The 60,948-nt window shown below is 33.8% G+C and overlaps 3 protein-coding genes and 2 non-coding genes across 5 annotated transcripts; 3 read left to right on the top strand and 2 right to left on the bottom strand.

Annotated features, from left to right (window-relative positions):
- Nucleotides 1–4,620: 4,620 nt before the first annotated feature.
- LOC149499240 (uncharacterized) lies at nucleotides 4,621–9,756 on the bottom strand. Its single transcript, XM_089722411.1, has 3 exons — nucleotides 7,440–9,756; nucleotides 6,146–6,281; nucleotides 4,621–5,560 (listed from the first exon to the last, which is right to left on the bottom strand). The coding sequence occupies exons 1-3, from the start codon at nucleotides 9,754–9,756 to the stop codon at nucleotides 4,621–4,623; spliced, it is 3,393 nt and encodes a 1,130-aa protein (XP_089578537.1).
- Nucleotides 9,293–9,399, top strand: LOC149499241 (small nucleolar RNA R71). The gene has a single exon (XR_016319016.1). It is a non-coding gene; the product is annotated as a small nucleolar RNA R71 (small nucleolar RNA).
- Nucleotides 9,757–14,371: 4,615 nt separating the features above from the next.
- Nucleotides 14,372–24,240, top strand: LOC105638519 (Splicing factor, CC1-like protein). Its single transcript, XM_012222340.4, has 14 exons — nucleotides 14,372–14,533; nucleotides 15,657–16,325; nucleotides 19,545–19,626; nucleotides 19,737–19,793; nucleotides 20,145–20,200; nucleotides 21,244–21,466; nucleotides 21,666–21,749; nucleotides 22,459–22,533; nucleotides 22,649–22,732; nucleotides 23,012–23,076; nucleotides 23,157–23,403; nucleotides 23,494–23,582; nucleotides 23,676–23,790; nucleotides 23,868–24,240. The coding sequence occupies exons 2-14, from the start codon at nucleotides 15,709–15,711 to the stop codon at nucleotides 23,907–23,909; spliced, it is 1,836 nt and encodes a 611-aa protein (XP_012077730.1). The 5' UTR covers nucleotides 14,372–14,533; nucleotides 15,657–15,708; the 3' UTR covers nucleotides 23,910–24,240.
- A 6,647-nt stretch (nucleotides 24,241–30,887) lies between these two features.
- On the top strand, nucleotides 30,888–34,227 carry LOC105638518 (26S proteasome regulatory subunit 6B homolog). The gene is made up of 6 exons (XM_012222339.4): nucleotides 30,888–31,407; nucleotides 31,907–32,137; nucleotides 32,612–32,770; nucleotides 32,908–33,060; nucleotides 33,262–33,345; nucleotides 33,918–34,227. The coding sequence occupies exons 1-6, from the start codon at nucleotides 30,925–30,927 to the stop codon at nucleotides 34,050–34,052; spliced, it is 1,245 nt and encodes a 414-aa protein (XP_012077729.1). The 5' UTR covers nucleotides 30,888–30,924; the 3' UTR covers nucleotides 34,053–34,227.
- A 5,772-nt stretch (nucleotides 34,228–39,999) lies between these two features.
- On the bottom strand, nucleotides 40,000–40,073 carry TRNAT-AGU (transfer RNA threonine (anticodon AGU)). The gene has a single exon. It is a non-coding gene; the product is annotated as a tRNA-Thr (tRNA).
- Nucleotides 40,074–60,948: the final 20,875 nt, after the last annotated feature.

Genomic DNA, 60,948 nt, shown 5'->3' with positions numbered 1-60,948 from the left:
GAATTTCCTTCTCCAACCAAGCATACTAACATAACTCTTATGCACCAAGGTATCCATTTCTATCCTCATCATGCATTATCTAAACTAATTCCACACTTTATCCCAAAATTTCCAACAATTTTTCCCATTTATGTCCATTTAAACATATCCACAATAACACTTTTCAAACTTATATCTTATTTTTGTCAAATAAATCCTCAAACATACAAATAATCAAGAGAACCTCATCACACATGATTCATACATACATTGAGCCAAATAAACCCATGATTCAAGGCATAGGAAATTTCCAGCATTAATATAACCTTGACCTTTGCAGGGTTTTTAAGACATAACTTGAGTTATAGGTCTCCAAATGGAACGAAATCAGATTCATTAGAAAGATAAGACAAAATTCTACAAATGTTATGAAGGGATCACAGCCCAGATCAATCTGCAAGGTAGCAAACAAAAGCTAGGAACACAGACCAACAGTCCAGACCTGATTCAGCAGAACCAAGTCCAATGTTTATTGAATTACTCCTTAACCAAACACTCAAATTAATTCAATCCAAAACCAGAGAAGTCTCAAGACACAGGGAAACAACTCTCATGAAGAACTCAAAACATAATCTTGCCATTATAGTGGTCAAAATGGGCAATCAATTCAGTGATGCATGTGGCCTGTCATAACACAGTCAGTTTGGGTGTTTCAGCCATAAGTTGAGCTATATATCTCCAAATTGGACACAAGAGAATGGGTTAAAAAGCTAAGAGAGAGACCTACAACTTTTATGAAGGACTAAGACACAAATGGAAACTAGAAAGGATCGAAAAATGGTCCTTAAACTCACTCAATAACCCGTTTTTCCCAAATTCAGCTTACTTTAACCATGAAAGGAACATGAACAACAAAGATACAAGGTAGAAATGTCTACCACAACATAAATACTCATCACATATCACCCAAGAGCATGTAATGGCAACCAAAATTCAACAAATCAATCATTTCATACAAAATCCCAAAATATCCACATAAGAGCATAAAGGCACAAAATCAAAAATTTGAGTAAGGTAAGTGTGTTTATGAACACTAACCTTAAAAATAAGCTTTAGCAAGCTTAAACTAAAACTTTCTAAGCTCTGACTTTGCCTTTACTCCATGGTAGAGGTTTCTCCAACCTTTGGCTCAAGTAGAGAATCTCCAAATTTCTTGAAATAATTCACCAAAAATCACTTCCCAAGCTTTAATCTCTAGGATTAATAACTTAAATCAAGTTGGTTGGGGTGAATTTGATGTGTTTAGTAAGGAAGAATTGAAGAAAATGAAGAAGAAGAAGAAGGAGGAGGAGGAGACGTGTAAGGGAAAAGAAGAAGAAAGAAAAAAGGGTTGCACAATAATTGATGGTTGACTTATATAAAGCAACAAGGGTATTTTAGTCTTTTTCCCCTAATTGGATGGCTAGGATTAAGTCAGTAATCTCATCTAATGGCTACAAATAATCTCCAAGTAAATTCCTTCAAAATATTATTTATCTCCATAAAATTCTCAAATTTAATCCTTAAAAATAATTCCTCAAATTTCCTCACTTAATATAACACCATAATTCACTATTCACTAATTATCTAAATTCTCCAAAAATATTCATTACTTATTTTCTACCCATAAAAATCATGTATGCATACTCCAAAAATATTAAATAAAATATGAAACATAGATAGTAATTTTTCTGGACCAAAATAATACCGACTCCCGGACCGGTGGTACTATTCACAGACCGGTAAAACTATTATTTTAGACACAAAAAAATTAGGGCGTTACAGTAATTTAGATAGTATACATGTATTATTTCTCATCTCAAGGCATTTTTAGGTAGTCTTATTTCTATCTCACTAAGTGGTTGCATTTTATGCTCCATACCACTTCATTTCTTTTCTTTTCTTTTTGTGGTTGCATTTTATGCTCCATACCACAATTGTTTTTCTTTTGCTCTTATTTTTGTTCAAGGTATGTGGGAATGTAAATGATAAGTGGTTGCATTTTATGCTCCATACCACTTTGGAACGGTTTTTCCGTTATTCCCTTAAGGTTCCCTTTTTTTTTTTTTTTTTTTTTGAACATACCTTCATCCCTTATTGACTTGAACCATACAAGTTTTTAATTTCTTCCTATTCTTCATTCTAGGTAGGATTCAAGCTTTTCTAAAACAAAAGATAATGTCTAGATAATTAACCAAAAATTAAAATGTGCTATTTGAAAAGTTTAAAATGTCATATGTAATATATTAAAACTTAAGTTGATATAAGCATTCAATCTCTCTAATCATGGTATATTATTTAAGACTTCTATTTCAACAAGCAAAATACAAACAAATCAACATGTAGAGACTAAAAACATTGAACTAAGGCAAAGAAGTTGACTTTTTTAATTGTCACTTTTTTTTTTTTTTTTTGAAATGAAATGAAATGAAGATGTAGGTATCCCCCACACTTAAAAGACACAATGTCCTCATTGTGGGGGAAGAAATGCAAAGAGAACACATCACATGCATAAACACACAACAATACTGAAAAATAAAATAAAAACTAAAAAGGGATAGAAAAACCTTAGGCCTCCGGAGAACCCGGAGGTGATGGAGTGAATTCGATGTTTTGATGGTGGAAATATTTCATCCACTTCCGTTCCATCCGTTCGTGGTTTTTCTGGATTGTATGCAATTTTTGTCCCATGTCAAGAATAGTAACCTGTAAGGTTTCCTGCGATTGCTGTAGAGCTTCCACTTTACCCAACACTTGCTTCCATCCGGCAACTTCATCTTCTTCTTCTTTCGCATGAGAAGATGATGTGACTGGCGCTTTGCCTTTCCGCTGTCTTGGTGTTTGTGCATCAGAGGTTCCTTCATTACGATCGCTATGCCCGACTCTAGTTTCCCATGGCTTCCAACGATAAAGAACTGTGCTGCCAGTTTTTACTTCTTCAACCAAACCTGTCTTTTTCAAGAATGTGCCATCCATATACCTAAAAGTGTCTGTAGGTTGGGGCTGATAAGGTGGAATAGGCATTCGAGCAACATATGCCAAGATAGGTGCCAAACTACTCACTCCTAAAGTAACTTTGCCTTGATGACGAGAGGCGTTGTATATTGTATTGAGCACGATTCCTGCAACGTCTACTCGTTTTCCCTGCAAAATACAGTCCAACACAAACAAGTCTCTTGTTTGGACTTTGGATGCTTCCACCCATCCAAACAAGGCATAACACAAATACTTCTGCAAGTATAAAATACTCTCATCTTTGATCCATTTATTTCCAGCATTTCGTGGAGTAAAAGTTGATTGCCCCGTTAGTATTTCCCAAACGGAAGATGCATTCCATCCTTTCGGTTTAGAAGCACATCCACTTTTGGGGAATCCTAACCATTCGTTCATTTTAGCATAATCCACAGTTAATTCCTCTCCATCCACTCTAAATTTGATGGCCATTTCATTATCATCCGCCCAATCAATAGTAGTCAATAACTCTAAACTTAATTTAGCATTTTCAGGAATTTATAATTGACTAAATATTTCAAAATTTAAAATTTTCAAACATTCCTGTACTTTCTCTAAAATGCTAGTAGTCTGTAAAAAGGATTGGTCAAGAAGATACATACCTGTGAAAGTGCACTTGGCAAGGCGTGTGTAGCGTTCCCCTTCCTCCATAGTATATATGGGAAAAGGAGCCTTATATCTGGCGGCCAAATCCTTTCGTGTTGGTGCAGAGGATGAAGATCCTTCCTTGTTCTTCCTGGCTTTTTGCTTGAATGGCATGGTGTGAGTGTGGACGGGGATATTGTTGTTCAAGATATGCAGAAAAGAGGGTTGCTGGGAATTGGTTTTATAGTGACAGAGTTTGGGGGTTTGTAAAGAAAGGAATTGATTTTCTTATATAGATGAATTTAGGGAAGGATAGGGTTGAGTAGTTAATGGGGAAGTTGAAAAGGAAGAGTTTTGATTGGATTTGAAAGGTTACTTACAGTTTTTGCAGGTTTGAATGCCTTGGGAAGGAGAAGAATTGATTGGAATGTGAGAGGGCAGTTGAAAATTTCTGATCGTTAGGAAGTTGCGCCAAAGATTTGTGGAATCGCGCCAGGAATTTTTCTGGAGTCGCGATCGCGTCTGAAAATTCGCGCTCGCGAATGGTTCTCGCCTTGCCTCTGTCCTCTGTTGTGCCCTAATCGCGCTCGTGCTTGGTATTATCACGGTCGCGAGAGTGAATCTCTTTGCTTCTGACTTGTTTTGCAGTGAACTCGCGCTCGCGCAGATAGATGTCGCGCTCGCGAATTGGGATCTTAAAGCTTCTGACTCCCTTTGTGGAAAATTCGCGCTCGCGCAGATAGATGTTGCGATCGCGAGTTTTGTAAAAAAGAGTTTCTGTCTCTTTTTTGCAATGTTCGCGCTCGCGCTTTCTTTCTTCACGCTCGCAAGTTTGGTTTCCTGCAAAAATAGAATTCCCTGCACACTTGATTTTTGATGGGTTTCCCCCTTTTTTTTTTTCGAAACTGATAAAAACAAATAATCAAATAATACATTATAATAAACAAAGTACATTAAGTAATTTTTGAAATTATACATACTTATGAAATCGATTCAAAATGTTACCTACGATGGATCATCAATCCTATTACCCAAATAAAGCTTACACCGTTGTCCATTTACCATGAATGTAGAACCATTAGATAGATTCTTCAATTCTAATGCTCCATGTTCTGCAACTTTGATTACCTCAAATGGTCCACTCCATCTGGACTTCAGTTTTCCAGGAAATAGGCGTAGTCTTGAATTGAACAATAACACTTGGTCTCCTTCCTTAAATGATTTGATTCGAATTTGATTATCATGCCATTTCTTAGTTCTTTCTTTGTATAACTTGGCATTTTCATATGATAATAATCTAATCTCATCTAGTTCATTTAACTGAAGTTTCCTTTTGTAGCCAGCCTTGCTTAAATCAAAATTTAAAGACTTTATTGCCCAATATGCTTTATATTCCAATTCTAGGGGTAGGTGACATGCCTTACCATAAATTAAACGGTATGGAGACATCCCAATTGGTGTCTTAAATGCCGTTCTATAGGCCCAGAGTGCATCATCGAGTTTAAGCGACCAATCCTTTCGTGATGAATTGACAGTTTTTTCCAAAATCCACTTAAGCTCACGGTTTGAAATTTCCACTTGACCACTAGTTTGTGGATGATATGGGGTAGATACCTTGTGATGTACTCCATATTTCCTCAAAAGGCTTTCAAATGATCTATTTAAAAAGTGCGTACCTCCGTCACTTATGATTGCTCTTGGGACCCCAAATCTGGTAAATAATGCTTTTAGGAATTTGACCACTGTATTGGCGTTGTTTGTGACACAAGCTTGTGCTTCCACCCACTTGGAAACATAGTCAACAGCTACTAAGATATAACTTTTACCTTGTGAAATAGGGAATGGTCCCATGAAGTCGATTCCCCATACATCGAATATCTCTACCTCGAGTATGTTGGATAAAGGCATTTCATCTTTTCGACTTATGTTGCCAACCCGTTGACACCTGTCACAATGAGAGACAAATATACAAGCATCGTGGAATAGAGTAGGCCAATAAAAGCCACTTTCCAAAACCTTTGAAGCAGTTCTATTTGCTCCATGATGCCCTCCATATGGACTAGAGTGACAATGCATAAGTATATCTTGTATTTCTGTTTCCCCTACACATCTTCTAATCATACCGTCCATACATATCTTAAATAAGAATGGTTCATCCCATAAGAAATTTTTAGCATCTGCATAAAACTTCTTCTTTCGTGCATAAGTCATATCTGGAGGTATGATGTTAGAAGCTAGAAAATTTGCAATGTCAGCATACCAAGGTGTGTGAACATGTTGTACTAACATTAAATTCTCATCTGGAAAACTTTCATTTATAATTGTAGTTTCTCCTATTGGTCCTTCTTCATTTTCCAAACGTGATAAATGATCTGCAACTAAATTTTCAGAACCCTTTTTGTCTCTAATTTCAATGTCAAATTCTTGCAATAATAATACCCATCGAATAAGACGTGGTTTTGCATCTTTTTTAGCAAATAGGTATTTCAATGCAGAATGATCAGTATAAATTATGACTTTTGCTCCTAACAAGTATGATCTGAACTTATCACATGCATATACCACAGCCAACATTTCCTTCTCAGTAGTTGTATAGTTCATTTGAGTACTAGTTAGAACATGGCTAGCATAGTATATCACATGCAACTTTTTCTCATGTCTTTGGCCTAATACACAACCAATAGCAACATCACTAGCATCACACATTATTTCAAATGGTAATCCCTAATTGGGTTTTGTTATAATAGGCGCACTTACTAATGCCTTCTTTAAAGTTTTAAAAGCCTCTAAACATTCTGGAGAAAAATCAAAAGATGCATCTTTAACAAGTAAGTTAGTTAGAGGTTTAGCAATGATAGAAATTTTTTTTATAAATCTTCTATAAAATCCTGCATGGCCTAGAAAAGATCTTATACATTTAACCATAGTAGGAGGAGGTAATTTTTCTATAGCTTCTATCTTTGCCCTATCTGTCTAGATTCCTTCCTTACTTATTTTGTGCCCTAAAACAATGCCCTCATCAACCATAAAGTGGCATTTCTCCCAATTCAAAACCAAGTTAGCACTTTCACATCTTGATAATACAAGATCTAGATTTTTCAAACAACCTTCAAATGAATCACCATACACAGAAAAGTCATCCATAATTTCTTCTATGTAGTCATTAAAAATCGCGGTCATGCAACGTTGAAATGTTGCAGGTGCATTGCATAATTCAAAAGGCATGCGTCTATACGCAAATGTACCAAATGGACAAGTAAATGTGGTTTTCTCTTGGTCATTCGGAAAGATATAAATCTGAAAATATCCCGAATATCCATCGAGAAAACAATAGAAAGCATGACCAGCAATTCTTTCTAACATTTGATCTATGAATGGTAATGGAAAATGATCTTTTCTTGTGGCTGAATTAAGTTTTCTATAATCAATACATACCCTCCAACCTGTAGTGGTCCTAGTAGGAATTAGTTCACCATCTTCATTTTTTACTACAGTCATTCCTCCTTTTTTAGGCACACATTGAATTAGACTAACCCATTGGCTATCCGAAATTGGGTATATTATTCCTGCATCTAGTAACTTGATAATTTCTTTCTTCACTACTTCTTTCATATTAGGATTAAGTCTCCTTTGTCTTTCTGCCTTAGGTATATGTCCATCCTCAAGATTGATGTAATGCATGACTCGATTTGGACTTATCCCCTTAAGGTCAGAAATTTGCCATCCTATACTCTTAATCCTATTTCTAACAATTTTTAATAAATCATTTTCTTGATCTACCGTTAATTTGTTAGAAATAATTATAGGAAGTGTGTGATCTTTACCTAAGAAAGCATATCGCAAGTGACTTGGTAACTCTTTAAGGTCTACTATTAGTGGAACTTCAATTGATGGTGGCAAATGTTCATGCTCCCTAAGTAACATTTCAGGTCTTAAATTTATAAACTCCTCTTCTTCAATATTGACATTTTCTTCCTCAAATTTTTCATTATCTTCCAAGGCAAACATTTCTTGTATGCATGCATCAACTATATCAATTCTCATGCAATTTCCCTCATCCATAGGATATTTCATAGCTTTATCTATATGAAACTCAATGACATCATCAACTATCCTAAGGACTAATTTTCCTTCTGAAACATCAATTAATGCTCTCCCTGTGTTCATAAATGGTCTTCCTAAAATAAGAGGGCAATTTTTATCATAAACAAAGTCAAGTATGACGAAATCAGTTGGAAAAATAAATTTGTCAACCTTAACAAGTACATCTTCAATGATACCATAGGGTCTTTTAATAGTTTGGTCAGCAAGTTGTAGAACCATATTAGTTCTTTTAACTTCATCCTCTAATCCCAATTTCTTAAAGAGAGATAATGGCATCAAATTAATACTTGCTCCTAAATCACATAGACATCTAGGAAAATCTACTTTACCTAATTTGCATGGTACAGTGAAACTCCCTGGATCTTTGAGTTTAGTAGGTAACTTACTTGAGATTATGGAGCTACAATCCTCAGTTAGAGTGACTGTCGACACATCTTCCCAACTACGTTTCTTTGAGATCAAATCTTTAAGGAACTTACCGTAGTTTGGAATTTGTGTGATAGCTTCCATGAGCGACATGTTGATATGTAAATTTTTCAGTTTATCAATAAAATTTAAGAACTGCTTATCTTGCTCCTGCTTCTTGAGCCTTTGCGGAAAAGGGGGCCTAGATTGATATATTTTATCATTGTCCTTCCCCTTATTCTTTCCTATTTCTTGTCCTCTTGATCCTGCACTATTTACTTCAATGCTCGGTTCACAAACTGGCTCCACAGTTGCATTATTCAAAACATTAACATCAGTACCCGAAGGAACTATTTTATCTACTATTTTCCCACTTCGTAAGGCAATGGCACTTACATTCTCCCTAGGATTCTTTTCTGTATTGCTAGGAAGATTTCCCACTTCACGTGAGGAAATGGCACTTGCAAGCTGCCCTACTTGTACCTCCAAATTATGTATGGATGATGAATGATTTTTTAATAACTTGTCAAACTTTGATTCTAACCATTTAAAACTATCATCTTGACTACTCATCTTTTGGTTGAATCCCTCTAGAAATTTATCAAGCTTATTAGTCAATTGTCCCAGCCTATCTTGAGATTGACTAACCTGATTGCCCCTTTCCTGATTATCATGATTTCTCCAAAAGGAATTATGATAATTACGATTTTCAGTATTATAAGTATGTGAGTACGGACCACGAACTTGTCCTTGGACATAATTCACTTGCTCCTCCATACCCGGATGCTTATAATTACATTCATTTGACACATGCCCATTTTGACCGCAATTGTCACAAATAAGAGGTGTTGATTTACTTATGTTTAAGTTATCAATTTTATAAGACAAAGTAGAAATCTGTGCTTGCATCATGGTTAAAGGATCTAATTCATGGACTTTCTTTACTGAATCCTTTGAAGAAGATGAAGACTCATTATTAGTAGTAGAATGACTTACCTGAGCCCTTTCAGTTGGCCATATGCTATTATTGTTGGCCATCTCTTCTAGTAACTCAATTGCATCATTAGTACTCTTCTTCATTAATGATCCTCCTGCCATGGCATCTATAGTTCCTCTTGTAGAAGGTGTCACCCCATTGTAGAAGGTTTGAATCAATATATTTTGGGGAAGGCCATGGTGTGGGCAAACTCGTTGGAGCTCTTTATAGCGATCCCATGCCTCATATAGGGATTCATTTTCATGTTGAGTAAATGAGGTTATTTCTTTGATAAGCCTAGCGGTTTTTGCTAGTGGGAAATACTTAGATAGGAAGGCTTGGGCTAGTTCTTCCCAAGTAGTGATAGAGTTTGGTGGTAATGAATTCAACCAAGCTTTTGCCTTGTCTTTTAATGTGAAAGGAAATAGACGTAACTTGATAGCATCTGCTGGTACTGAATTCATCTTGAATGTATCACAGATCTCAAGAAAACTGGCTATATGCGAGTTAGGATCCTCATTTGGTAATCCGTAGAACTGAACACTATTTTGGAGCATTTGTAATAAAGCAGGTTTAATCTCAAACTGGTTAGCATTTACCGGTGGACGTACTACTCCCTTTTGTGAACCATTTAAACTTGGAGTCACAAAGTCCATCAACCTCTGTGGCGGATTTCCATCACCCATGATTCTTGAATTTCTTCTTTTCTTCTTCTTTTTTCGTTGTGAAAGAAATTGTTCAATCTCAGGTTGATAATCCTCCAATTCACTGTTTGAAGATCTGGTACTTGGCATATGAGTTATGTAAACTATGTGTTCCTGCAAAATTTTGAATCAACTATAAGTATGTATCTTAATTAAAATAAACTGCCAATCACATATAAGAATATTTCGTTAAATGACAGAACACCGCTCCCCGGCAACGGCGCCAAAAACTTGTTGCGTCTCGTTTGAGTTTCCGCAAGTATACGGATCGCAACGTAGTAATAAAAGATCGATCCCACGAGGAACGGGTTGAGTCCACTTGCTACTTTATTCTTAATAATGTGTTTACAGAAATACACATACAAAAGTGATTGATTTCTTTTTATGCTAAGGCTAGTATTTAATTAAATTAAAAGACAAGTGTATAGTCAAATACTTAGAAGAATTAATCATAAAGACAAGTGTGTAGTAAAATACGTAGAATAATTAATTGTGCACAGGATTTTCCCTTTTCTATTCAAAAGCTTGTAACATGCAATAAAGAATTCTTTAACCACATATGGTAAGTTGTAATTCAACTTCTCAGTATAGAATTATATTATCTATTATATGTATTTCTACATATAATAAAAACCTTATCTTGTTAAATATTAAACCTAATTCTTATTCTTTGATTATTTTAATAAGACAGATTTAACTTCAGCAGAATTAAGTGAAATGTGCATATGTAAACTCAATTCAATGAATTAAATCTCTTTGATCTTTACTAAACTATTTCCTTCTGAAAATACAATTTAGTAACTTTGATTAAACAAAGACCAAAAGATAACTTAAAGAATTTTTTATTGAATACTACCAATTAAAAATTGCTGCTTTGCATAGAAGAGTTATGAAGAACAACATACAACAAGTCTATAAAACAAGAGAAAGAAGTAATCTAACTCAAGCCTCCGGAGGGCGTCACACCTCGAGGAACTTCTTGGTGTTCTTGGCACAATCAATAACAAGTGACTTTTGTCAATCTTACTCTAAGTACTACTAACACACTTCTCCTAATACAATCTAAGTGTTTTGTGAATCTAACTTTGAATAAGAATTAATTCTATATCTGTCTCCTTTCTTGCTTCATTTTGATTGCTATTTATAGAGGAGGAGAGTGATGGTGGTTTTGGTAGTGATTGGTTGGCCAAGAGGTGCTTGAGGTGACTTCTCTTGGGAAGAGTCCCGACCCTTGCATGAAAAGATATGTTTTTCTGATGAAAAGGCAGCAATTACGTCTCCTGGAACTCTCGACTCGCGCTCGCGCTTGTAAAGGTCGCGCTCGCGACTTCTTCTCCAGATGCTTCTGCCTTTTAGAAGTGATTCTCGCGCTCGCGCATCTTGAAGTCGAGCTCGCGACTTTCGCTGGCAAACCTTCTGCCTCTCAAAAGTGATTCTCGCGCACGTGCAGATGGAAGGCGCGCTCGCGACTTTTGCTCTAATTGTTTCTGACTCTCAAATCTGCTTGTCGCGCCCGCGTAGGTGGATGTCGCGCTCGCGACTTTTTTCTGGGTGTGGGCTGCGCGCGCGTCCTCTGGTAGCGCTCGCGACTTGGGCATTTTCCTTTGTTGCGACTTGCTTCGCGGCGCGAGAGCTGGATTAAGGATTCTTTCCATTTTTTAACTTGTTTTGGCCCTATTTTTGTATAGAATAAATCTTTGCTCCAATTGTTTTCCTGAAATTTACTTTGAAACAAAAACAACACGAATAAACGTAAAATGTACAAAAACAATCATGCATTCATGCAATTTATATAAAAATAACATAATAAGATTTGCCCGTTTTGCGAGGCTATCACATCCAACGCTCAGCAGGTGGAGACCAACCAATATGAACCTAGTGAGTAACATTAACCGGAGAAGAAGAGATTGAAAGCATAATGTCCATAGATACCTTAAATCACAATGAGTCATCTAAGAAGAAGACAAAAAACTCATACTGAAAAATATGCAAATTACGTGCTTTTCACACCCACCAAATGCTAGCTAAAAACCAATGCTTCCAAGAAAAACCCAAGAGACCCAATGAATGATTATTAAGATTATGAAAAATACAAACAACTATATCATCCATTACAAAAAACATCTACAGGTACTTGCCATTGCTACCACCAAAGTTTAGTAACCGGATAATCTCTAAACAAATGCAAAAAAGATCACCATCCTTATTACAAAAACCACAAATTAGAATGAGAAATCCCACGAGAGAAACGAAACTCATTTGTAAGAGTTCGTCTATGAGCAATCAACCAAATAAAATGCTTTAACCACAAAGAAAAAAAGGAACCAAATAGATCCTCCAACTAAAAGTCCTCAAATAAAAGAGTAGAGTAAGCAGCACATATCGTATAATCAACCATTAGAAGAGAAGCCTCAAACCACAAAATCAAAAAGAGAAACCACAAAAGCAAGAGGAACAACCTGAACGTAAACCTTAATAGTCTCGAATCAATAAGTTCTCAAATCTGAAAAATCCAAAGAAACATCTCGAATAATAGAAGGCACACGGTAATGCTCGTCCCCAACAATATTAACATCAACCAAATCAACCAAAAGTCCCACAAATTACCAATTATCAAACTACAAATTGATTTGGTGCCCATCACCAATTCGCCAGGCAATATGAAAGGAAAGAATGTTAAAACTGCGAACAATACCCCACCATAAGCTAGATCTATTCGACTTAAGCAGAGGAGGAAAAGAAACATCCCGACAGTACTTATGAAGCAGAACTTAAACCCAGAGAGCCAAATCATTAAGAAAAAGCTTTCAACCCAACTTGCCTAACATAAAAATATTACGCAAACGAGTACCTTTAAAACCACGGCCTCCAAATTTGTTAGCCCTAATGAGCATATGCCAACCAACCCAACGAATATGCTTACGAGTCGAAGGAGAGCCCCAATAAAAATTCCTCGAATATTTATCCACCATACCACAAATAGCATCAGGTAACCAAACTGTCTGCATAGAATAAATAGGTAAAGAAGAAACAAAAGATTTAATAAGGACTTCTTTGTTTGCTGAGCTAAGCAATTTAGATCGCCAAGTAGCAAGATGAGTTTTAGCATTATGAATAATACTGCTATAATGCGCAACAGTAAAATGCCCATGAAGAAGTGGGACCCCTAAATACTTACCCAAAATCTGAAGTAAAAGACCACCCCAATAACAGTTGAAATCTTTAGAAAAAAAATTTTGGATTTGGCAAGATTAGCTTTGCTAGCTACAAGTACAAAAACCCCACGATACATCACAAGCAAACTTTCCTTGCTTTAAAGTAGCTTTCCCAAAAATAATAAGATCCAATTCAAGGATAGAGTTTCTACTGATAGGCTACATTATAGGAAAGACTCTTGCGCCTTTCAACAAATAACAAATGACTAATAGGAAGGTCACCACTTGAAGCTCTGATAAAAATCCATTTTGTAGAAAGAATCTGCAACTGAATCAACAAAGAAAGACCTTCCATGCAAAGCATAAAAAGATACGAAGAAAGAGGTCACTCTGTCGCAAACCTCAAGAGGGTAAGAAGGGATCAGAAAGACTCTCATTCTAAAGAATAGACAAAGAAGAATGAGAAAGAACACTAATAATCAAATTCACCCATAAAGCAGAAAACCAAAAGTAGCAAAGTAAATCTTAGATAATCCCAATTTACGCTAGGCTTTTCCAAATCAACCTTAAAAGAAAAATGACCAACCTTGCTTTTACACCGGCGAAAAAGTATGCAACAACTCTTGAGTAATAACCACATTATCAATCGTAGTATGATCCTAGATAGAACTACTTTGGAAAGGACTAATCAGACTGCTAATATAAGACTTCAACTGATTAGTAAGAACCTTCATAACTACCTTATACAACACACTACAAAGAGCAATATGATGAAACTAAGAAATCAACTCAGGTGCTTGAATTTTCGGAATAAGTACTATAAAGCCATGAGCAACCTCTGCAAGCATAGAGCCAGAAGAAAAAGTATAAGAAACAAAGGCTACCACCTCATCCCCAACAATATCCCAATATTTTTTTAAAAAAAATAAAGGTTGAATACCATCATGTCCGAAAGCCTTCTAAGAACCCATTTCCAAGACTGCCTTCCAAGCCTCATCACGAGTGAAAGGCAGTATTGCGATACCTTACTTACTTTATCTTATCTTACTTCAATAAATAAACTTTCAATCATTTCCATTCCATCTCATCCAAATAAAGTCTAAGATTCAATGTGTAATTGCACTAAAATTGTGAAAAGTAGTAAAATAAAAAGGAAAATTCAACCATACTTACAATATAAACCCTAAAATAAAAAAAGTCACAATGTATGATATGTGTCTCATTCAAATCTGGCTTTGGTTGGACTGCTTCTAAAGGTTTTGGGTTGAAACCCGATCCAATCCGACATGGGCTAGGCCCAATCACTGAAGATTTGGATTAATTTAAAAAAAAAAGGGGGTTTTGGGGTGAAACCCGATCCAATCCTACATGGGCTCATTACGGTAACCGCTCAATAAAACGGTATCCCAACTCAATAATCTTACTTGCCCTAGCGAGCGAAACTTGGCGAGAGCGAGATACTTCGAAAGCCAAAATCTGCCTTTGAGAAAAAGATTTTGCTCCGAATCTTCGCATTTTGTTCGTTACTTAGCAGCTATTCTTTATCTATCTTCATCTAATAATTCGTTTTATAGGTACTGTTTTCAATCTCATCGCTGTATGAATTCTCACTTTCCGTTTTGTTACCAAGAAATTGGAGGAAATTGGAATTAATTGCTTCTTATCTTTTTAGCTAACATTTCAATCACGTATGGTTTAATTCATTCCAGTCGGAGATAGATTTACCTTTTATGTTACCTGTATGTTATATATGTTAGGCTCTGTAGTTCAGTGAGTTAGGGTTAGCTCGTTTGTAGTGGTTTTCTTAATGGTTTTGTCAAGAGGAGGAGGTGGTGGAGAAGAACCTATACTATAGTTGAGTCTTTAAGTTGTTTTGGTGTTTGACTGTATCAAACTTCGATAGGAATTAGATGATAGACTTTTTTAATTTGTTTTACTCCTAACTGCTTTTATTTTTTTCTAGTTTCTTTCGCATCTCTGCCTTTGGAGAATTTGTGTTGCAGTAGAAGTTGGTGTGTTAAAATGATTAGGACTAACTACCATTTAGAGGATAATCTCATAATTAGATATTATTTTTCTTTTTTTGGATATTTTATTCTGTTTCTTGAGCCTTTTTATTTTCTTAGTTAGAGTGAATGTAAGGTTGATTTCAATAATATTAATGAACATTGTAAGTTTTGTAAAGCTAGAATGAAAATTTGGAGGAGATATTAGTAAGGTAATATGTATCTGTGTGTGCGCTCCTCAAAGCTTACTACTATACATTTAAACCTGAATTTGAAATGTGTTGCATGACTAAGACTAAAATAACATGTAATTACTGTCCCTCTAGGATCTTACCTTATTGTTTAAATTATGTTCCGTTCATGAAATTGTATCTTATTATATGTCTGAAGTTGTTGAGGACTTGAGAAAAGTGGAGGAATAAATAACATATGCATGCACATACTCATGAATTTCTGTTAATTTCGATATTGAAAAGTAAAATATTGATCCTAATTAAGCTTATTTAGTTATTTGTTTGCATTTTCTATCTATCTGGTTTTTCTATGGTGATGAGCAAAACCTAAAAGTCAACTAAAGGGTATAAAATTGTTAGTTTGTAGCTGGTGAAAATAATATAAAGCTTCCAGAATGCCATGTACTGATATCCTTAATTTGGGTAGCTAATTTTTTATGTGTTTGTTTTGGATGCAGCTGTAATAAGTTTTATTTGCAAGGCTGTTTGTCCTCATAGACAATAGTTAAAATGGAATTTGATGAATATGACTACCTGGAGAAAACAGTTGAAAACCCTGAAGCTCACAAGGCAAAGGAAACTGCCAATGGTGGTGATGATTCCATGAAGACAGGGGAGAAAGAAAGCAGCCGGAGTTCGAAACATAAGATCAGTGAGAAGGATGATGGTGATGATGACCATCATCGCTCAAAGCGCTCAAAATCTGGAGATGAATCTCGTGATCATGACAGGCATAAAGAAAAGGGTTCATCTCGTCATCGTTCGCGATCCAGAGATGGAGAGAGGGATCGACATCGGAGTAGCCGGGAACGTAGAGATAGAGATAGAGGTAGGGATAAGGAGAGAGACAAAGATAGGGAGGAGAGAAATGAGAAAGAGAGGGACAGAGACAGAGATAGAGATCGAGATCGGGTGCGAGAACGCGAACGTGACAGGAAGGATCGGGATCGTGATAGTGAAAAGGAAAGGGACAAGGAGAGGGAAAGGGAGAGAGCACGTCGGAGCAGGAGCAGATCAGAAAGGCATCGAGATGAATTGGATGAAAAGGAGAGAGAGAAGAGCCGGGACAGGGAGTACAGAGAAAGAGAAAGGGAGAGGGAGCCTAGGGAATGGGACCGAGAAACCAGGTATTCCTTATTTTTTATTTTGTATCTATTCCTGCTATAATACACTCCAAATGCATTGTTACTAGCATAACTCCAAAAAGTTAGTTTTTCTCTTTTCATTTGTCTGGTTTGGTAGTACTCTGCTTTTCTCTAGATTGCTGTATGTATAATGCACCATAATCTTTAGTTGCAACCTGCGGATGTTAGCGTGTAATGTCATGTAGTGTAGAAAACTTATGGACATTGAAACTCGCTGCAGTGCATTTGCACCATATTGTGATGATGTACGAGACCAATCAGGACATCTGTGTTCTCTAAATTTTTGGACTTGTGGAGTGCCTGAACTGTGGTCTTTCAAATTCAGCTGGTCCCTTATTTGCTTCTTTCTTATTCTATGTTTGTGTTCTACTCTGGGTCTCATATCAATATCTTTCCCTTCCTCTGAAATTGGCATGCATGCTCTGCGTGCAACCTCATTTTTAAGCTTATTTGAGATTTCCTTCCTTTCATTTGGGGTTGTTTGGGGATATGTGCAACTAGTTTTCTTAGACATATATAACAAACAAAACTGAGATTGACGTATCAAATGGATAAGTGAGAAGCATGAAAGGAGTATAAGTGTTTTCGTTCAACTCTACCTAGTTGGCACTCTAATAACTTGGTTAATGACTTTTCCACTTTTATTGATCTCTATCCAAATTAGAATACTGAACTAGATTCTTGGTTTCTGTTTTTTATTTATTCTTTTGAAAATTGTTACTTTTTTTTTTTGTTTGGTTCTTTTGCACGATAGAGTTCTTTACCAAGGTTCTCAATTAGGGTCTCTGGTTCTGAGTTCTTTGTGAACTGCTGTGCATTTCTATTTTTCCTGCAGTATATCTATCATTGTTCTGCATTATTGGAGGGGGATACATGTTTATTGGGATTCTTGCCTTCTGCAAATATTTTAGATGAGGGTGGTGGATATTCTTGTACGGGGTATTTTTCTGCCAAAAAAGAAAAAAAATCCGCTGAAAGTTCACCATTTTAGATTTTAGATTCTTCGGATTTTCACATCTTTGTTAGTGTCTCAGGGTAACCTTTGTGAGCTATCTAGGCATTAAATATGGTCCTATGGTCGTTACAAGAAAGTTGGGGACTCTTTCTTTTTGATATAGATGATTGTATATGGCATGAGTCTTAATGAGTTCTGACTTGGTGGTAATAATTTACGCTTTAGGATTATGGACTAATATTCATTCCTGTGGCGATGTAGAAGTTTATCATCAGTCTGAGATTACGTGCAGAAGTTTATGTATTGGTCACTCATGTCTTTGAAACTAACATCGTATGGAGATGCTTGCTTCTTATTGTTAGGGTCCTGTTACATTAGTTCTACTCGATTTTTTGCCCATTGCTTTTGGATCATGAACCTTATGTTGTATGGGAAAATACATTTTGAAGATAATCCATCTTCTCTTTGTCATGGCTTTTGTTTTGTCTGTTTCTTTTATCGAGTATAATTCTCCAACTCTAAAAGGTTTATACTATACTTGACTGAAATTTAACACTAGTAGCTCTTGAGTTTCGTATAGTTACTTGTGCTATTGAATGTATTGAAAATTCTGAATATTGAACATTAGATTCTGGGAATCGCAGATGTGCTAGAGCAATCTTCAGATGGTCCTTCTGGCAATTGGGCCAGGCACAGGAACTCAGGTCATGGGTTATGAATGTTTCTTCATAGACTTTGTGGAATCATCTAAAACCTCGCACTGCAAGATTGGATTCAGTGTTGAGGTTTTTCCAGGATGGTGATGCCATGCTGTGGTTTCCATTATCCACCACCTTTGAACTTAGTTGCTTAATCAATATTTATTCTGTTGCAGAAATGCTGGTGAGAGTGGGGGCTTTGCTTAAGAGAAGTTCTTCATCTTCTGATGCTTGTGGGGAAATCAGTGTTCAGTGGGCTAAGATTGGCCTCTATTTTTCCCCTGCTTTTATGAATAGATTATGTTATTCATAATTGATTGGCTATCTTAAAGATTTAGGCTTTAGGCGAAAAGTGGTGCGCTCCGATTTTTGTTGGGTGTTAGATTACCTAACTTTTCGTTCCTTGTTACACTGGACTCAAAATTTGTGTGCAATTGTTCTCAAGTTGGCCTCAGGCTGTCTTCTCTGAAAGAATATCTGTAGAAATTTTTATTGGCCACGTCATTACTCCAATGAAACTCCTTTCTTTTGTCCAGTCTATGTGATTGTCTTCTTTTTCACAATTTCTTTAGGCGGTTCTTTTACTCTCTACTCTGTATTTAAATAAGAAACTAATTTCAGTTGAAAGTTTTTGGAGCTACCTCATTTTTAAGCTGTTCCCTTCCCCTCTCCAATTTCTTTCTCATAACAGCCTCTTAGCCAACTCCCTATCTTGCAATCTTGAGTAGCTTGACAGTGTCTCTTATTGTTCTTCTGTTGCACTACTGTGATATGTTTGTCTTATCATCTATCAAAGATACGTTCTTCTTAACTTTTTTATTACCATAATCATAATTTTAATAAGTTTGCAATTCTCTTACTGGTGATGAACTGTGGTCAATAATATTAGCTGAATGCTTTTATATAGTGATGGCCTTTCTTTTTGTTTTTTGCTTTTTTTTTGGGGATACACTACTTGAAATGGAATATAAGTTGTTAACAGGTTCTAAACTATTGCAAATAGGTGCTTTGGTATTGCCATCGATACAACTTGATGATGCTGTTTCCCTTTAAGATTATGTTTTTATAGAAGGTACAAATTTATTGATTCGTTACTCGAACTCGAATTATGTACTTGACCATGTGGTCTCAATTTTTCCATTCCTCTTAGCCATTCATTATTCTCCAGGTTGGTTCTTATTAAATTTTAATGTCACATATATTAAATTTCAGCATACACATTCATCAGTCCTGTTATGTTAACTTTGTGTAGTTCCCTGCAGGACCATGTTACAAGGGTTCGGCGTTTTTACTCATAGTGGAGAAATTTTGATGCCATTTTGGGATTGTTCTTTTCTGCCTTTTATTTATTGTACTATGTAGCAAACCTGTTTAAAATATGAAACAAAAGTTGTTCTTTCATTTGAAGGAGCGACATGCCTTTAAATTATTATTATTTTATGAATGTGTCCTGATTCATGGCTTGTTTTGCCACTGAAACTGTTTGTTGTAATTTTTGCTACTGGTCAGACAGTTGTGATAATGATTTTCATTTTCGTTATATTGCAGAAGATATAAAGAAAAGAAGGAAGAAGTTGCAGAGCCAGAAGCTGATCCAGAACGGGATCAGAGAACAGTATTTGCTTATCAGGTAAATACAGATCTATTTGAGCTGAAAGTTAAATTGCATCATCATGCCTTAGGTTTTCTATATACCCTATCTGTAATGCCAACTTATGATTTTGTCAAAAAATTTTACAGATATGTCTGAAGGCGGATGAGAGAGATGTCTATGAATTTTTCTCGAGGGCTGGCAAGGTTGGTTCCACATTAGTTGGTAGCTATAATTTTTTTTACAAGTTTTATTTCACAGTTTCTATCACAATTTGATCTACGTTATTTCTGATATACATAACCTGTAAACACATCTGCTCTGAGATTGTGAAAAGTTTTCAAGTGTATTTGTGAAGTCTAGTGGAATCTAAATTATAGGAATGGATGATCTATGCTACGAGCTTTGATGAAGCTTATATCTCCATATTTGGAGAAGCAAGCTGAAGTCAAGTTCAAATTCACTGCTATTAAAATTAATTCTTTGTTTCTGCATTCTGTGCATGCAAGAATAAAGTTTGTTCTACCTTTCTAATATTCTTATTCCAATCTTTTCAGGTTCGAGATGTACGTCTCATAATGGATAGAAATTCAAGGCGTTCAAAGGGAGTTGGGTAAGTTCCAGCAAATTGAAAAAACCACCAAATCTTGGATTTTTTTATTAATAATAATTGATGAAATGTTTCTCTTTCCTGGTTTCATTTATTGTTTGAGCTCCTATATGATCAAGCTCTAGGTTTATTTCTCATTTTTGGTGGTTGTTGTGTTGGTTTATTTTGTATTGGATAATGGCATTTAGAGCACTAAATCTTTGAGAGTTTCCAGTTCAATGCCTTACTATTCTGTTGGAGTGAGAAGGTAGATTTCAAGTCTCTTGGCATTTCTGGTTAACTAGAAGTGCCTATGGACTGTTTTAATATAAAATTTGGCTTTAGTTAGACATGGGCATGCTTGTAAACTGTTTTAATTAAATAATTGGAGAGAGATTGTGTTGTCACATGACACTCCCACTTGATCCCCTCTTTCTCTCTCTCTCTCTCTCTCTCTCTTCATGAATCACATATCTTTCTATGTTTGTCATGAACATTCTTTGAATAGTTAAAGATGACAAATTTTTCTCTCGCCGGACCAGTCAAGGAAGGTTCGCAAAAAGAGAGAGAGAGAGAGAGAGAGAGAGAGAGAGAGAGAGAGAGAGAGATGGGTGGGGTTGGAGGATGGGAGCTGACTGTATCTTATGAAGGCACATATTTTTTTAAATTAAAATATCAGGTATATTTTTGTTACCAGCTCGTTTTCACATAGTGTAAGAAAATGTAATAAATGCTATGCCAACTCACAAAATGGTCGTATTTTGGAAAACATCAGAAAAAGAATCGTGTATTATAGGAACTTCTGCAGATTAATATAAATATATTTGATTTCAAATTCTTGCTTTAGTTTGATATTGATTTTCCAAATGAAAAATTATGGCTCCCAGAATTGAGAATTGCTAGACCCAAAAATGTCTTGATTTCTTTTAGAATTAGTGTGCACGGTAATAATCCTTTTGGACTTGTATGTGATTGTATTGAAGATTGGTTGCAGTAGGGTATTGTTCTCTGGTTGAATGTCTTCTGTTCTTTGGCTTTTCTTGCTCCAAAATTGGTCTATTTTTCAGGTATATAGAGTTTTATGATGTGATGTCAGTCCCTATGGCCATAGCACTCTCTGGGCAGCCTCTTCTTGGTCAACCAGTAATGGTGAAACCTTCAGAAGCTGAAAAGAATCTTGTTCAGTCTACTACAACTGTGAATGCAGGAGCTGCTTCATATTCTGGAGGTGCTAGAAGGTTGTATGTTGGCAACTTGCACTTCAACATAACAGAAGATCAACTTCGTCAGGTGAGAAGTTGCTTGTATTTGTCTGGAAATAGTTTATAAAGTTTATAACTTTTTCTGTGACCTAGAATTAGATCAATTATTCCATTCTTCGTAAGCTTGATGGGTTTGATTTGGTTTGGTATCTGATCTATCTTTTTTATAGAAGTTCTATATTAATGTTAAAACTTGTCGTCATAATACAGTTTCATCGACTTTTCAGGTTTTTGAACCATTTGGTACTGTGGAGTTGGTGCAATTGCCTCTTGATGATACCGGGCACTGCAAAGGCTTTGGTTTTGTTCAGGTGAGTTAAGTAACATCATGTTTTCTTGACAAAGTATCACAAAAATGGATTTAGAGAAGAAAATCCAAGGGAAAAGATTGTATAGCAGTACCATAATTTCATAGTTACCTTAAATGTAATGATTCCGTAATCTTTGTTGAATGATCCAACAATTTTGGCTCCTTTCCTTTCACAGTAAAGAACTTGACTGTAAACTTGTATTCGAAGAAAAATATTTTGTGAGAAATGATTCATTCTTTTGTTTTTAGGCTACTATAGAAAATATATATTCCCCCTAAGAATAGGAACAGTAAAATGTTTAGACCCTATACTTCTCATTGCTGAATACAAGAGAAAGGTATAGAAAAAGGTGAAAACGGTGGTTGTTCCCTAGTGATAGTCTGATACTACGAATAATGGTTGTGTAACATGGGTGTGCTTTTTCTATTAAAAAGTTTGTAAAAGTTTATGAAAAGCCTTATTGTTGAAATTGAGACATTCTCATAGAGAATGACTTAGCTTGCACTGTGAGAGGGAATGCTTTTTTTTGTCTGACCAATCACTAAGAAATTGAAATGCCAAAAAAATTATTAAATATTTATATAAAACAAATGGAGCCTCGTTAATATTTTTCTCAGCTGCTGCCAACTCTTGCCTAATTAAACTTAGCATCTGCTTAATGGTAATATTTCTGTAAAATAAATCGTACCTGTATTTTGTTTCACTGTAGTTTGCACGTCTTGAAGATGCTAGGAATGCCTTAAATTTAAATGGACAAGTGGAGATTGCTGGTCGGGCAATCAAGGTAAGTTGGTTGCCTCTCTTTCTGTTTCTAGTTTTGTGCTCCCTACATTAGTAGATGGGTTTTAGAATGGGCTATCTTTTATGTTAATTCATATGCTTTTTGATTTTATGTTCAGGTGTCAACTGTTACTGACCAAACAGGAATGCAAGATGGTGGGACAAATGCTGGCGATTTTGATGATGATGAAGGCGGTGGTTTGGTTAGTAACTCCTCTCTAATTTGTTCTTGGCCTTGGCCAATAGTATATAACTGCTTATGCTAAATGTCACGGTGTGTCTCTGTTCTTTGTTAATAGAATAATCCCCTGTTTCGTATGTGGTGAATTTAAAGAGAGTGTAATATGTTTATTATGAACAGCCCTCAAATTGTTAGTATTTAAAATTCTCGTATACCAATTATATGTACTTTGTTGCATTCAAATTCATTTTGCTCAGTCAGCAAACTCACGGAAGCCAACCCTATCTTGCTCAAATTTCAGGCTCTGAATGCACGTTCTCGAGCTATTCTGATGCAAAAGTTGGATCGCAGTGGCACTGCCTCAAGGTTTGCCTCTGCTGAAGATAATTTTTGTTTTTCATTTTCATGGTTTGTCTGGCTGTTCTAACTTCAGCCTCAATTTGCAGTATTGCTGGTTCAATAGGAACTCCTGTTGTAAGTGCTGGCCTTGCCATACCTGCAGCACCAATTCTTGGAGCTGCACCTGGTGTTTCTCCTGCTGTTGCTCCTCTTATGGCAGGTGCTGTTCCTGGTCTACCTGGACTTCCAGGTGCAGGCATTCAACATCCGGCTGCTGCAATTCCTTCTGTGGATATGATTGGTGTCCCAAGTGAATGTTTATTATTGAAGAATATGTTTGATCCTAAATTAGAGGTGGACTGATTTGCCTGATTTGCATATCTTGAGGTTTCCTCAGTTTTTACTCTTCCTAGTTTTTGCTTGAACTTTATTATATTTTGGCAGACGGAACCGGACTTTGATTTGGATATTAGAGAAGATGTTCAAGAGGAGTGCTCCAAATTTGGAAGTTTGAAGCATATTTACGTGGACAAGTAAGCACTCTATTTATTTGCTGTTGTGGGTTTGCAAATTTGGAAGCCTTTCAACTACTTCTGATTGTTGCATTGACCTTCTTCTTCAAACAGGAATAGTGCTGGTTTTGTATATTTACGATTTGAGAATACACAAGCTGCAATAAATGCACAACGTGCGCTTCATGGAAGATGGTTTGCTGGCAAGATGATTACTGCAACATATATGGTATGGTAATATATTTTCATTATCATTTTTCAATTCACTCTGAGAATATTTTGCAAACTAAAATAGTGTTAATGCAGGTGCCCCAGGTTTATGAGGCTAAATTCCTGGATAGCAGATAGGACTACAGACAGATTTTGGATGTCGAGAGAATATCATATCAGATTTTATGTTAATTCTTCCTTCATTGTATTACAAGGATGTTCTAACATTAGGTGTTATTTCGATTAAAAAAAAAAAAAATGGAAGTAGTTAGTTTCTGTTGTGTTCTCGTTTCGTTTGTATTTTGGTTAATGAAGTTGAAGGCGTTTGCAGCATACTTGATACTGTTATAGACTTGTTTTATGTGGACAACTTAAGTCAAGGTCCTTTTTTCTAGATTATAGGATTTTGTCATTTGATCTTTCGTGCAAGACACATTTTCCAGATTATATTTTCATTTGGAATTGTGCATATCGTCTTGAGACCAAAGTCTTTCTTCTTCTTCTTGCTCCGACAACTTTTTCGATCGCAGTTCTTTTACTGTTGATGTAGACACTGTTGGTCAAATCTCATTCTTGATGGAAAATGATCAAAGAAACAGAGGGAGAATTAATTGCTATTACGTTTCTCCTTTTTGGAAAAATACACTGTTCGATCCGTGCTTTTTCTAAAATATAAAATTATATCCCTAACTTGCTTCTCGTCCAACAATTACATCCTTCTGTCTATTTTAGTTGTGAGAGAAAATGCTGGGAAAAATAAAATAGGTCCCTAAGTTATAATGAAATTGACATATAAATTTTTGCATGTTTAAAAAGTGATTCAGTAATTCCTAAAGTTATAGTCCATCCAATAATGAAATTCTTCTGTCAATATTTTATCACTTTTGCCATTAATTGCATACGGAATGATCGAAATGTCCTCGTTTCAAAGGGAAAACCCTTTGCCTCTTTCGTTGGAGGGAAAATTGGGCAGTCTCTCTTACAAACAATGCCAAAGCAAAGAAAAAGGAGAGAGAGCAGTTGTCGATATTGAGTGTTTGGTTGAAAAAAATGAGGGTTTTTGAGTGTTTAAAGAGATTGATATCATAAAGAGGAGATCAACAACAGAAAGAGGAGATATACTCATGAAAATGAGATAAACTTGAAGAAGGCAAAAGAGCCAACTTTATCCATGTTTTTCTTATTCTTGACTAGTTTAGTAGAAACGAGAGAAAAGATTGATATATTTGTTAATAAAATTGTAAAAGTAATTGCCGATAACACTTTGATTGTTGGTATAAAATTGGGAATTTAGGGTTCAATGATGTTGGTTAAAAATTAGCATCTATTGATGATTCCTCTGTTAAATGTAGGATGTTGCTACCTGATTCATATGCACTTTAGATGACCTACATAAATGAGACAAAAACACTTGAGCCCATTGACCCAGATAAGTTGTTATATATAGTTTTGCTTAAATGTGTACATGGACAATTTAAAATACCTGCTGATGAGTTTCTGAAAATAGTCGCTGGTGCAAATTTAAAGATTGAAAAGGATATTGATATTTTGAGTATGTTTCAAAAGTTTAAAGACAATATTATGGTGTCTTTACGTATTAATACAAAGAATGTCACTGTTGATGTTGATGTTATGGTACCTGAAAGTGACAATGCTAATGTTGAGGTGTGTGGATAGAGTAGTGTTACTCGTAGAACACCAACAATTATATCTAATGATGTGATATGGGACAACTTTGGAGGTGTTGATATTGGTAGGGTTGTTAGTAGAGGCATATTTGGGAGGAGAGGAAGAGTTGGTTTGAGGAGCAGGGGATCACATGGATACAGTAGCATGCTTAGAGGCAAGGGGTTTGTTAATGGTAGGGGTGTGAATTGGAGGCAACTAACATAGGCAAGGGGTTTATGGGTGGTAGGGGTGAAATTGTGGTTGGGTCAAACACAAACATTGGGCTTGTGGGTTTAGTAGATGGGCCTAATACTGAAATGAGTGAGAATTGCAATATGGGGCATGGTGTTAATGAAACCCAAACACAAGAAAGGGCCCAATCCACAGAAAACAGGGCGCTAACAGCAGACAGAGGCAAGATAGAAATAAAAGAAATAGGTATATTGAGAAAAAGAAATCCAACTCCAACCACACCATTAGATGACAAAAAAAAAAAAAAAAGAAGATTCTGACAGTGATGATGAAGATTATGCATTCAGTAGCAACATTGATGATAAGGTAGAAGAGGATACTATCCATTATGATGAGGGGACTCATAGTATGCAGGCTGATAAGAGACAGATGGACTTTGAAGATGAAATTGTGGCTGATGATGATAGTGATTGCATAAGCAATTTGAACTTAGATGGTGATGAATATGATAGATGAAATGATGCTGATGATGATCCTTTCAAGTATATGTTGCTAATCCTTATATTGCAGATGGATGCTAGGATATTGTGTTCTTTATTTGTCAGACATTTGATGATGTCAAAGCATTTAGAGAAGTTCTAGCTGACTATGCAATAAAAGGTGGTTATGTTTTGAAGAGGCACAAGAATGATGGCTTGAGTGTTATTGCAACATGTAAAGGTCACAACATTCATGGTTAGAACAATTCAAGAAGATCATCAATGCATTAGACCTCTTGGGAATAAAAATCCAGATGCTAAAGCGGATGGATTAGTAAAGAAATTAAAGATGAACTAGAGAGTGATCCATACCTTAGTTATGATCTCATGCAATCCAAATTAATAAAAGAGTGGGGGTATTAAACCATAGAAGTGGCAACTAAATTGAGCTAGGAATAAAGCTAGGGAAGAGGCAGAAGAGTCTTATAAACAGAGTTTTAGGCAACTCAAGAGGTACTTAGAGGAGGTACAGAGGTACAATCCTGGGACTTTCATTAAATTTGAGCCCAAGCCTAGGAACAGTTGGAGGAGCCCATTGTTTTTGGTCGTTTGTTCATATGTTTTGAATCCATGAAAACTGGATTCCTAAATGGATGTAGGCCTTTCATAGGCCTTGATGAGTGTCATTTAAAAAGGCCTTTTGGTGGGGTGAGTTTAAGTGCAGCGAGTATTGATGGTAATCGCAGAGTCCTACCACTTACTGTGGCGATTGTGGACTCAGAATGTAGCTCTACACGGAGATTTTTTTTAGACTGTCTTTCTCAATGCATTAGAGATGGGAGTAGTACTCAAATTTAGACTTTCATATCAGACCGACAAAAGGTAATGTAATTCTTTTTTTTCTTTTTTATTATTGCTTTTGTGCTTAATTTCATTTGCTTTAATGTTTCTTTTAAATATGAAAGTTATGCAATATGTTTTGTAGGGTTTAATAGATGCAGTAAAAGACATGGTTCCTAAGTTCAAGGCACAGATTTTGTTGCCAACACATTTTTATGAACTTCAAAAAGCAATATCCTGGAGGTGTCTTTAGAAAGGATTTTTGGGCTGCAGCAAAGGCAACTTATATTCAAGAGTTCAAGGTTTACATGAAGAATATTGAGAACAAGATGGATGGTAAGCCCCATGCATGGCTTATGAACATACCACTACACCAATGGGCAAGACACTCATTCGCATGTGATTGTGAAAGTGATGACATCACCAATAATTCTGAATCCTTCAACTCATGGCTTGGAAAATCAAGATCACAACCAATAATCAAGATAATTGAAAATTTGAGGAAAAAGTGCATGGTAAGATTACACAAAAGGTATTCCAGGGCTGCCACAGGGGAGCGAGGGATAACTCCAAAGTGCCAACAAGTTCTTGGAAATTGATAAAATATAATAGGCACTGTAGAATGATTCCGAGCATTGATGATGAGTTTGAAGTGATGGAAGGGCCCTTTAAGTTCTGAGTTGATTTAAGAAAAATAATTTATAGTTGTGGAGCTGGGACATATCTGGCTTGTCTTGTAAGCACCCTTGTATGGGGATTGATTACAAAAAGGTCAACACTGAAGATTTTTGCCATGAATTTTTCACCATTGAGACTTATATGAAAGCATATGCAGGGGTGATTCATCCATTGTATAACTTGGACCTTGAACCACAATCAAAATCTGATGTTATTTACCCTCAAAATCCAAAGAGGAAAGTAGGTAAGCCTAAACAAAGAAGAATCTTCCAAGAGGGAGAAGCTGGACCTTCTACCTAAACAGCAAAGATTGGGTCCATTTGATGACGAATATGCAATCAACTAGGCCATAACAAGAGGATGTGTGAAAAGGCACCCCCTATTGCTAGAGTAAGTAATTCACTTAAGGCAACACCTAAGCTTTTAATTTTTGATGTCTATCTCATTTACTTGAGTTGTGCTAACTGTAATCCTACTCTTTATCGCAGGCATAGAAGAACAACAATGGCTAAGGGAGCATATAGATATTCTTTTTGTTATTTTTGTGTCCATGTTGATATTTTGCAATCTGTGTTGATTAAGGACAAGATTATGGTGTCCTTTTGATGTTAAATTGATTTTGTGCCAAACTATATGGTATTGATGATTTTATACTAAATTATGGTATTAATGATTTTGTACCAAATTATATGGTATTGATGATACAATCTTCTATATGAAAGTGTTTGATCTTTATTTATCATAGATTATTTTGTAGGCATTTCCATTCAAATTTACTTTCATGAAAATATGTTTATGGTTTAACATCAAGAATTGATTTTTCTGTTGTCATTTTCTTGGCATTTTGTTGCTATTTTGTTGTCATTTTTCTACCACACAAACTTAGGTCTTATGACCAATATTCATCTTTCCATGATAACAACAAAGGATAGGTACCATAAAATTTTCATGAACATAAAACTACTAAATACCTCATTATAAATCCATACAATCCCTTTTCCTTTACAACAAAACCTACACCTAAACCAAACCAAAACATTCCATCAATAATATCAGAAGCCATGTACAACATAAATCTATCTAAGATTGCCAACCAACACCACGACTAACATAAACAACAACATTACATAGATTATACAGGTGAGAAGAAAAAACTTTAGGTATACAACTAACGTATCTACTCCCTCTAGCTTTCCCGCGAGCTTCCTAATTTCAGTTTGCAAAAAAATTACTTCATCTCCCAGGTCTCTCAGACTAGACACTTCTTTTTCCTCCCTTTTTGCAAAATCAATTTCAATCCTTAGATTCATTGTTCCTCCAAAATCGACGTGTTTGCACCAACCCAAAAAAGATCCACAAACATTATTTTGACAAAAGTAGTGCAACCTATTTCTGATCCTCGAAGTTTCTAATATGTGAATCCCTACCTTCTTTCACAATTGCAATAGATGTTACTAAATCCTGGCCATCCACTGTCACCGGCAGAGCTTGAGATGGATATGGGACAATGCTCTCCTAAACCCTAATCCCCTAACTTCAACGCAATATATCATTTGAAGAAATTAAGATAGATTAACGTTTAGAACCCATGTCATTAAGGGTATGAACAATCTTTTTCTTTTATTCTCTCTCTATAGACCACTTATTTTTAGTCTGACTGACTGCAAAAGTGATAAAATATTGATAGAAGGATTTTATTATTGGACGGATTATAACCTTGGGGATGACTGAATCACTTTTTAAACATGCAAAGATTTATGTGTTCTTATTTTTATTTTTCCGAAAATTTTTACAATACGAAATTAATTCTAACCTCTCATATCTCAAACGCAAACCAAAACAAAAATAGAAACGTTTACATCAGAACTCAATCACACAGTCTAAGCAAAAAGACAATACACCTTTCTCAAACTTCCACCTCTAAATACAACAGCTGAAGAACAAGTTAATATCCTTACACTGTTAATTAAAACACATGAAAACTCACAAAAATTAAGCTTAATCAAATCCTACAACAAATTCATATTTTCAAAACTCAAAAAGTTGCATTAAGATTAATTAAAATCTATCAGAAAAATATTTACCATAGTGGAAGAAGCTCAAATTGAAATCACCAAATCCAAAAGAAAAAGCTTGAAAATGTTTGTAAAATTTGAAACTCTATGAAATGGAACACAGTTACTGTAAAAAAATGCAAGCAATACTAAAAATACTATTAAAACAGATCGAGCCCTAATAAATTGAATCAAAGATCCAAAGCCAAAAAAAATACTAATGGGTTTTTAAAAAAATCCAAAATCTAAAGTGATACAAGCTAAAAAATATAGAACTCACCTACATATTAACTGTTGCAAGAGGGACAATGATGAGCAACAAAAATTATCAAGCGTATACCAGAATCCAAAAAAATTCTCAATAATCATGACAACAAAAAAAAAAAAAAAAAAGAAAGAAAAAAAGAAAACTCTTTGTTCCATGTATTTGACCAAAATCAAAGGACGTAATAGTAATTCTCCCAAAAAACAATGAAATGTCAAATTCCAAACCCAAAATTGGTTAGAAAATTGTGGAAGTCAATTACTTGCTTAAAAGGAGCAATTGTGTCGAGATAAAAAGAAAAAGTGGATTTTGGAATATTGAAAAAGTATTTAGCAAGAAAAGAAGAAAAAGGTGGTTATGAAAGAAATATTATTAATGGATTTGAAGAAAAGAGTGAGTCTTTGGTTGTTAATTATACGAGTGTTTCTAGATCAAGTAGTTCTAAAGGTGGTGGTGGTGACCTTTTTAGATGAGAGGCTAGAAGTTTAATTTTTGCTGCAAGAAATTTTGGTGTTAATAATGCTTAAAACAAGAACAAGAAGTGAGTTTAGCGGTGAAACAAAGTTGAGGATGCTAGAACAAAATTTTAGAAAAGGGCCAAATAGGAAAAGTGTTGATAGTTCTTCAGGGCAAAAAAAAAAAGTATTTAGCCCATTTTCTCAATTCTATATTTAATTAATTTTTCTTAACAAATTATATAGCGGGTTCCAACTTTAGTTTTAATAAATATTTATAAAAAATTTTCATATATTAAGTGCAATGAAAAATTACGAGCTAAATTGAAAAAAAGAAATTTAAATTGACTTTCTTAATCCCACTAAATAAATTTAAAAATTAAAATTAGCCTTTATTCCGATTTTATATTATAGGATTGGGAATAAGATTTAGAATATGGGCCTTGGCTTAGCCCGAAAGACACCGTCTTATAAATAGATTCTTGAATTGTCAGCATAAGTGAACGATATCGATTCTTCGTTATGGCGTCTTCAGCAATGGTTTTGGATCCCAAACCTGTACTGGAACCGCTGCCGTCGATTCCCAAACAACCCTTAACCGACCAGTCCAACTCCGACGAAGATGATCTCTACAGCCGTCTAAAGTCCCTCCAACGTCAGCTAGAGTTCATCGACATACAGGAAGAGTATGTCAAAGACGAGCAAAAGAATTTGAAGCGTGAGCTCCTCCGGGCGCAGGAAGAGGTAAAGCGGATCCAATCGGTGCCGCTTGTGATTGGGCAATTTATGGAGATGATCGACCAGAACAATGGCATCGTCGGCTCCACTACAGGGTCCAATTACTATGTCAGAATCCTTAGCACAATTAATAGAGAGCTTTTGAAGCCTTCTGCTTCTGTCGCTCTGCACCGTCATTCTAATGCTCTTGTCGACGTTTTGCCTCCTGAGGCTGATTCCAGTATTTCTCTACTCAGCCAATCCGAGAAACCTGATGTCAATTACAATGTAAGTGCTGTTTTTAAGTTGAATTAGGGTTTTCTGTATTATTAAGTATTTCCAATTTGAATATTCTGGTGATTGCGGAATTAGGATTTTTGTTTCTCGAGGCCAAATACAGTCTACTTTTTATGTTCATTGAGTTCGATTAGGTTTTTCTAATTTTCTGGAATTAGTATTGAGATAGAAAATTTTCTGCTTTCTAGAATTTATTTCTGTTGGTGTTATCATTACTAGTATTATTTTGGCCTTCTCTGTTGGTGGTATCTGCTATTAGAAACTACTATTTTTTTTTTTCCTGAATGAGGAATGACAGTTTTTATTCTTGACTCTATTTGTGAACTTGTAAAAATAGCAAATCCAAGATAATTGCTTGCTCTTGTGTAATTTCAAAATTTCTTTACTCACTTGATGAGCAATTGGCTCTTGAGAAATTAGGGTGTTTTCTTTAACTATCTATTCCATCAACAACATTATTTCACGTTTTCTACTGTTCTTGTTTTGGTAGGATATTGGAGGATGTGATATTCAAAAGCAAGAAATTCGTGAGGCAGTGGAACTGCCTCTTACTCACCATGACCTTTACAAACAAATTGGAATAGACCCCCCTCGTGGTGTATTGCTTTATGGCCCCCCTGGTACTGGGAAAACCATGCTTGCCAAGGCTGTTGCTAATCATACGACTGCTGCCTTCATCAGAGTTGTTGGCTCTGAGTTTGTTCAGAAGTACTTGGGCGAGGTATGTTTTAAACATTCAGTCATTTTTAAGTGTTTATGATACAGTAAAAGGAAAACTATGCGTCTAACTTTAGAGTCTCAATAATAGTGACCTATTTGTATGGAACTCTGAGCTCTCACTCTCTCTCCATTTGTATGTGATGGTAATATGAGATCCCTCAAGGACTCTCATCTCGTTTAACAACATTTTTTAGGACTTAAACGGGAGCTTTACTATAGGGTTAAATGTTAAATTCAATGAATAACCTAGTAGTGATGGAGGATCAGTGTTTTAACCTTTTAAGATGGAAGGTGGATAGATGGAATTTGTTAATTTTCTTTATTTTGAAGTGATTTCGAATCCAGAAATCATTTGGAATTGTGGATTGATATTATTGGTTGGAAATGTAATTTTCCGTTAGCAGGTGACTTCATTTTTTTTTTCTTTAATCAAATCTAGGTTTATATGGCTTTGTAATATCTTTTTTAACTGCAGGGACCCCGCATGGTTCGTGATGTCTTTCGCCTTGCTAAGGAGAATGCACCTGCGATTATTTTCATTGATGAGGTAGATGCTATTGCTACTGCTAGATTTGATGCTCAAACTGGAGCTGATAGAGAAGTTCAAAGAATCTTGATGGAACTTCTAAATCAGGTATGAGTTAACAAAATTTCAGAGTATAGAACACAATACTTCTGGATTCTGTGTGTAAAACATTGACATCAAGTTTGGATATTGATTTTGTAAATGATCCATAATCAGCTTCCTGACTCATATGCCTTCTGCTTTAGATGGATGGGTTTGATCAGACGGTGAATGTTAAGGTCATTATGGCAACCAATCGGGCAGACACCTTGGACCCTGCACTCCTTCGTCCTGGAAGGCTAGACCGAAAAATTGAATTTCCATTGCCTGATAGACGGCAAAAGAGGCTTGTTTTCCAGGTATTTCTTTATAGTTGTATGTGACAATCAAGTGGTCATCAGAAGACTAGGAGATTCATGAAGTCGTTGTGTGTGAACCTTTTCTAAAGAGTTTGATGCCATTTTTATTGTCTTATTACTTTATAATTTGTTTGCCTTTGGAACTTTTGATGTTTCAGCACATGAGAAAAGGGTTTTAATGGTTCCCTCCCTCTTGTACAGGTTTGCACCTCTAAAATGAATCTTGGCGATGAGGTAGACTTGGAGGATTATGTTTCTCGGCCAGATAAAATTAGTGCTGCTGAGGTTAGTAGGTTTTGTTTTTCATAACAGTAGCCATTTTCTTAAATATCTTGTTGTATGATTTGCATTTTGATTTTTTATTGGGGGTTCATTCAACCCAACTCATCTGTCAAGATATTAGGAGTTAAAGCAGATTAGATATTGAAACTAAAATTTGTGCTTTTTGATCTCCTGTGATACACATTATGCGAAAAGTTAAAGTACCTTTTTCTTAGTTTTCTTATAAAATTTGACTAGTATTAAGTGGAATATAAGATAATACACATGCAACTAAATTTCAGGTTATGCATAGCATTGTTAGCAATATTTCAAGTGGTTGTAGAAATGCATGGCTGCTGATCAATTGTAATTGTGATGTATCCTTAATGCTTGTTATTAGCTATTAGTGGCTGGTATGCAATGGCTTGTTGAAAAATTGCAAGTGACCTATTGTTCCTGTATAATATTTGTTTGTGCAAAAAAATCTTGGTAGTTATCCTTCTAACAGTCGAATTCCTTTGTATATATTGGATGGTCAAACTCGTATTTGGCATTCAATGCTCTTGGTAGCTCTTTAAATGGATGGCTCTTTGCAGATTGCAGCTATTTGTCAGGAAGCAGGCATGCATGCAGTGCGAAAAAATAGGTATGTCATACTGCCAAAGGACTTTGAAAAAGGTTACCGAACCAATGTGAAGAAGTCAGATACAGATTTTGAATTCTACAAGTGAAGAAAACCCTTTCTAGTTGAAATCATTGCTTTATCAATGTGATAGTTTACTCAGGCCATCTTTGTTTCACTATGGAATTAGTAACTATATACAATTCTTGGATTTCACTATGGAATTAGTAACTATATACAATTCTTGGAATCAAATGCCAAATTTTGGTTTGGTTTACAAAGAATTCACTTTTTTAATATATACTTTTTATGTTTGATAAACTTCAATGCATTAAATGATGTATATTTTCAAGCGTTAGCTAAAAGCAAATTCTATTTTATTATTTAAAAACTAATAGTCGGAACATGACTTTTTTTAATTTTGATATTGTTTCAATTCTAAGCTGAATAAAATCTTTATTATCATGTGAATGAACTAATAGTTCAGCACGTTTAACACTCTTTGTTTCGACGCGGAGGAGGATGGAAAGGGGTAGGAGTTGGGGTGGCCTTTTTTCGGTTTTTAGGACCGGAATCGGTGGGAATCAGAACCGGAACCGGGGCTCTATGGTTTGGTTTTGGTTCAAACTTTTGAGGAACCGTGAACCGGTGGTTCTAAGAATTGGTCAGAACTAGTGGTTCCACCCGGTTTCAATAACTTTTTTTATTTTTTCAAATATGTTTGTGAAATTTTCAAATTAACCTTCTTAACAACTATATAATGTCTTTTTTCTAAAAAAAAAAAAAGGTTCCAAGCCTTTTTTTTAATAAATAAATTAGGTTCAGCCTTTTTTTATTTTTTCTTTCAGTTTTTTCTAAAAATTATTTCGTAAATATTTAAATTTTAAATTTTCAACAAAAAAATTTTTTTTCTAGCTTTTGATTTTATAATGCCGAATAAATAATCGGAGAACAGACTGGAACTGTTGATTTGGAACCGTTAAGAAATCAAAATCGAAATTGTAACCGTTTGGTTCTAAATTGTAATTGGAACCGTAAATTTTCGAATCAGTTCCGGTTTTAGATCTTTTTAAACAGGAACTGTTGGTTCTGAAACCGTGGCCACCCTAGGTAGGAGCACTTTCTTATTTGGTTGAATACATTATTGGAAAAGAAAGATGGAAAGGAGTGGGAAAAAGATTGCAAATTTTGGTTAAAAAAATAGAAGAAAATTCCTGGCATCTTCTTTGTTTTTCATAATACTTTGTCTAAACCAGTTTTACCCTCATAGCCACAGCCTCAAGCTCCAATTTTAAGAGCTCTACCAGCTGAATCCTTATCCTCTACTTCTTAAAGCTTCACCCGGCAGAGATTTCCTCTCTCCAAGAACACTCGCCGCCAGAAACAACTACAGAGCCCAAAACTAATTTACCCTGTACATTAGTTCCATTACCCTTGCCAATCTATTCTGCTGAAAAGAGCTCTTTCGTATTGCGGAGCTCCAATTGAATCGGGTAAACGGTTCTGCTGGTGATTTGGAAAGATAAAGCACTATAACGATGATCAAGAGAAAAATTTGGATCATTTTCCCAAGTGCAAAGGCCATTCTGCTGATCTAAAAACTTCATTTTTTAGTATTCCAAAATTACCCAAACGGTGAGCGAGAATCCACAATAAAGCCTTTGTAAGTACGCAAAACTGAAACTGCCCACGCCACACCAACGTTGCTGTAAGCTTCTGACTTTTCTGTTTCTACGAAGCATAATCTCGAAATAAACACTTCAAATGCTCCAAAGGAGATAGTCTTGTCCATAGTCAAGGATGTTAAACTATGCCAAAATCCTATAACTTTCAGCTCAAGTGACTCCAAAATCCATTCACTTCACTGTGATCCACTGGTCATCACCATCCAAATGGATAAATTCCAGATTAGACAGATTTTAGCTAGTACTAGGAGTGCACATTAACCTTATATAGGACGTAGAACTAAAATTGAGATTTGCAAAGTAGAAATTTCACAAATTTCCTTTTCCTCTGGTAGGACTGGGAGACAAGACAGTTACATCCCTAGGTTTATTGAACCTAGGGGGATGAGTAATAGAAAAGGAAAACTTATGAAGAGTTCATTATGATAGACATCTCATTATCATATAACCCGATCCTTGGGCGTCCCATCTTCAACAATTATGGTATTGTCAGTAACATGCTTATGGATGTCAAGAATCAGCTTAGAATTGCTATATGGAGAACACTAAGGTCATAACCAAAGTGATTTTAGTCATTGGAATGCTTGAAAAATTCAAGAAAGATAGCTCCTGAACCTGTGAATTCAGTCCAGGTTATTGACATTGGTGAAAAAAAACGAATCAGGATGGGTAATGCCTTACAAGGACAAGACAAGCAAGCTGGAACATAAATTTACACTTGAGAAAGTCGCAGGCATAAATCCGTCTATAGTGACGCACGAACTTCAACATTGATCGTTCCATTAAGCCCATGAAATAGAAAAAGAGTAAATTCACCCCAGATCGAGTTAAGATCATCCAGAAAGAAGTTGACAAGCTTCTCAAATATCCGACCCGGTTAGTCAAATGTGGTATTCGTTGAGAAGCCCAACGACAAATGACGATTGTGACCTAAATAAAGCATGCTCCAAAGATTATTATTATCTACCGTTGGTATATCTATAGCAGGGTACACAATTTGCTCTCTGCTAGATGCCGTATCAGGTAACCTTCAGAGATCATGATGGACCTTCTGAACACGGAAAAGATACCCTTTATCACAAAAATTGGGATATATCGCTACAAAGTCATGGCATGTGACCTAAAAAATTGTAGGAACGATTTACCAAAGGATGATCAACAAAATTTTTAAATGTTTAATATGCAAAACAATGGATTTTTTTTTTTTTTTAAATGGATGATATGATCATAAAAGGTTGAAAACTTCAGAGTACACCTGAGATATCTCTAAGATTTTCGACATCCTAGAAAAAAATGGTAATGAAACTCAACCCTAAAAAATGCACTTTTGGTGTTAAAGCTGGAAATATATGACTTGAAAAAGAGACATTGAGACTAATTCAAAAAACTGTGAATAATTCTCTCTCTCTCTCTCTCTATATATATATATATATATTACTTCTTCTCTCTCTTTCATAAATTTTTTATAGACTGTATTTCTTTTGTGTTTTTTTTTTTTTTTTTTTTTTTTTTTTAACAGCCAATGTTGAACTACTTCCTATCATTTTCCCTCCTAAATTGATGGAGAATAGTAAAGTCTTTCATCAATAACGACTAATTGCATTTTCTTTTAGAAAAAAACAACTAATTGCAAGTAGTGAAGTTCAACTACTTCCTACCTGTTTTTCCTCCTAAATTATTTAAGGATATTAAAGGACTCAGATCTCACGACCAAATGTGAAATCCCCGTGTACATTAACTAGTAAACCAAACTGTTTTCAACACAAACCCCTTTCAATGAATAACGTCGTTAATATAGTTTGTGGTTTTGATGTAGATCAAAATAATAAAATAATCCAAGTAGCACTTTCCTGTTGGTTGGAAGCGTATTTTTAAAGCAAATCTCATTAAATTTGTGTAGCTTTGTGGTATTTTTCATTAGGGTCCCCTTCATTGATGATGCTATTGCTACAACTAGATTTGATGCTTCCATAGATAAGTTCAACGAATCTTCATGAACTTATGACTAAGATGAGTTAACAAAATTTAAAATATATAATATAATACTGTTTTTCATATATAACATTTATTTTGAGTTTATATAGATTTTGTGCATGATCCATATGTAGTTGATTTTGCTTTTTATAGCAGTATATATATATTTTTTTTACTCAGTTATAGTTGTTATGTATAGTTAAGACTTACTGCTAGAGCTATCAAAACCAGCTGTCCGGCCCGGTCCGCACAGGCTTGATCTCAAAACGGGCCGAGCTAAAAAAACTCGTTTAAAATGGGCCTCTATTATTCAAGTTCGGCCCGGCCTGTGCGGGCCCGAGGACGGGTCCGAACATATCCGTTTTGAAAGTTCATCTCTTTTTTTTTTTAATTTTACTATTTTTTTTTTGAATTTTTATTGGTTTTATATGTCCATTCAAAGAGCATTGATGTGGAAAAAAAGAAAAAAACATCTCCAAGAATTAAACCTAGGATCATTGGAAGTTTATTCAACGAGATTTCCATTATGCTTATTCTTCTTTTTATTTTAAAAAATTTAATAGTATGTATCTATATATTGTTCTAATGCGGGCCCCGCAGACCAGTCTGGCTCGGCCTACACAGGCTTTGATAAAAAATGGGGCTCAATTTTTTTTGCCTATATTCGAATAAATTGCGGGCGATCACAGGCTGTCTATTGGTTTAAGCCCGTTTTGACAGTACTACTTACTGTCATGCAAAGGGATGTTCAAAAGAACAGAATTGTTATTACAGAAATTTTGTGCTCTTTTATCTTACAAAGAATGCTCACGTTTGTTAAATTAGTTTTTCATGAACAAATAAGATATTGATTGAGGTGATAAAAAACTTCAATTCTCATAAATGTAAGAAAAATATTTACACTCTATGACCCGAAAAGATTAAACTTTCTAGTTAACACAAAAAGTTAATTTGTCACGGCTAATTTTTACTTTTTTTCTTGGCAGAATGAAAGTTACAAATTTGTGGCATTTGTGTCCCTATTATCTAGGCTAAACCATTAAAAAAAAATTTTCAATCTTGCAAATTGTATTAATTGTACTCTAAAATCAAGTTATCTTTGCTTGCTTGTAGTAACTTATGGTAATTGTTTTTAATTTTCTCCAATATATCTAAAATTGAATACTTAGATGAACAAGATGGCAGCTGCTTTTATTTATTTATTTATTTATTATTATTATTGAGGAGGAAATAAACCCTTAAACAGTAACACTTGGCCAGAATGGCAGCTGCTTTTGAATATATAGCTTCACAGAATGTATAGAACATATAGCTAAAAAAGATGTATAGAATATGAAAAGTTGTTAAAACAGTAAGAATGTAAATATGGTGATTTTTATTCTTTCCTTTTATGACTTTAAATTTACTTTATCGTATTCACACAAGGTTAGAGTAGAACCATTTTTGGGTAAAATTACTATATGCCCTTTAGGTTTGACTTTATATTATTAGCCGATTTCCTACATTTTAGAAATACTTTATGAGGTCATTAAATTTCTAATGCACAAAAACAAAAGTTTCATTCATTTAGGTCCTTTGGTCTAAATTATTTCTATCTAAGGATTTGATGAGATTTTTATTGTTGTTGTTGGCCTTTCGGTTCTGGATAATCAAATTAATGTAAATAATCAAATTAATTATAATTCATTAATCAATTTGATTAAATAAAAATTTTTAATTTTAATTTGACAAGAGTAATTTACTTAAGCATAGATACGCAACATATCTGATTAAATTAAGTATAATTCACTAACAAATTTGATTAAATAAAAATACCCAATGTTAATGATTCGAATAAATACAAATTATTTATAAAATTAATTCAATTAAGTAGAGATATTTAATGTAGTTGATAAAATTAAATAACATGTTGTAATGTTATGAATTTAATTAGTTATAAACTATTATAATTAGATTAATTAAAGAAGTAAATATTTTTCAGATTAAATATAAATTCCTACTATCATAAATGTTACTAAATATGTACTAATATTGATATGAATTTAAATATACATTGATAATTTGTTTCAATAAATCTAATATGAGAAATCTGTTGAAAATGAAATATTAATGTGATTTCAAAAATTCATTTGATTAAGTAAAAATTCTTAATTTAAATAATTTAAAGATTTCTACATAATTTATACAATTGTACATATATATTCTAAGAGATATTTATTTAATATTTGATATTGAACAATACTTAATAATGATAAAATATGTTTCAACCTTAACACTTATATTTTATTTCTTTAAAGCACAAATAATAATTAAAAATATATAATTCTTTAATGTATTAGATCGTTATACTTTACAAGGATATTTACAAAATTTAATTAATAAAATTATATTTTTTAATGCTTTCATTGAGAGTTGAACTCAAGACCTCCCGCTTACTAAACGGGTGCTCTAACCAACTGAGCTATGAAAGCTCTATTTATTATAAAATTCCTCTATATGGAAGGGGATATTTATGTCTTCACATAAAGACATTTAACCAATTACGATTATATTATAAAATTATACTCTCTTTGTTCCATTTTGTTTGCATGGTTTAACAAAACACGCATATTAATAATTTAGTTAACAAAACTTATTTGCCATTTTTACCCTTAACTCATTAAGATATTAATAAAAGCTTTTCATTTAATAACCAATCATAAAAGGTTATTGTGGAAAAAATAATTGTTTAAATATCTAAATTTAGAAACTTTGCAAACAGTTTGAAATATCCAAAAAAGAAATAACAAGTAAAATATTTATTTGATTTCGTTGAAAGTTAAACTCATTAAAATATCCAAAAAAGAAATAACAAGTAAAATATTTATTTGATTTCATTGAAAGTTAAACTCAAGACCTCCCGCTTACTAAAAGAATGCTTTAACCAATTAAGCTACCAAAGACCTATTTAAATAAATTTACCATTTACAAAAAAGAATTTATAGTTGGTTGCTTCCCACTAGATGCATCTCTCAATTTACTAGGTTGACTTTCTAGATACTGTTTATCACTGAATACATATATGTTCACTGGATTGCCTCTCTAGAATTTAGTTGCTTTACACTAGATCTGCTTTTATTCGCTAGGATAACTTTATGGAAACTGTAAGCAAGATTTCAATTTCAAAAATATTGAAAAAGATTATCAAATAAAAAAGCTAAAGAAGCTAATGTTGAATTGCTTTTTTCATTTGTATCACATTGGTTCAAATGAGGTCTTCATATAATTCATTACTTTAGTTGGTTATATATATATTTTTAATTTCATCCAACATCTCAGTATTCAAAAAAAATAAGTCGGATACATTGAGGAATAGACTTAAATATATAGCTTGACAAAATGTATAGAACATCTTAGTATATAGGTAAAAAAATGTATAAAGCATGAAAAGTTGATTAAATGGTAAGAATGTAAAAATTGTGATTTTGATTGTTTACTGTTATAATTTTAAAGTTAGTTTACTGAATTGATACGAGGCTAGGTCTTATTATTATTTCTTTTGGTTAAATTACTACGTGTAGTTTGAGGTTTGGCTTATTATTATGAGGGGATTTCCTACTTTTCAATAATATTTTAGGGAAAATTATTATTACATTCTTATACAATAGTCAAATATATTAGTCAAGACCTACATTTTCTAAAATAAATGAATACATCCTTAATTTTTGTTCTTGTCTAACCATTTAGTCCATCTATCAATTTTAAGAGATTTTGCCGTTAATTTGTATTAAAAAGATAGAAAAAACTCTTCTTCTCATTTAACTACCATTTTTGTAACAATGGAGAGACAATGAAGGAGAAAATAACAAACTCCTTTTCACTTCTGAAAAAAAAAAAAACAGAAAGAAAAATAAAATAATCCACCGTAGCAAAGAAAAATAACAAATTATTATCACTATTGAAAATTACGTTAATAGTGTGTGTGCATTTTTTGATGCAAGTCATACCATAGATGGCTTTTGCTATTCCATACCTTGGTGTAAGAGTGTCAAAATAGGTCATGATTCACCTAACATGCGAAATAAAAAGGTTAAGTTGAAGTTAAATGATTTCGTGTCATGAACGGATCACCCATTTTATGACACGAATATAAATGTATCGTGTCACAGGTCGACATACTGGTTAGGGGAGTGACCTATTTATTTAAAGGTAAAGAAGTAATTTTTTTTATGTAAACTATCGGTATCCAGACCCTATTACTAGAAAGCGCGTAATCCGGCTCGAGGCTTAATCACAATTAAGGATCTTCGCCCCTCCCTATATTTATGTTTAGTGAGGATCGAACCTGAAAGCTCTTTCCACATGTCTAGCCTGCATTGCCAATTAAGTCACAACCCGTAGGTGGTAAAAAAGTAATTTTAGTGTCAAATGTAAATATTCAACTAAAACCCTACTTTATTAATGTATTAATTTTTTTATTTTAGTTATGAATATTGAATAATCTATATATGAAAATTTATTTTTAAATATAATTTGAGTTAAATAAGTTAAAATTTAAAAATATGAGGTTAAGTGGGTTATGTACAAGTCAACGCGACCCACTTAACCTACTTATGTTATCAAGCGGATTATACGGGTTATTATGACTTACTTAACCTGCTTATAATATTAGACGGACTACACGTGTCATATTCGTGTCACCTGCCTAATTTTTGTATCGTATTCATGTTGATCATAATTGTGTTCCGTGTTAGGTAAAACCGTGTCAAACCCAAAATGCCAACCCGTTTTGACACCCCTACCTTGATGAAAGGCTTTGCAAGATACTTAAGAAGACATGTTTTAGCGCTGCAACTTTTTCAGCATATCTCAATGAGATACAATTTTGTAATATATTTCATGATCAATTTACCATACAATTTAGTTATTTTTGAATGGTGTTATAAAAGATTATTTCATTTTTTAATATTATTCCGCACATCGCGTGAATTTTAATACTAGTATTAATAAACTTTAGGCAACTTTACTTTTTTTTTTTACCACATTTAGGCAACTCTTTTACATAATTAACAAGTTATGGCCGCCAATACATGATGTCAGCTAGGTTGTACAGACACGGACACGGGACACGACATAACACGGATACAAGATATAATAATTTTTTAAAAAGTAGGACATCGACACACTCAGGACACGCTATACTAAATAAATATAATTTATTAATAATTCAAATAGAAACACAATTATTTATCATTAATCATTAATCATTAACCATAAACATAAAATAAATAAATAAATAAATTTTTATGTCAATATAATTAGTTAAATTCTCAAAATTAACATCAACATTGAAAATCATAGCATGTCTAGCTCAATTAGAGATAAATTGAAAATTTAAAGAATTCCTATACTTTTTAAAAAATCAAATTAATCTCCGACAATATTTCGCATTATAATTTTCAAATGTGTCTCTAAAGTATCTTTAGAAGTGTCCTTAAAGTGTGCTTTGCAATGTCCTTAAAATGTCCGAAATTAATAAAATAAAATAAATAATATGATAAGGTTTTTAAAGTGTCTGACAGATGTTCTGGAGGTGTCAATGTCCAACACAGATACGGGAAAGATACGTTGAACTTTTTAAGATGTACTATATTTTAGGATGTTAGTATGCACTTGTGTTTTCAGGTCAGTTTCCTGTTGGCTAACCTGCTGAAGTTTTAAGTTAGCTGACTTGCAACTCATTTTGTTCAGATTGGGCGTTAGAGAAGTATGTGCTGAGGGTGGTATTACTTTATTAAGTTGTTGGTAGAGTTATTTTTATCTATTTCTGTTATGCATTCGACAAGTATTTTGCTAGAAGCATTTTTAGATTTTTATCCCAAGAATATGTATTTTATGTCAGATTTATTTGTTTTGATGTAATTTAGTTTAAGTTTTTTCAACTTAACATTTCAAGTGTTTTGGAGATGCCTATTGACTTGGATTTAGTTATTCGGGTTTTGTTAAGTTTTTTCTTGAAATTTTAAAATAATAAAGTTAAATTTTGCTGATAAAAAAAAAAGGTCAAATAATACATTAGTCATTCCCTTTAGTCTACATCTGTTTTGAGTACTCATTGCAATTGAGAGCAGTTCATTTGGAGACCAATAAAGCATATATGAAAACATCACATAACAACTCTTTTTGGCAATTGAACGCACTTCTCAACAAAATGCTAGGAGCTTCCTTTGGGCTAAAACCCATCATTTTAACTTCATTTTCTTTGTTAAACAACTAAAATAATATCATTTTCATAGCTATTAAAAAGAAATGGCAACGACAACATTCCCCCACTTTAGTCGAATCAACATTTCACATTTTTCCTTCGCTTTTTCTTTGAAATTTCCATAACAAATATTTTTAATTAAACATCAATTAAATGAGGCAGCCCCATTAATAACTAAATAAGAAGTAAATGGAATACTTGTTATGTTAATGGTCAAGTACCCCACTGGTTAAACATTAATCCTGTTATGTTCAAACACTATTGAACAGGCAACTAAGTTCTATTGGAGGAATACTTAAATCCTTTAACCCAAAAACAATGGCTTTTGGGAGGAGAAAAACAATGACCCTTGGGAGGGATGACTGTCTTCAATTCTTTTTGATATGCAGTATTTTTCTTTCAACTACTTTTGATGTATCTGCATTTAGAATTTTGAGGTGATACTATTGGATGGAAGTGTGTTTTCCCCTTGTCGCATGCTTTTTTCTTATAAAATCTAGGTTGGATAGCTTTATAATTTTTTTTTTTTTTTCTCCAGGGCTCTCTTGGTTTGTGTTTTACTTTACTTACTAGTGAGAATGACCCTGCAATTATTTTCATTTGATGATGCTATTGCTACCACTCCAAGCTGGAGCTGATATATAAGTTCAAAGTATCTTGTAAAAATAAAACATTGATATTGGGTTATTTTATAAATATGATTCGTCCTTAATTGATTTCAACAGGGTATGGTTGTAGAAATACATACTGGTCAATTATAGTTGTTAGGTATGGTTAATGTTTGTCATCTATCAACTATTGTTGACTTGCATGCAAGGCCTGTTGAAAAGAATGAAACTGTCCTTACATAAATTTTGTGCTCCTTTTTATCATAAAGAACACCAAATTTGTTGGATATGGAAAGATTAATTAATGTTGGATTCTTAAAAATTATTAGTTGTCCAAAGTAGAAAAACTGGTCTTTTGTTATCAAAATGCATGTTACAAATTTTTACCTTTCAAATACCTACTACTTATTACAAACTTGAAGATATGACAATTTTGGCCAACATATCAAGCGAAACTTACCTAATAAGTTTTGTTTTGTTTTCTTGCAGTGCAAGTCCTATTTTATCTACTCGCTAAGAATTGAATCAAAATATAGCCATTTGATTTGATAAATATTTTGTTTACATTTTTATTTTGCATTTAGTACATTGGCATGCTGCAATTTACAAGTGTTACCAAGAAAGACATGCTGGACGAGAGGAAAATTGACATATAATACAATAGCATTCACTTTAAGAAAGATTATTGAATCATATAAGACCAATAGAGATTATTAAATTAACAATAAAGACAAATTCTGACCTCCAATTTTTATTTGTGCAAAAAAAAATATTCATTGCAATTCATTGCTTTGTAATAAGTTATATTACTTTTTTTAATTTTCTCCAATATCTCAACTTGAATACATAGATGAACAGAATCAATAAAATATAGAGATAAAAAACGTATATAACATGAAATGTTGGTTAAGATAGTGTAAATATAAATGTTGTGATTTTGATTCTTTACTCTTATGATTTTAAAGTTAGTTTATTGAATTATTATAAAGCTAGGGTTTTTTTTTTTTGTAAATCATAATGTATCCGTTCAGATTTGACCTAATATTATTCGTCAATTTCCAGCATTTCAAAAATACTATATTAGGTTGGCTTATTTAACATAAAAGAAAAAATGTGCATCCTTAAATGCAACTATATATGGTGGCATATAATAATAATAAAAAAAAAAACAGCGTGAAATACTAGGATGATGACTACTTAGTAGAAGCCTCAAATTTGGGAAGCCAATCCATTTATCTTTTGGTTCTTTTAATTCCATGTTTATCAAAGAGTGTGCTATCATCTGCTCGTCTTATACCACTATATCTACTAAAATATAGTTTGAAGAGACTCTCCTACCATCCAACCCAGCTACATATCCATTACGTCTAATTCTTTATTCTAATAAGTAGTTAAAAAATAAAGATGACATTCATTCAATTATGAGAAATTGCAAATTTTGGAGTAAATAATTCGATTAAACTTATGAGAAAATATTACATGGTTTGAATTTTTTTATTATTTAAAATATTATTTTATGACAAAATAGGGTATGTGTTTATATTGTTAAAATTTTCTATCCTGAAAATAAAATATCTATCACGTGAAAACAAAAGAAAGTATTACGCAAAACAAACTTAAAGTTATGATTAAGAAATTTAAATTTGAAAATGCCATGTAAGGCGTAAATCACAAAATTTAAATTTATAAATAAATTTTACAAAATTTTATGGAATTGATTTATTGCAATCAAGGGGTTAATGCTCAGCCTATTTGAATATGAAGCTCTGATGCCATATTAAAATTTATCAACTTATAAACACGTAAATTTATAAATTTATAAATGAATGAATGTTGAAATCCATCTATATAAAACCAACCGAGTTGTCCTTTGAATATATATATTGGCATCCATCGACGCATTCTTAACAGGAGAGTGAAGTTTCCAATTGTACTTCCTATTGTGTAAAGGTATCTTTCCTCTAATTCACCTTAAGAGTAATACATTCTTGATTTTCATGCTATATTCTCATAAAATGCAATCGCAATAATTTAGTTGTTCCTTAATGATTATGATTGTTCTTTCTGTATTATTTTCAAATCATGGGGAATAAGAAATCTTATATTCAAATTTCCGCAATTAAAGAAGTAATTATCAATTAGATGCCAAAGGACTATTATTTGTTGTATAGTTTCTAATTGTTTAATTGAGCTTCCAAATTGATCATTTATTAAAAGATATTATTTTTTATACTTGCACAAGATATCTATTAACCTTTATATTTTTAGTTCCACAAATTTTAAAAAAATTTAGTGTAAATAAGTATAGCAACAAGTTTTAGATATCCGCTTAAAATGCACTACCTGTGCTCGAATGTAAATTAGGTACTCAATCCATTCCGAACTCATTTAGAAATTTACATTTAATATCCAAACCTAATTATAATTATCTGCTTAAATATTTGAATGCATTTAAATATCCATTTAGCATTAAATTTTTTTATTATTTAAAAATAAAAATATGTAAAAAGTATAAAATTATTAGTTGACTAATAAAACTATAATATAAATATTAATTTATAATTATAACATTAATTATAATTAAATATATATAATTTTCTTTTAAAAAAATAATTATTTTAAATATTTTTGAAACATTAATTAAATGGGTAACGAGTAGCGGATAGCGGATGCCTGAGTTCTTGAACCTAAATTCGATACAGATAGTAAAATTACTATCCAAATCCGTTTCAAATCCATTTATTTACTACCCGATCATGGAAAATTGTCAATTCTAAGTGTCAACTATCTTTTCTTATATCATTATTATTAAAGTGGAGATTTTTTTTGATAGTAAATAAGATAATATAGTTATAATAAATCATGAGAAATAAGTTCTTTAATACATTGGGAGTCAAGTTCCATAGATGGAAACAAGGATGTGAACATGCCACACGAGCAAGAGCATGTGCAGGCTTGTTGCCTTGCCTCCTAACCCAAATCAATTCACAAGATGATATTTGAGAAAGCAGTTGTTTAATCTCTTTTATCACTGGTGCCCAATCTGAATAAGAATCAAAACCAGCTTGAACCACTCACAGGCAATCTATTTCCACCAGAACCCTACCAATAGATCCCGTGAGCAACCAAAGAAAGTAGCACAACACACCGAATAACAAGCAATGCTCTTCACTGTGCCGATCAATAAATCCCAACAGAGTATCATTAAAACTAGTGGCTGATCCATCTAACGAAATCCCTGTTAAAGTCCAACATAGTCGAGCTTTCTCACAAAGGAATAGCATGTGCATTGTTGTCTCCATTTCACCGCAAAAGGGCAATGGTCATACTCTATAATCCGCTTGCCAAAGAGTATAGATTTCGTTGGTAGAATATTACGGCACGCTCGCCACAGCCAGTGCTTAACCTTAGGTGGGGAATCTAATTTCCATAATTTAGCTCAAATTGGCGAAGTTACATTTGCTTCAGGTTCCACAAAGTTAGGCAAGACAAGTTTGTATCCTGATTTAACAAGGTACTTCCCTGAACTAGAGAAGTTTCATATTAGTGTATCTGCTTGGGTAGCCCGAGTAAAGGGGATGGATAGAACATGTGACACCTCCTCTAGGAGAAATAGTCCGGCAATTAAATCTACATTCCAATCATTAAACATCCTTAGATTTCCAACTGACATGTTCTCAGAACCAGGAACAACAGGGCTATGTGGGTAAAAATCATTATCATTTGGTAACCACAGGTCATGCCAAATGTTAACGCTTGAACCGTTGCCAATTCTCCATCTACACCCTCTTTTTAGAAGTGACTTAGCCGAGACCATGCTCCTCCATATAAGGCTGGGATTATGCCCAAAGGCCGCATCCAAAACATTCCCCCCTGGAAAATATTTTGCTCTGAGAGCGGAACATAAAAGAGTATTTGGCTCGATGACAAGTCACCAAATCTGTTTACCAACTAGGGGAATGTTAAAAGAATAGAGATATTTGAATCCAAGGCCGCCCATAGTCTTATCCACGCACATTCAGTAGGATGGAATCGCCTGAGCTACAGTTTTAATCATGACTTCTTTTCTCGCCTTAGAAAGGAGTCTGTGGCTCCATCGAGAAATGGTCTTTCTCATTCTATCTTGAAGAAAGGAAAAGACCGCCTTCTTATTACGTCCAACCAGGGAAGGAAGTCCTAAGTATCTAACATGGTTTAAGGGTTGAGAGACTTGCAAAATATTGATAATCGGCTCTTTAACCAGGACTTCCACATTAGAGCTGAAAAAAATCCCTGATTTCTGCAAATTCACACCCTGTCCTGATGCTGCTTCGTACTGTCTTAAGATAATTGCAACCGCTATAGCTTCTTCTGCCTTAGCTTTAAAGAAAAATAAACTATCGTTAGCAAATAAGAGGTGAGACATGTAACATCCCTTCCCGGTCCACCCGTTAACCCGAATGAACCGAGCCGAGACGCTACAATCTGGTTGAACTTATATCCTGTCATGCTGATATCACCCTGTATGCGAGATATGAATATAAAACACTCCCAATTAAAATATCAGACTTCCAATATCTCCAACTAATCATCATAACACAACAACACTTTATATAGATAGTCATAACTGTATAAATCCTCAATAGCATTTAATATTCAGCAATTAATGGCATTCATGATCTATCTCAAGTCTTCATGACCTAATCATACCAACTATAGTAAAATATTTCATATTCAATCATTTCCTCCAAATACTTACACCAAAATAATTACATGCTTCAATTATATTTCCAATTACAGAAGCTCTAACAAATGGAAAAATTATACATGCCATAAATCTTAATACATGCCATAATTCTTAATATTACAACTCTCAATCTACTATGACCAAGTTAGTCACTTCTGCTTTGAACGTACTCCTCAAGTTTTCAAGTACCAACCACGATCTTCAACCTACGCGTGATAAAAATCGACGCGCTGAGTATAAAACTCAGTGGTTCTCATAATTCACATACTAAACAACGTGCGATGGCAACTAACTTAAAATACAAGTTTCATAAAGCATTGATACTCCTAGAATCAGTAAATTTCAACATAAATGTCTCTTTATAGCAACGAATAAACTTCTAATTCATAAACATCAATAATTGAGTTCTAATTTTCTCATAACTCCTTTACATGAACCTTAAATCACACATTATGATTCTATCATGATCTTACCTGCTGTTCATTGTGTTGTATGAATGAAATCAATAAACATGTAAGAATACATAACAGTATATGTTCATTGTCTTACTTGCTATTCATTATGCTGTATGACTTATGCACTTTTAGTCACATCATATAAGTTATGATTAATAACATCTCATGACTGTATGGCTCCTTAAAGATTCAATAAATAAACTTGTAAGCATATATAGCATTATACTTTCATGATCTTACCTGATGTTCTTTATGCTGTATGAATTCTGCAACTTTGATTAAACTCAGTGAATATCACAATGAATAAAGAAACATATAAGCACATACATATATAGAAATAAACATGTACTCACATATGGAATGTAAGCACACATATCATGATACTTTCATTTTACCTTGATAATCTTTCTTGCTGTTTAGTATACTGTATGATTCATGCAATGTTATGTCAAGATATCTGTATGGCTCTATAAGGTTATAGTGAAACCGAAGTGATAAGAAAAACTGTATGAAACTGGATAAAACTGTATGCTTGGCTGCTATGGCCTGTATAATCATATCCACTCAACGGCCTGTAGCTGGAGTACCAAACTGTATGGGGCAGATCTGCTATTCTATGTCGCGACATAGCCTTATCTACATGGTTTCTACCTAACCTCAATGGAGCATATTAATGGAATGCCAATAGATAAACAAAAGCAAAGTAACTGTGTCATAATTTGCATGCTTGTGTCATGTTATTTTCACATATTTGTGTCATGTTATTTTCACACCATTTGCATGCTTGCATTTTGTGTTTATACATGTGTTCATGTTGTCTTTTTGCTTTAAAATGGTTGAAGACATATAAGTTGAGAAAAGGAAATACAATTGCATAGAATTCATAATTTCATACACCATTTCAAATCATTTCACAATTGCATAGAATACAATTACAAGTTGTGCTTACCTCATTTCACATCATTTGCATGCTTGCATGTTGTTTTGATACATGATTTAATATTGTATTTTTGTTGTAAAATGATTGGAGGCATACAAAGTGAGCAAAGGAATCCAATTGCATAGAAAAAGAAGTCCAAAAGTGCATGAAAACACAAGTCGCGAGCGCGTAATGCACATCTGAAGGTCAGTGAGTTTCCAGGTGAAAGTCGCGAGCGCGTAAATACAAGTCGCGAGAGCGTATGTGTTATCGGCACAAGTCGCGAGCGCGTAAATGCAAGTCGCGAGCGCGTACAGTGCAAAATGAGAGACAGTGAGTTCCCAGGCCAAATTCGCGAGCGCGCGATGAAGGTCGCGAGTGCTTACAGGCCAAGGGCCAAGTCGCGAGCGCGCACTTGCAAGTCGCGAGCGTGAGAAGTGCCAAATGAGAGGCAGTGAGGTTGCAAGCACAAGTCGCGAGTGCGTAAATGCAAGTCGCGAGCGCGTACAGTGCAAAATGAGAGTCAGTCGCGAGCTCTTCATGCAATTCGCGCGCGCGTCGCGTTTTCCAGCCTGCACTGTCTGTACTCTTTTGGTCATATCTCTCAATATACAACTCTGATTTGAATGATTCAAAAACCCATGTAAAGCTAACACATAGAGGAACAAATAACGCTTCTATGACACTTCCTAATTCCATCATTAAATGGGGTCAAAATCAAGATGAAGTTACTGGTCAAATTTCCAGCAAGCCCTGTTTCAACATAAACTCAATATTTACTTCATTTATTCACTTCCTCCCCTGTTTTCTCACCATTACCAGTCCTCCCACTCAACATGAAGCAATATTATCTCATTAACAACGCACCACACAATTTCTCATGCAAAGAAAATGGTAAATATAAAGAGATATCACACCTTCACTTAACAAGCTTGGAATCTTCTTCTTAGCTTCCTTTTTCTTCTACCTTGAGCTCACCTCTCCTATACATGAGAATTTTTATGAATCATCTAAAAATATCACCAAATGATTCAAGTATGAAATTCAAGAAGGTTTACTTACTTGGATAGAATAGAAGTTGAATTAATGTTTAACTCCCATTAAAATCTTCACCACCATTAAACGTGATGGAGAAAGGAAAGTTTAAGAGGAAAGTAGAGGAAGAAGATGAAGATAAGGATGAAGAAATGAAAATGAAATGGAATCCACGGGTAGTCTCTAGAATGTCATTGATTTTTATATGAAAATTACCAAATGGTACCTCAAGTGTCAAAATGGTACAACTTAATACCTCAACTTTATACTTTAGTGAAATCAAGTCCTAATCCTTATACTTTGATCTTTTTGTTTCCTTCAAGTAAGTCCACTTCTTTTCCTTATTTCAATTACATCCCATTCTAGCCCACTCTAGAATCTAATGGATCGAACCGGGTTTTGGATCAGCCCGACTCGACTCTAAGCAACGACTCGATTCAATAGAAAAATGGGACGTTACAAGACAACCTCGGAGCAGCTCTACAAATTCGACCCCCATGGATTGACCCCACAGCCTCTGCATGCATAAATAATGTCGAAAGCCCCTCAGAATAAAGCAAAAACAAGTACGGAGATAGAGGGCACCCTTGTCTTAACTCGCGAGATGGAGTAATAGGACCAACAATTTCACCATTAACAAGCACGTGATACCTAACCGATGTAACACACATCATAATCAGCTGAATAAACTCGGCACAGAACCCAATTCTTGTCATTATAGCTTCTAAATAAGACCAGTTAACTCGGTCATATGCCTTACTGATATCAATCTTTAGAGCCATTGTTTGTTCTTGACTCCTCCCACGACATTTCGTAGAATGTATTGTTTCAAAAGCAAGAATTACATTGTCCGTAATTAGCTTCCCAGGTACGAAAGCGGACTGAGATGGGGAGACAATTTTCCCCAGGACATGCTTCATTCGATTAGCTAAGACCTTTGCCACAATCTTATATAAGACATTACATAGGGAAATTGGCCGCAGATCTTTCACAAATTCAGGTTTATCGATTTTTGGGATTAGCACAATGTTGGTCTCATTCACCAGATCAGGAAAAAAGCCGTGTGCAATCCACCGCTTACAGCTAGTAGTAACATCTGAACCCACAACTGGCCAAAATTTTTGAAAGAAACACGAATTGAACCCATCAGGGCCAGGGCTTTTATCCGGGTGTTTGAAATACCGCCAATCGAAACTCCTCATCAAGAAAAGGGGCCATAAGACTATCATTATCAGATTTAGTGACCCGAGAATTAACGTGCTCAAGAACAGAACCAGACTGAATAGGTGTGGCCGTAAATGGTGTAGTGAAATATTCTAGAAACACAGTATGCATATTCCTCGGTTCTTCCTTCTAGTCACCGTTCGAGTCACGGATACCTGTAAGATGGTTTATTAAAGTGGAGATTGAATCTCATACAAGTCATAAAAACACTAATGCATCCTATAAAAAGAATGGTGTCCAATGGTCTTTTATCACCGTATATTAAAAATTTACAATCCTGTATGGACGTGGGCCTATATATCAACTTTCATGTTAAAGTCTATGAATTGCATAAATTTATAATAAGATTATGTTAGATTCAATATCTACTCACTAAACGTTTCCAATATAAATTCTACTTATTTAATCTAAAATTCATTTCTTAATGGCATTGTAGAACCTATTCATTACCAAAATTTTAGTTTCCTGACAATGAGTTAGTTTGAAGTGATAAACAACCTCAATATCCATAAAAGCAACAATAAAAATTTAATATTCGAAAAGCATATTTATTGGAAGGCTAAAAATCTTACTACTTTATAGTTCAAAGAGAATTTACGCCTTCTGATTCTATATATATAAAAAAAAATTAAATTAAATTTTGATGTTTATGGATATTTCCATGCTCGAGCTAGGTTTAGGTTTTAAACTCCTAATCTTACAAATAGTTTACTTTTGGAATGAACTTACCGGCTAATTATATGATTATCATCTTTTCTTTTATCAATTTTTTTATGAAATAAAAACTTTTTTCTTCTTATCATTGAAAATATAAAACAATCCCAGAAGGCTGACATTGTAGAACTAAGCTTATGTTATACGATGGATGAGATTCAGTTGGGTGTAGATGGAACTGGGACTGAATATAGTTCTCCAAATAGTTCATTCAAATTGTATATAGTAAGATCCCTTATTCAAAGTTTGATGTGAAATTGGCCTAATTTTTTATGACTTCAACGAACAAATTAGTCTATCATTTTATGTGAAATTAAAGCGTTGTGTCCAAATTGGTGACCGCAAAAAATAGTGACTTTAAGGGAGTATTCAAATAAATAAATTTTTTTTTTAAAACCACAATTTTGTTTCTGTTTAATAAGTTTTGTTTTGTTTTCTTGTAGTGCAAGTCCTATTTTATCTACTCGCTAAGAATTGAATCAAAATATAGCCATTTAATTTGATAAATTGTTTGTATACATCTTTATTTTGCATTTAGTACATTGGCACGCTACAATTTACAAGTGTTACCATGTAAGACATGCTCGACGAGAGGAAAATTGACATATAATATAATAGCATTCACTGTAAGAAAGATTATTGAATCCTATAAGACCAATAGGGATTATTAAATTAAGATGAAGACAAATTCCGACCTCTAATTGTTATTTGAGCAAAAAAAAATATTCATTGCAACTCATTGCTTGTAATAAGTTATGTTACTTTTTTTGAATTTTCTCCAATATCTCAACTTGAATACATAGATGAACAGAATCAATAAAATATAGAGATAAAAAACGTATATAACATGAAATGTTGGTTAAGATAGTGTAAATATAAATGTTGTGATTTTGATTCTTTACTCTTATGATTTTAAAGTTAGTTTATTGAATTATTATAAAGCTAGGGGTTTTTTTTTTTTTTTTTTTTTTTGTAAATCATAATGTATCCGTTCAGATTTGACCTAATATTATTGGTCAATTTCCAGCATTTCAAAAATACTATATTAGGTTGGCTTATTTAACATAAAAGAAAAAATGTGCATCCTTAAATGCAACTATATATGGTGGCATATAATAATAATAAAAAAAAAAAACATCGTGAAATACTAGGATGATGACTACTTAGTAGAAGCCTCAAATTTGGGAAGCCAATCCATTTATCTTTTGGTTCTTTTAATTACATGTTTATCAAAGAGTGTGCTATCATCTGCTCGTCTTATACCACTATATCTACTAAAATATAGTTTGAAGAGACTCTCCTACCATCCAACCCAGCTACATATCCATTACGTCTAATTCTTTATTCTAATTAGTTAAAAAATAAAGATGACATTCATTCAATTATGAGAAATTGCAAATTTTGGAGTAAATAATTCGATTAAACTTATGAGAAAATATTACATGGTTTGAATTTTTTTATTATTTAAAATATTATTTTATGACAAAATAGGGTATTTGTTTATATTATTAAAATTTTGTATCCTGAAAATAAAATATGTATCGCATGAAAATAAAAGAAAGTATTATGCAGAACAAACTTAAAGTTATGATTAAGAAATTTAAATTTGAAAATGCCATGTAAGGCATAAATCACAAAATTTAAATTTATAAATAAATTTTACAAAATTTTATGGAATTGATTTATTGCAATCAAGGGGTTAATGCTCAGCCTATTTGAATATGAAATTCTGATGCCATATTAAAATTTATCAACTTATAAACACGTAAATTTATAAATTTATAAATGAATGAATGTTGAAATCCGTTTATATAAAACCAACCGAGTTGTCCTTTGAATATATATATTGGCATCCATTGCCGTATTCTTAACAGGAGAGTGAAGTTTCCAATTGTACTTCCTATTATGTAAAGGTATCTTTCCTCTAATTCACCTTAAGAGTAATACATTCTTGATTTTCATGCTATATTCTCATAAAATGCAATCGCAATAATTTCTCTGTTCCTTAATGATTATGATTGGTCTTTCTGTATTATTTTCAAATCATGGGGAATAAGAAATCTTATATTCAAATTTCCGCAATTAAAGAAGTAATTATCAATTAGATGCCAAAGGACCTATTATTTGTTGTATAGTTTCTAATTGTTTAATTGAGCTTCCAAATTCATCATTTATTAAAAGCTATTATTTTTTATACTTGCACAAGATATCCATGAACCTTTATATTTTTAGTTCTACACATTTTAAAAAAACATTAGTGTAAATAAGTATAGCAACAAGTTAGATATCCACTTAAAATGCACTACCTGAGCTCGATCGTAAATTAGGTACTCTAATCCGTTCCAAACTCATTTAGAAATTTACATTTAATATCCAAACCTAATTATAATTATCTACTTAAATATTTGAATGCATTTAAATATCCGTTTAGCATTAATTTTTTTTATTTTTTAAAAATAAAAATATGTAAAAAGTATAAAATTATTAGTTGACTAATAAAACTATAATATAAATATTAATTATAATTATAACATTAATTATAATTAAATATATATAATTTTCTTTTTACAAAATAATTATTTTAAATATTTTTGAAACATTAATTAAACGGGTAACGAGTAACAAGTAGGGGATGCCTGAGTTCTTGAACCTAAATTCAATACGGATAATAAAATTACTATCCAAATCCATTTCAAATCCATTTATTTACTACTTGATAATGTAAAATTGTCGATTCTAAGTATCAAATATCTTTTCTTATATCATTATTATTAAAGTGGAGATTGAATCTCATACAAGTCATAAAAACACTAATGCATCCTATAAAAAGAATGGTGTCCAATGGTCTTTTATCGCCATATATAAAAAATTTATAATCCTGTATGGACGTGGGCCTATATATCAACTTTCATGTTAAAGTCTATGAATTGCGTAAGTTTATAATAAGATTATGTTAGATTCAATATCTACTCACTAAACGTTTCCAATATAAGTTCTACTTATTTAATCTAAAATTCATTTCTTAACGGCATTGTAGAACCTATTCATTACCAAAATTTTAGTTTCCCAACAATGAGTTAGTTTGAAGTGATAAACAGTCTCAATATCCATAAAAGGCAAAAATAAAAATTTAATATTCGAAAAGCACATTTATTGGAAGGCTAAAAATCTTACTACTTTATAGTTCAAAGAGAATTTACGCTTTCTAATTCTATATAAAAAAAAAATTTTAATTTTGATATTTATGGATATTTCCATGCATGAGCTAGGTTTAGGTTTTAAACTCCTAATCTTACAAATAGTCTACTTTTGGAATGAACTTACCGGCTAATTATATGATTATCATCTTTTCTTTTATCAATTTTTTTATGAAAAAAAAAAACTTTTTTCTTCTTATCATTGAAAATATAAAACAATCCCAGAAGGCTGACAAGCTTATGTTATATGATGGATGAGATTCAGTTGGGTGTAGATGGAACTGGGACTGAATATAGTTCATTCAAATTGTATATAGTAAGATCCCTTATTCAAAGTTTGATGTGAAATTGGCCTAATTTTTTATGACTTCAACCGACAAATTAGTCTATCATTTTATGTGAAATTAAAGCGTTGTGTCCAAATTGGTGACCGCAAAAAATAGTGACTTTAAGGGACTATTCAAATAAATAAATTTTTTTTTAAACCAAAATTTTTTTTTCTGTTTAATAATTGGGCTTAAGCCCATATATCATAATTGTGATTAGAGTGAAAACAGATTCCATGAACCTTTCACATTCAGATAATTGGTGACTGGATGATAGGTCTGTGGACCCGTTTAGTTTATACTACCGTATAACTCATAGCTCGTAGCAGTTACTTAATCAATATTGGTATTTGGTAAAATTAACAATTATTATTAAAACGTAAAATGACCACAAAATGTATAATTATTATTATATATCATATTGAATGATGTATATTTTTCTATTTTTAAGGTAAATATATTATTCTTTATTTTATGGTGTTATATAAATAAAAATATACTTATTAAATTCTTTTATCTTACAATGAACTTCCTAGCTTTCTTGCAGCAGTCTGGCGACCAGTGAGAGGCATATTAATGAAGGAGCTGGGCAATAATTCTTTTATCCTTCAGTTTATGCATGAGAAGGATAGGAATAGGGTGCTGAGTGGAGGCCCATGGAATTTTTCACAAAACCTTATTATCCTACGTAAGGTGCCAAAAGGTGTCAACCCTCACCGAATGGAATAGATGCACAATTATCCTCCAGGCTGTCGCTTGGAGAGAGCATTCCGGGATGTTGGTAACTTCACTGGTCTGTATGTTGAGGCAGATCAGCGGAACTTCTCAGTTGTTTGATGGGATTATATGAGAATTCGAGTGACCCAAATATCTTAGTGGCGCTATTATTTAAAGCGAAATATTTTGGGGATTCTGACCTTTTAAATGCCGACTGGGGAACAATCCTAGCTACGTCTGGAGAAGCATACTGGAAGGGTGAACGCTTCTGAAGGATGGTTGTTTGCGTAAGATTGGCGATGGTAAAAATATAGAGTTTACGGATTGAATCTTATAAAATTGATAGAGAATTCCAGCATGACTTTCATTGAAGAATACTGCAAAATTTATACAAGAATGGAAATAACAAACTTCCTATTTAGATGCCACTCATAAGGTGAATAAAAACTGAATAAGAAAAATCTGCAACTAAGAGCTAAAAAACAGCCACTGACTCCACCATTTGATGCTGTAAAAAAAAAAAAGGAAATAACAGAAAAATATTGACAGTATGCTGGAACTGAAATGCCAAGGAAATGCCAGAAATCTAACACTCCTCCTTGGCATTTCAGTGACAAACACCAATTCTTTGTCTCAAGTGTTCAAATCTCTCCTTAGGAATGGCCTTGGTAAAAATGTCTGCAAGCTGATTTTCAGATGAGCAATATACAAGTAGCACTTCGTTAGATTGTTGAACTTCTCTCATAAAATGAAACTTAATTTTGATATGCTTAGTTCGACCATGGAACACTGGATTTTTGGAGATTGAAACTGCTGAAATATTATCACACATGATCTTTGTAGCTTCAGTCTGCTCACACTGCAAATCATTTAGCATCTTCCTTAGCCAAATAGCCTGGTTTACAGCAGAGGCAGCAGTAATGTACTCTGCTTCTGCTGTTGATTGAGCTGTAGTTTCTTGTTTTTTTGAGCTCCAACTGAAAAAACTTGTGCCCAATGAAAATAAGTATCCAAAAGTGCTTCTTGAATCTTCAATACAGCCACCCCAATCGTTGTCACAGTAACCAATGGACTTCAAACTCTCCCCTGCAACTGCTGCAAAGAACATCCCAAATGTGCTAGTTCCTTTTATATACCTTAACACCCTTTTGGCAGCTGTAAAGTGGGTTTCCCTAGGTGAATGCATGAACCTAGAGAGCAAACTTACAACAAATAGAATGTCAGGTCTGCTAGCTGTAAGGTACAGAAGACTACCAATTAAACTTCTATAGAGGTTTGCATATACTTTTTCAGCATTTTCATCCTTGCCTAGCTTTAAACCAGTAGAAATTGGAGTCCTTACAAGTTCGCAATCTTGCATTTTAAACCTGTATAAAATATCAGAAATGTATTTCTGCTGACTTATAAAAAAAACCATCATTAGTTTGCAGCACCTCCATCCCAAGAAAGTATTTCATGATTCCAAGATCAGTCATCTAAAAGACTTTCTCCATTTCATTCTTGAACTTTTGAATAAGTTCAAGTTTGCTACCTGTCACAAGCATGTCATCAACATAAATTGAAACAACTAAAAGCTCATCATCTGTATTTTCTTACATACAAGGTAGCTTCACTTTGACCTCTACTAAAGCCAAGTTGCATGAGATAATTGTCCATCCTTTCGTGCCAAGCTCTCGGAGCTTGTTTTAAGCCATACAAAGTTTTCTTTAGAAGATAAACTTGATCCTCTTTACCAGGAATTAAAAAACCATCAGGTTGCTCTACAAAAATCTCTTCATTGAGAAACCCATTCAGAAATGCTGATTTGACATCAAGTTGGTGAATTTGGCATGAATTGTGAGCAACAAAAGCAAGAAGGAGTTTGATTGTATCATACCTTGCTACTGGAGCAAAAGTTTCTTGGTAATCCACACTATATTGTTGTGCATATCCCTTCACCACCAATCTGGCTTTATGCTTACAAACTGAACCATCAGAATTAAATTTGGTCTTAAAGACCCACTTTACCCAATCACCTTGCGATTTGCTGGCCTATCAACTAGCTGCCATGTCTCATTCTGGTTGATCATTTCTAATTTAGCTTGCATAGCTCTCCTCCATGCTTGAAATTCTTGTGCTTCAGCGTAGCTAGTTGGTTCATTGACAACCAAGCTACACCTTTCATAAACGTCCTCTAAGGACTTTGTACCTCTCACCGGCAAGTCATCCACCAAATCATCTGCTACAAGTTGAGGTTGCTCTTTTGGAAAGAGATTAGCATGAGTATCCTTTTGATTCTCCCAACACCAAACAATAGCCTCATCAAACTTTACATCTCTGCTCAAAATTATTTTTTCAGTTTTCAAGCAGAAAATTCTGTACCCTTTACACGATGAACCATAGCCCATGAAAATGCCTTTTTCAGCCCTGTTGTCTGTCTTGCTTCTTTTTGATTCAGACACTTGATAATAACATATACACCCAAAGATTCTGATATGGTGTACTGTTGGCTTGTGGTCATACCCAGCTTCATAAGGAGTCTTGTCTTGCAAAGCTTTTGTGGGAAATCTATTTAATAAATAGACAGAAGTATTGAATGCCTCTGCCCAGAATTGGTTTGACATTTGTTTCTCAATTAAAAGACACCTGGCCATCTCCATTACTGTCCTATTCTTCCTTTCAGACACCCTATTTTGTTGCGGAGTGGAAGGTACAGTCATTTGATGTTCAATGCCACTCAAGGACTTGGTTATCATTGGACCACACACATCAGTGTGGACGAGTTAAAGTTTCTGATTTGCTCTCCATGCCTAATTTGTTCGGATGGTAGCTTCGATTACTTCCCTTGCTGACAGATCTCACAAACTTGAGCATCATAGGAAATTTCAGACATATCTTCCACCAGACCCTTCTTGTTTATTTCAGCAATTGTTGTTTGATTGAAATGTCCAAGCCTTTTATGCCACAAGTTTGTAATTGAATGCGAAGCATTTGTGTAAGCTTGCTCAGATGCTTTCTCCCAATTTACCACAAAACTTCTATTTTTCATGTTCACACTAAATAATTCAACTCCAGAAGGATAAAAAATAAATCATTTGTGATCCTTAAAAAGAAGTGAATAATTTTTTTCAAGCATTTGCCCAACACTTAACAAATTTTAGCTAATTTCAGGAATGTACAAAACATCAGGAATGTACAAAAC

This window comes from Jatropha curcas, chromosome 1 (genome assembly GCF_041381405.1).
Source record: "Jatropha curcas cultivar XTBG-Jc1 chromosome 1, XTBG_Jcur_1.0, whole genome shotgun sequence".
NCBI lineage: Eukaryota > Viridiplantae > Streptophyta > Magnoliopsida > Malpighiales > Euphorbiaceae > Jatropha > Jatropha curcas.
The sequence above is the reverse complement of the archived record's forward strand: the minus strand, read 5'-3'. Positions and strand labels throughout refer to the sequence as shown.

What these genes read in the sequence shown, in the direction of transcription:
- LOC149499240 (XM_089722411.1), bottom strand. Translation starts at nt 9,756, where the DNA reads ATGGACTTTGTGACTCCAAGTTTAAATGGTTCACAAAAGGGAGTAGTA. An exon ending in CTTGCGATATGCTTTCTTAG is followed by an intron (nt 6,282 to 7,439) that starts GTAAAGATCACA and finishes GTTGTGTATTAG; the next exon opens with GCCAAAGACATGAGAAAAAG. An exon ending in GATAAGTTCAGATCATACTT is followed by an intron (nt 5,561 to 6,145) that starts GTTAGGAGCAAA and finishes TCATTGTGACAG; the next exon opens with GTGTCAACGGGTTGGCAACA.
- LOC105638519 (XM_012222340.4), top strand. Translation starts at nt 15,709, where the DNA reads ATGGAATTTGATGAATATGACTACCTGGAGAAAACAGTTGAAAACCCT. An exon ending in GAACAGTATTTGCTTATCAG is followed by an intron (nt 19,627 to 19,736) that starts GTAAATACAGAT and finishes AAAATTTTACAG; the next exon opens with ATATGTCTGAAGGCGGATGA. An exon ending in CAGAAGATCAACTTCGTCAG is followed by an intron (nt 21,467 to 21,665) that starts GTGAGAAGTTGC and finishes TCGACTTTTCAG; the next exon opens with GTTTTTGAACCATTTGGTAC.
- LOC105638518 (XM_012222339.4), top strand. Translation starts at nt 30,925, where the DNA reads ATGGCGTCTTCAGCAATGGTTTTGGATCCCAAACCTGTACTGGAACCG. An exon ending in AAAAGAGGCTTGTTTTCCAG is followed by an intron (nt 33,061 to 33,261) that starts GTATTTCTTTAT and finishes CCTCTTGTACAG; the next exon opens with GTTTGCACCTCTAAAATGAA. An exon ending in ATAAAATTAGTGCTGCTGAG is followed by an intron (nt 33,346 to 33,917) that starts GTTAGTAGGTTT and finishes GGCTCTTTGCAG; the next exon opens with ATTGCAGCTATTTGTCAGGA.